Source organism: Capsicum annuum, chromosome 1 (genome assembly GCF_002878395.1).
Source record: "Capsicum annuum cultivar UCD-10X-F1 chromosome 1, UCD10Xv1.1, whole genome shotgun sequence".
Taxonomy (NCBI): Eukaryota; Viridiplantae; Streptophyta; class Magnoliopsida; order Solanales; family Solanaceae; genus Capsicum; species Capsicum annuum.
In genome coordinates this window covers 39632212-39704300 of record NC_061111.1, presented here as the reverse complement: position 1 = coordinate 39704300, position 72089 = coordinate 39632212, and the positions used below count along the sequence as shown (strand labels likewise).

At 36.3% G+C, this 72089-nt stretch overlaps 1 long non-coding RNA gene across 1 annotated transcript; it reads right to left on the bottom strand.

Annotated features, from left to right (window-relative positions):
• Nucleotides 1–25003: 25003 nt before the first annotated feature.
• LOC107854063 lies at nt 25004–67347 on the bottom strand. The gene is made up of 2 exons (XR_007056955.1): nt 61491–67347; nt 25004–25363 (listed from the first exon to the last, which is right to left on the bottom strand). It is a non-coding gene; the product is annotated as an uncharacterized LOC107854063 (long non-coding RNA).
• Between the last annotated feature and the right edge of the window lie 4742 nt (nt 67348–72089).

Here is a 72089-nt window from a genome sequence, read left to right as displayed (position 1 = left end):
TATGATGCTTTACTTTTGGTCATAGGTGTAGTGTTAATGCAGGATAGGAATGTCATTGCCTATGATTCAAGGCAGTTGAAGCCTCATGAAAAAAACTATACAACACATGACTTAGAGTTGGTAGTGGCAGTGTTGCATTACAGATTTGGAGACACTATCTTTATGGTGTCAAGTGTGTGATTTTTCATAGAACATCGTATCCTGCAGCACGTATTTACTTAAAGGAATTCGAATCTAAAGCAGTGGAGATGGATAGGTTTGTTGAAATATTATAATGTGACTATTTAATATTACCAAGGTAAGTCCAATATGGTGCAGACACATTGAGACACAAAGGTGTAAGTACGAGTAGTTTGTCATTCTTAAGGGTGTCCAGACGACCTTTATCTAGATAGCTTTAAACTTTAGCATCTCTAAGTATGGAGTTTGAAGTCTCAGACAGGGGTGGAGTATTTTCTAGTTTTGAGGTAAAATCAACATTTGTAGAGTATATTAAGGCCAAGAAGTTTGAGAAAGTGAATGCACTCCAGAATTAAGTGGTATGTGGGGAGGTGGTGGATGATACCCTTGACACTATCGAGGTGCTGTTGTTTGAAAGGAGCCTATGTTTTCCTTGGGTTGGTGATTTGATTTGTGATGTACTTTCAGAGGCCCATGGTTTGTGTTATTCTATTCATACGAGTATGACCAAGTTATATCATGATTTAAGATAAGTTTATAGGTGGCTCAAGATAGAGAGAGACATAGCGGAATATATGTCCAAGTGTTAAAAGTGTAAGAAAGTATGAATACCAAAGGCCTACGGGGTTTCTTCAGAGTATGCCTATACCTAAATTAAAATGGGAGCACATTGCTAGTCTTTGGAGAAGTACAATACCATTTGGGTGATAATGGATAGGCTGATGAAAGAAGCTCACTTCTTATCAGTTTGGGTAGACTAAAACTCTCCATAGTTAGCTAAAATCTATGCCAAGGAGATTATGAGACTTTATGGGGTGTCACCACTTACTATTATTTCTGATAGAGATGCAAAGTACATTTCCAAATTTTGGGATAGGTTGCATGAGGATTTGGGCACCAATCTCACATTTCGCACAACTTTTCATCCTCAAACTAATGTACAGTCAAAGAGGATAATTCAGGTGCTAGAGGACATATTGAGGGAATATGTGAATGATTTTGGTGGTATTGGGATCAGTTTCTTTTATTGTATGTGTTTTCATACTACAACAACTATCACTCCAACATTGATATGACACTATTTGTGGCACTTTATAGAAGGAGGTGTAGGTCACCTATTGGATGGTTTAAAACTGGCAAAGTCAAACCTTTGGGCACTGACTTGGTAATGAAGGATCAAGAGAAAGTAAGTTTCATTCAAACAAAGTTGTTGGCTGCTCAAAGTATTCAAAAGAAGTACATAGATCATACATTAAGGGAAATGGACTTCAAGATTAGAGACCACATTTTTCTTAATGTGTCTCCCATGAAGAGAGTCATGATGTTTGATAAGAGAGGTAAGATCAATCCTTGGTATATTGGTCCCTTGAGGTTCTTAAGAAGGTGGGACCAATTGCGTACAGGTTGGTTCTACTACTGGGGTTGTTGGGATCCCATCCAGTATTTCATATTTGTATGCTTGAAAGTTACCATGTGGATAGAGACTAAATCATTAAGTAGGACTCAGTTCTTCTGGATAAAGACTTGTCTTAAGAGGAGGAACTAGTAGCAATTCTAGATCAGTCTGTTTCAAAATTGAGGACTAATGAAATTCATTCAGTTAAGGTTCAATAGAATGATCTTCCAGTTGAGGAAGCGACTTGAGAAATTGAGTAGGACATGCGGGACAAGTACCCTCAGTTGTTTGATGATACAGGTAATCTCTTTTCTTCTTTTCTTAGCCTAATATTTTATGTTTAATTATCTTAGGATGAATGATGGGTAAATTGGTATATGTTGTAATGACCATTTTTATCGTTATATGTAAACCTCCCATTAAAAGTCCCATGTTAATATTCTTTCCAGTTTTAAAGTTGTAAATTTCAGGCTAGGCTAGTTGGAGCGAAATCAAAGTAAGGTATAGTTTAAGGAAATCTGATAATGATTTTGGTAAGTTTGGGTGTATTTGATTTGATTTTTATTCAGCTAAGATGATAATAAATCCATATGAATCTATATAACCGAACATGGGTAAGTAGAACTCCCACATGTGATATTAGCGCAAAAGGCACCATTTGAAATGTATCTGGTTTAAGGTGTATTGTAAAAACTGAAATGTTTTAGCAAAACTGGACATTTTGTCTCATCTATGATGCTATAGCGATGGCACACCACTAAAGAAATTTTTTCTATAGCAAAAAAATTCCTGCTATAGCGACGGTCAGACTTGATCAGAGCCTGCTATAGCGGTAGGTACTGTTATAGTGACAGAAGTCAAATTTTTGTTAAGTTTTTTCTCTAAAATAATTTCTTTTCTTAAAACTTATTTTGGGGAAAAGGAGGGGCAATTTTTGGGTGATTCTCATCAAATTTTTTTTGTTTGGCTTCATAAAGGTAAGAATTTCATCTCTTGTTAACTTATAGTTTATAATTAAGCCTTTCCATTTTTAACATACAGAGTTGGGGAAGGGTTTTAGGGTGAATTTTTGTTGTTTTCTAGTGCAGGGGAGGAAACAATGTAATAAGTTAATTATTTTTTATTATTAATGATTAATTTGTGCTTGCATTTCATTAATTCACTAATTAATCCATGTAATTAGTAGTTTAAGGTGAATTGCAATTGAAAAGACTTAGAACAAGGAATGAATTATTATTAACTTGACCTTAGCGGTTTGAGTGTGAATTATAATTCTCAACATGATAGGTCATTTCACTAATTATATGTTTATATACATGTTCTAGACCAAGAGCACACAAAAGGGTAAAGTTCGGGCTTAGCGAAGTTGTGCAAGCTTGGTTCGAGATAGGTGATGGTATTGTAGATTAATCCAATTTATGTTATGTGTGCATTTTAACTACTTTGTCATGTGGGTTGTTAGTGAATATTGTTTGGTATGGTCAATGCACATGATTTTGTTCTTGTATGATTTTTTACCTACCTTATTGCTAATTGTGGGATGTTTTGGTATTTATAATGTTTTCACAGGTTATTGGTGAAATAAAGTTGGCAGACAGTTGAGTCTGGACTTAGTATATGGACAAAAATTATCCCATACAGGTCATGGCTAGAGGGTGGATATATTACCCATAATGTGTAAGTACTTAGATCAAGTGAATATGTTGGTTCCTTGACTGTACAAGGAAATATATTTAGACAGTTGATAGTTGTTTAATTTATTGACTTGGCTTGACTAAACTTGACTTAGTAAGTTGTTGAGTTGTTGGTTTTACTTAAACTACGAAATGTTGTTTGTTATGCTAAGTGAATGTTGTTTGAGTATGATCTAACTTGTTATACTATGTTTTAGATAAGTGTTAATATTCTCATCTTGGATTGGCCAAATGACCCTACCAGTACACTATTATTTTCTTATCTATTGATATTACACCTGTTCTTACTTTCATGAATACAACGGATATTCCATTGACTCCTACGAGACCTCAATTTCAGTGGCTGATTCTAGATTTCAGGGTGAGCAGCTTATTTTGGGCTACCAAGAAATCTCTCATCTATGACATAGTTCTTTAATTTTTGGACTTATAATTATATTCAATTTTTGGAATTCCATCCCCTTTTTGATAGTCTTTAGTAGTTTTAGTACGGACGATTTTTGATTCCTAAGGCTGATTGGTCAAGTACTACGTTCTGCATTTGTTATACTTATATTTTGATTTAGGATTGGATATTTCTACTTATGGATTAGTTTTAGATGGTTCTCCCACCGGGTGAGTAGTGTGAGTGACACTTATGATGGAATTGAGTCATAACACATATATTCATGTAATCTATTTTTACCACTATTTTTGGAGAGATGATGATTATTTCTAAAAATAAATACTAGTAAAATCAAAATAGAGGTCATTAACCAAAATAAAAATAACTACAGTACCCCTCAGTCATATTATATATTTCAAACAACAAATACTAGTAATATACCATGCATCACTATCCTAAGTCTATTTTCTTCTTTGTAATGACCCCTCGGTCATTTTTGTCACACATTTTTGATGTCTAGAACTTTTCTATAACTGCCTCAAGTTATTTATGACTTGTTGGGACTAACAGTTCGATTTAGGGGTGATTTGTTTTAGAATTTTACTGAAATATAATTTTATTACCCTTCTAAAAGTTTTTTACTTTGTATAAGATTCTTTAGTTATAATATCTCTATATTACTTTATAATAGTTTTATAACTTATTAATATTTTAAGCGGAGACGATAAATCTATATATATTAAAATATTATTATTATATAATAAATAATTGTCTATTAATGATGGTATATTCAATATATTTTATTTATTTTACCACAAACCTGTACAATACCTGGGTATATACATAACAAGATCAATAAAAGTTGTTGTCACCTCCATTCCACGTGAAAGTGGAGGAAGGGGTATAAAATTATAAGTAATAATGTGTGTCATTATTTGTATTTGAAAGATGGACATTTTATGCCTAAACTAATGATAACCATGCATTTTATTCCTAAATAACGATAGGAATGCATTTATTTTTAGTAGTAAAAAAGATGCTAACACATATTAACCAACATACTTAAATAGATAGAGAGAAGTCAGCAAAAGTGACTCACTATGTGGAAAAAAAAGGGAATAAATCTGTTCATTAAGTTGTTTAGGCTCAATTAAAGGAAAAAAATAACTATCCACATCAACTTATTCAAGCTCGAGTTCTAGTAGAGCACTATTTAGAGGCTTCTCAGAGAGATTCTTAGCTTTGACATCCAGGTAGGCTAGGCTTACCCTATTTTTAGATTGATTTTATTTATGGTAATTGTGTGCTATTATGCAAGTTTTGGATAGGTAGTTTTAATTAACATTTGATATATATCTATATCATGTCTTATTTACCCGCTAAGAATCATACTTTAGTAAATTTTGATTCTTTTATCTTTTTGCATGATAAAGTATTTATGAGCTTAGGATGTGGTATTTAAGTTATGAAACCTTGGATTATCTTTTAGCTAAGTTACATAAAATATTATTTATATATATTTTAATTATGATTTAGGGTCATCGTATACTTTATTTCTGTCATTTAATGGGAAATTTTGCACTACTTTGGCATTGGTTATGGTATGATTTTGATTTTAATTATAAAGTTGGGTATGATTACTATAAGTTATAGTTCTAGTTCGGCATCTACTTTGATGATCTGGTATATTCGGTACTGATTACTGTTATTCTAGAAGTTGTGCTTCCTCTGAGTTGCGATTTTAGTCAGGCATCTGGTTATGAGTTCTTTTGCATATCACATATGTGACCTCTGATCATTATCCACTATTTTCAGTTTGAATTCAAAATATGACCTCTTGTTATTATCCACCACTATCGATTCAAGCTCGATGTCTAGCCTCTCGTTACTACCCATTAGTGCTTGTTCAAACTTGGTGCAAATCTGGATAACTACTATGATTTCTTGGGATTGGTTTAGTTATGAAGTATTTATGTTTATTTTCTTTAATTGCCTCTTTTATGTCCCACAGGCTTAAGGGGGTACAGTTGGGTTAATTGTCATCTTTAGTGTGTCTGGAAAGATTATGGGGCCCTGTTAGGTTATATGTTGTTTGGCTTTTATTACTGCATTAATTATCTTTCTGTATTGCTTTTACTTATTCCTTTATCACATTTGTGTAACTTGGTAGTGTTTACTTTTTTATCCTCATTTACTATTGACTTAGACTTTACCCTTGCATTTTAGTTATACTTTTTCTGTATTAAGCTAAGTCGATCAATGAAGCCTACTGAGTACCCATTGCATTGGTACTCAAACTACACTGCTACATCTTTACCCTGATGCAGATCTAAGTACTAGCAGCCGGCATTGACGTGATTCCTACTTTTTTATACATATTCGAAGTACGGTGAGTTTATTGTCATCGAGGTTGATCCGCCACTATCTGTTCCAGTTTAGTCTTTTGTACTCGATACTGCTTTTATATATATTGTATGTTTTGGATTCTATATAGTATTTTGGGTATTTCTTAGTACTGGCTCTAGTACCGACTTTACAGGTTCTTGTATGGGATTCGTTTATATATTTTAGTCCTTTTCCTTCTGTCATTTGATGTAGTTTATATCTTTCCTTTCTATTTGTTGCTTATTATTACTCTATTATCATTATATGTGGTCTTTTCTTATTTCTGTTTATTGGTTCGTTACCTATTATTCTGGGCTAAGACTTGGCTTTTCTAGTGTAAATATCTGAAGATCGGTCCTCAAACCATGAGGACTTACTACTATAGAAAACGTAGGTAAGGTACTCGAAGAATCACGGTCGAGGCTGGGACTGAGCACCTAAACCTACATTATGACACAATGTATCACATAGACATATATGTGGATTAGTACTTGGAATGTACTGAGTATGCGGGGGTGAATGAATATGAATAAAATAGTAACAATTTTCTTTAATCAAATCATGTATGCATTATGAGACGACTCACATGGATTGAACAAGTATGAAATATAAAGCTCATAAGTCATGTAGAATGGAGCATGTAACACAAATCTTGTGATTCATCATTGTTTAATCTCAAAATTCGAAATCTTCTCTTATTCTCAATAACCAAAGGCTAAGGGACTTTAAACAATACTTTCAACTCATGCATAAGTCTCATGGAGAGTAAAACTTCTTCAATGATCAACATTTCATAACTATTTAAAACTCATATACTTGGAATTCGGAATCATATAACTTGAAAACATACTTGAAGGCATTTTATTCACTTTAGGAAAATATCTTATCTCAAGCTTTAGGGAAAGCACTCCATCTCAAATGAAAAGGCATTCTAGTTTATGGAAACAACTTACCTCAAGGCTTTATAAAAGTACTATAACAAGGGAAGATGCTTTCATTTAGGAAATAACTCACATCAAGAAAAAACTTTAGTTGGGGAAACATCTTTGCAATTCAACCATTTAGGAAAATAGCTTATAGGGAAGGAAAAATAGGTATTTGATCTCGAAGTCTAAATTTCAAGGGAGGTTCTCGTAACTGACATGAACCATGCGAGCTACATGGAGTCCAACGTTTTGTCCTTCTAAGAAAGAGACCCCACGTCGGAGAGGAGTGCCATACTCTTGCCAGAGAGTATAACCTAGGTCTAGTGATCACTAAATAAAACTTGGCCTCGGGCCCAGTCATAATCATCATAAACTCGACCTCAGGCCCAACCTACGGTGGCACATAGGTTTGGGGTAAGAAACCATAGTAACTTACCCCTCAGTGCTAAATACTACTCCCTTTAGATTATTTGTGCTCATCTCATAAAAAAAAGAATCCACTTTTAGAATAATCACATGGTTCACCACTAACCCAATAATCAAATCGATAATCTCATATAGTGAAGTGGATTTCAAAGCTCAAGGACCATTAGGTCAATTCATTTCTCAATCATCTCAAAATACTCAAAACATGGGTGCTCATAGAACAAGAGTTCAAAATTTCCAAAGTCTCAAATAGGGCTTACTAACCCACAATTAAATCTCAAGTTAAAGCTTATCAAAAGAATAATATATAGCATATAGATTCATATATCATGTGGAAATCTGGGAATTTCAGCAAATTACCTCAAAATCTCAATATAGCCATATGCTTCAATATCTCAATAATGCAAAAATTAGCTTATCAAGGAGTAAAATCATGGGTTTATACCCAGTTGTAAATACTCAATAAAACATGTAGAAATCATCACATTTGACTCTTAATTCATGGGAAATATCAATATAATGCATTCAATAATAATGGGTGAAAACATCAATTCAAATTCATGTAAAAACCTCATATATTTCAAGAATTTCATGATGTAAATAGCCTTTTGGGCACAAGGGTGAAAGGGTTACCCTTGTTCAAAAATCCCACATACCTTGAATTAGAAACTTTTGATGTACTCTCACTTTTGGAACTCTATTCGTGCTCTAGAATGAGGGTTCTTAAGGTCCTTAACTTGGGAACCTTGAATCTTGACTCAATTTAGGAAATCCATGGTGGATTCTTGAGATTCTTGGAAGAGGTTTTGATACTTAGGGTTTATGTTGAGAGAAAACTTGAGAAAAACCTCATAAGATGCTTGTAAATGGTTTTGATTTAGTGTTTCCACCATTTTATAGGCTTGGAAAAGGTCCAAAGTGACCTTTTAAACATCTTTCCAAAACTGAAAAAATTGAACTGGAACCCGATTTCATTGTCCTCCGCGACGCGCCACTTATCGCGGTGGCTCACTGGAATTTGACAATTGGGAAATTGGCAGCATCGGCGACGCGGAGCCATCATGTTTTCCCACTGGTTGGGATCTGCGACTCCTCCGCGATGTGCTACTATCGCGGGGTTCCACTGGAAATTGACAATTGCCAAATCAACCCTCTCCGTGATGCGCCAGGTAGTTAAATGATGCAGTTTTACGACTAAGGCTTAAATTAGCCATAACTTCTTACCCGAGTGTCGGATTTGAAAAATATTATATTGATGGAAATCTTATTAGATTTTGCACGTGATAAAAAGTAGAAATTATATAAATTCTATATGGTTAACACGTTACTCACTTAGGAAGAAACTTCTCAATCTTTTACGGTCAGAATCACGCCTCACTCGACATTCCCTACAGCTCAAACTGGGAGGGAACTTTGCGGGGCCTTACACCTCATTACCAGGGCAGTTACTATAAGAGACAAGTAGTTCACAATTCAAAGGACGGGTGTTTCATAGTAGGTACCCCCAATAAAAATATTAGGGTCAACCTAGTTAGCCCCTTTTAGGCACCTCTTCAGATATCAGACAAGGGTTAACTTAGTTATAGTGGTTCCAGTGGTCAGAGTAGTAGTGTTTTAGGATCGTCGAGTTGGGGAAGTCTCTCTAGATATATCGGACCTTCTAGATAGTATAGGGTGTGTTTGCTTGTTATGACTGTAGGGTTATTAGACACTTTGTCCGTCAGTATCCCAGCATAGGATAATTGAGCCTTTAGTTTACATTACATAGTGGCTCATATCAGTGTTGTTGCCAGCCATAGGTGGTGTATAGGGTCATGGGGGTGGTCCCTAGGGTTCTAAAGATGGTCGTAGGGAGGTAGAAGAGGTGGTTTGTAGGGAGGTAGGACAAAGGGTCGGAAAAGCACCAAGTCAAGTAGTGGCCAGGATTATTTGTATATTATACCAGGTAGACCAAAGGCTAAGGATTCAGATGTTGTAATCACATGTATGTTTTTTTTATGCCATCAGCCAGCTTCTACTTTGTTTGATTTCGACTCCACATTTTCATATGTTTTCACTGATTTCGACTCCAAATTTTCATATGATTTTATTCTTACAGGGGCACGGGTCAAGGGTACTAGGCGTATACTTGGAAAAAATTAAAATTCGGGGGGGGGGGGGGGGGGGATGAATTGAACTTTTTTTGCTGTGAGTCAACACTGACCCTTCACAATCGACTCACCTATAGATCACATTTTAAAAATAGATTAAATTCAAAATAGTTAAGCAAGAAAGTAACAATAAGTAAAGTAACAACACAAAGATTTATCCTAGTTCAACACCCCAATGTAGTGCCTACGTCTAGTCCCCTTGGGTTTCGAAGTTTCCTTAGATCATTGAAAGTTTGGCTCGAGTATAATGATAGGAAACAAGTTCTAAAGACTTATTTGCTCTTCAAATCTTGTGACACAGCTTCAGTTGATATTATAAAGTTGAATCAATCCTACTCTTTATATAACAATTGTAAACTAAAGTTACAGAGCTTTGTAAGACTAAGAATGGGACACTTTGAATTTTCTCCTTGCAGTTGTGTAAGTAGTGTTTGCCTTCGGTCTTCTTATTTTATAGTCTTCGGTTGTGACTCTTGACAAGGAAACCCAAGAGATCTTTTCTCAATCATAGATTTAAATTGATTTCTTGGTTGAGGAATATAGCCATATGATACACCAACTATATTAGATATGTCCGTGATTTATTTTTTGGTTCTATAGAAATTGATTGCTTTCCAAATGTGCTTGTTATCTTTTCTTCCGGTTTGATGTGGTCTGCCTTGATTTTGGGATTATTATCCTTCTTCCATTTCCATAATATTTTATTGATTTGATTGCCATATTTTTGAATTGTTTTTGGTTTCATTGGCCATGTCAAGATCTTTCATATCTTCCAATATCTTGAAATGATTTGGAGTTGAGATTCTCCTTCTATTTGTTCTTGTTGTGATTGATTTTCCTTGGATACGTGTATGTCCTTCCATTCTTAATGTCCATCTATTTCTGGGGACGACTTTCATTATCTTTAGCAGATGCATATATATACTTGTTAGTTTGTCATTATTAAAAAACTTATGAGACTAACAATCTCACCCTTTTTTATAATGACAACAGCAGTAAACATCAGTTAACTTCCCTGTTTGTTAGCTTGCTCCCCCTGACTTGTGTAAGTATTAGCTGACTTGTGAACTTGCTCTGCTCCCCCTGACTGGTAGGCTGCCAGGCTACTCTAATGTCTCTTCTTTTCTCCCCCTTTGACATAATCAAAAGGAAACAACACACAGGCAATGTGTAAACAGAGAAATTCACCAAAAATGATGTATTTTTTATTTTGTTAAATATCATGAATGCTAAGAATACCAAGCATTTTTTGTAGAGAGAAAAATCTTTCTTCTATTAGAAGTTTTGTAAAGATATCTGCTAGCTGATTTTTGGAGTCAACAAATTTTAGGCAAAAGTCACCGTGTTTGACTTTGTTTCTAGTGAAATGAGCTTGATATCAATATGTTTAGCCCTAGAGTGATGCACAATATACTTAGATAGACTGATGGTATGGGTATTATCACACATAAAAGAAACAGAATCAAAAGAAAAATCAAAGTCAAGAAGCTAATGCATAATCCATAGGACTTGAGTTCCACAGCTTCCGACAGCTATGTATTCAACTTCTATGATCGAGAGAGCAACAAAAGTTTGTTTCTTGCTATGCAATGAAATAAGAGCATCACCAAGAACTTGACATGTTCCACTGATGCTCTTCCTGTCACTCTTGTCTCCTGCAAAATTAGTATTTGAATATCTGATTAAATTAAAGTGTGAGGAGCAGGGACAGCATAGACCAAGGTCTTGAGTTCCTATTAGATATTGGATGACTCGTTTGACGGCAGTGAGATGAGATTCCTTAGGAGTCGACTTGAATTTGGCATATTTACACACACTGAACATGATATATGGCTGACTTGCAGTTAAGTAGAGTAGAGATCCGATCATTCCCTGGCACATCTTTTCATCAACATATTTTTCAGCTAGGTCTGAATCAATGATTGTAAATGGGCTCATAGGTATTCCATAGGCCTTTCCCTTTTCCATGCCAAATATTTTGATGAGTTCTTTCGTGTATTTGGATTGACTGATGAAGTTTCCCTTGGGAGTTTGCTTGATTTGTAGTCCCAGAAAATATGTGAGCTCACCCATAACTCATTTTGAATTCTCCTTTCATCAAATTAGCAAAATTCTCGCACATGGAGATGTCAACATAAATTTCCACAATTAGGAGATTTGAATCAAGATTTTGAATAAATAGTGTTGTGTAAATTTTACCCCTTAGAAAATTATTTTTTAATAAAAAAGTACCTCAGTCTCTCATATTAAGCTTTTGGAGCTTGTTTGATGCTATAGAGTGCTTTTGATAACTTGAAAACATGATTGGAAATGAGGGATCTTCAAATCCAGGAGGTTGTTTTATAAAACCTTACTCATGAATAAACCTATTTAAGAAAGCACTTTTTACGTCCATTTAATATAATTTAAAACATTTGAACACGACAAAAGCTAATAAGATTCGTATTGACTCTAACCTTGCCACTGGGGCAAATGTATCATCATAGTCAATACCTTCCTACTGAGAGTAGCCTTGAGCTACGTGCTTGGATTTATTTCTGATAACTTTACCTTCTTCATTTACCTTATTTTTGTAGGCCCATCTTGTTTCAATTATTGAGCAGTTTCTTGGTCTTTCAACTAGAGTCCAAACCTAATTTCATTCAAATTATTCTAGTTCTTCCTTCATAGCTTCAACCCATAATTCATCGTTGAGAGCTTCATCAGTTTTCTTTGGTTCAATTTGGGACACAAGGGCAATAGATACCTGTTTCTTTAATGACGTTCTAGTTTGGACTCTATCTTCTGGATTTCTGATGATAAGTTTATTTTGATGAATGGCATCATACTTTCCTTCTTTCAAAATATTTGTCTTCACTATTTCTGTTGTGGGAGTTGACTCTATCAAGGATGTATTCGACTTGTCTTGGGAGAGCTCTGGAGTTCTACTGTGATTTTTTCTATTTTGTATAGTACTCACTTGCTCTTCATCAACACTTATACTCATAGGGAGGTGGTTAGATTCATAAAAAATAATGTGCATAGATTCCTTAACACACAAAGTTCTTTTATTAGAAGCCTTGTAAGCATGACTAGTGGGAGAGTACCCAAGGAAAATACCTTCATTATTTTGTGGGTCAAGTTTCCCTAGGGTATTCTTACCATTATTTTGAATAAAGCATTTGTAGCTGAAGGGATGAAAATAGAAGATGTTGGGATTCTTTTCTCTCCATAGTTCATAGGGAGTTTTCTTTAAAATAGGTCTGATCAGACAGCCGTTGATGATATGATATGCTGTACTAACTGCTTCTGCCCAAAAGTGATCTGGGAGATTATGTTCTAACAGCATTTTTCCTGACAGTTTCCTGTAGGGACCGGTTCTTCTATTCTACTACACCATTTTGTTGAAGAGATCGCAGTGAGGAGAAGTTCTGAGAGTATCTATTCTGTGCACAATACTCTTCAAACATCTTATTTTCAAATTCTTCTCCATGATCACTGTGAACATAGGTGATAAAGTGCCCAGCTTCTCTCTATATTTTTCTACAAAAAATCTAAAAGTTTGTGAAAGCTTCGTGTTTATATGCAAGAAACATAACCTAAGTAAATCATGAGTAATCATCAACTATGACAAATACATATCGTTTTCCACCAATGCTTGCGGTCTTGGTAGGGCCAAATAGATCTATGTGGATTGTTTAGAGAGGCTTGGTAGTAGAAACAATGTCTTTGGCTTTGAAAGATATTCTGGTATGTTTACCCAGTTGGCAGGCATCACAGATGTGATCTTTTTTAAACTTGAGTTTTGGCAGACATTTCACCAAATCAAGCCTAGACAATTTCCCAATAATATGCATGCTAGCATGCCCGAGCTTCCTGTGCCATACCCAAGCATCATTGTCTTATACAGTGAGGCGGGCTAAGGTGGAAAAATTAGGACTATTTAAAACATAAATGTTATCAACACATTCATCGATAAGGGAGATATTTCCTTTGTTATGTTCAATAGAGCTGCTTTCAGCTTTGTAGAGGGCTCCAAATCCAGCATCACATAGTTGACTGATGCTGAGCAGGTTGTGTTTGATTCCGTCTACTAGGTATACTATGGTAAATTTGCATGAGGATCTGAGTTTCACTGAGACGACTCCAATAACATTATCTCTGGCATTGTCACAAAATTTGACAGAACCCCCATCTACTTACTTTAGGAAGGAAAAGTTATCCTTCTTTCTAGTCATATGTCTGGAATATCCTCCGTCAATGACCCACATTTCCTTTTTATAGATCTTCCAGACCTGTTCCTCATTAGGTTTACCTATCGCCATAAATCATATATTGGCAGCCTCTATTTCTTCTTCAGTTTCATCTTCATCGCTCCAGGATCCAAAATATTGATTTTTTTGGACTATCGTAGTCTCAATTCTGGACTATTTAGTTTGAAGTGTCTAGGCCTTCCACAGTAGTAACAGAGATCATCATTTCTACTGGAGTCATTTTTTGTGCCTCCTTGGGATCTCTGTTGTCTCTATCTCATGATCTGTCTTATCCCCCTACTGATGAGGGTCATTCCTTCATTGTTGGCATCTTCCAGAATATCCTCCTCTCTAGTTGGATCAACATTGAAGGCTACTAGTTTCTTCTTCTCATCCTTGTGAAACCTAATGATATAATTTTTCTCATATGCAACAAGGTTACCTCACAGTTCATCATATGTTATGTTATGAAGATTTCCGTCTTCCAAAATGGCAGCCTTGGTTTCCCAAGTTTTTGGGAGACTTTAGAGTAGCTTCTGGACTTGGAGGCTGTGAGGATAAATCATCCCCACTAATTTTAGTTTGCACATGATTTCACTAAATCTATTGAACATTGTTTCATTATCCTCTATTTTGAATAACTCGTATTCATTGAAAAGAGCAATAATTTTTGACTTCTTGACTTTAGTGGTTCCTTCATAGGTTACTTCTAGTTTGTTCCACATTTCTTTTACTGTTTCACACATTGAGATCTTGTCGTATTCTTCTCCGCTAACTGCACACAAAATCAAACTTATAGCACGTGCGTTAGTTTGAATTACCTTTTGCTATTCTTTGGTGACTTCGAAGCTTTCAAGATCTTCAATGTCAGGACTACTAGATTCTTTCTCTTTGTACTTTGACTTTTCCTTGAGTCCTAGAATCGGTTTTGGACCCTTCTTAATAACAACCCATGCTTGGAAGTCATTTGATTATACAAAGATCCTGAACCTATTCTTCCAGTAAGAGTAAGGTTGTCCATTAAAGTACAGTGGTCTTGTGGAGGAGTGACCATTCTAAAGAAGAGCACCGGAAATCTGATAACTCGCCATTTGATCATCACTCACTTGCGGTTAAACAATGCTATCGGTGAGACCTTCTCTAATACTAATTAAAATTCAAGAGGGGTGTAACGACCCGAAATTGCCTCCCGGGACGTCACACGGTGCTTAAGGCTACAAGTAGCCCCAAGATAACCCTTTGAGCCTGTTTCTACTAATAACACTCATTTCAAGATGAAATAATTCAAACACTAGCATAGCCATATCATATGAAAGGAAATACGGAGGAAATGCTCTATTCATAAATCATAAAGAAATCTGAAATTTACAGCAATTTAGCTCATAACTCAACATAATCATATACTTCAATATCTCAAACATTCCAACTATTAAATTCTCAAGGATTAAAATCATGGGGTATAGACCCAGCAACAATTTCTCAAGGAAACATGTGAAAATCATGCCATTAAACTCTCAATTAATGGGAAGCATCAAAATATTGTAATCGATAATAATGGATAAAAAACCCCAATTCAATTTCAAGTAAAATCTCATAAATTGCAGAGAATTGTAGTTTAAATAATCCTTTGGGAACAAGGGCGATTTACCTTGTTCAAAACCCCACATACCTTGAATTAGAAGCTTTGGATGAACTCTTGCTTTTGAAACTCTATCCGTACTCTTGAATGAGGGTTCTTGAAGTCCTTAACTTGGGAACCTTGAATCTTTACTCAATTTAGAAAATCTATGGTGGATTCTTGAGATTCTTGGAAGAGGTTTTGGATACTTAGGGTTCTTGTTGAGATAAAACTTGAGTAAAACTTAATAGAATGCTTGTAATTGATTTCAATTTGGTGTTTGCATGGTTTAAGAGGCTTGGAAAAAGTCCAAAGTGCCCCTTTTAACTTCTGTACGAAGCTAGAAATATAGAACTAGGAACTCGATTTTATGGGCCACCGAGACGCGCCACTATCGCAGTGGCTCACTGGAAATTGACAAATGGGAATCTAGGAGTCACCGCGATGCAGAGCCATAACGTTGTCCCACTGGTTAGGACCAAGAACTTCAGTGTACCGCATCACAATCGCGCTAGGCCACTGAAAATTGACTAATGAGAAATTGGGGTCCTCTGCGATGCGCCACTATTATGGAGTTCCATTGGAATTTGACAATTGTCAAATAGACCCTCTCCGTGATGCGCCAAGCACTAAAATGACACTGTTTTATGACCAGGTCTTAAATTAGCAATAACTTCTTACCGGGTATCGGATTTGGGCGAATCTTATATCGAGGGAAAGCTTATAAAATTTCTCATGTGATAAAAAATCAAAATTAGGGAAATTCTATATGGTTAACATGATGCTTACTTAGAAAGTCATTTTTCAATCTTTTAGGGCCAGAATTACGCCTCACTTAACACGTCCTAAGGCTCATTCTACGAGAGAATTTTGCAGGGTCTTACAATATCTCCCCCTTGAAAACATGTGCCCTCGAATGTCGCTAGTTAGATTAGGAACATAGGTAAAACAGAGTACACATAGCTGAAGAAATTTTTTTTTTTTGGCTAAACGACTCAAAATCTCTCTAAACTCTTGAATACCTCAGAAATTGCAAGAACTCATGCAAGAATAGATACATAGCTGAACTTTAGATAAGAAGGGTTGAATTAAGGAAGAATAATACCTTCAGATTGATCTAACATCGCGGAAAAGAGGTATGGGTACTTGACTCGCATGTCTGCTTCTGCCTCCCAAGTAGCGCCCTCAACTGACTAGTTCCGTCACAAAACTTTGAATTGGAGAACCTCTTTGCTCCTCAACCTACGGATCTAAAAATCTAGGATCTCAATAGGAATCTCATCAAATGAAAGACTATTCTGAATATCAGAACTCTCTGAGGGATCTACTACAACAGAATCACCAATATGCTTTTTAAGCATGGAGACATGAAAAACAGGATAAACAAGTGACAACTCTGTGGGCAACTCAACCTCATAGGCTACATTACCAACACGGCTCAAGACTCTTTACGGGCCAACATAACAGGGACTAAGCTTTCCTTTTTTACCAAACCTCTTCACCCCTTTCATGGGTGAAATCTTCAAGTACACTAAATCACCCACTTCCAACTCAAGATCTCTTTTCCTCACATTGGCATATGACTTTTGACGACCCTGAGCTGTCTTTAACCTTTCTATAATCAACTTAAATTTCTTCATAGCTTCAAATACTACATCAGGACCAATCACGGCAGCTTCACCCACTTCAAACCAACCTATTGGTGATCTTTATCTTCTACCATACAAAGCCTCAAATGATGCCATCCCAATGCTAGCATGGTAACTATTGTTATAGGTGAACTCTATTAATGGCAATTGCTCATCCCAACTACCTTTGAAATCAAGAGCACACGCCCTCAACATATCTTCTAGGGTCTAAATGGTCCTCTCAGCCTGACCATCTATCTGCGAATGAAAAGAAGAACTCAAAAGAACTTAGGTACCAAGACCCTGCTGAAATGCCCTCAAAAACTGAGAAGTAAATTGAGTGCCCCTATCCAAAATTATGGATGAGGGAACTCCATGTAGCCTAACTAACTCCAAGATATACAATCTAGCATAATCCTCAGTTGTATAAGATGTGAGCACTGGCAAGAAATACGCGGACTTAGTTAGACTATCCACAACAACCCAAATAGAATCATGATGACAACGTGAAAGAGGTAACCCGGTCATAAAGTCCATATTCACCACCTTCCACTTCCAAGTGGGTATACCAAACTTTTCCATCACACCACCAGGTCTTTGGTGCTCTATCTTAACCTGTTCGCATGTTGCACACTTTGCTACAAACCCAGTTGTATCCTTCTTCATACCTTTCTACCAATAAATTTCCTGTAAGTTGCAGTACATCTTGGTAGTGCCGGGATGAATGGAATACCGTACGCTATACACTTCAGCCATAATCCTCTACCTCGAATCATCAATACACTGAACACATAATCTACCCTGCAATTTCAATACTCCATCTCCCCCTTACGAGAAAACCTCTACCTTTTGGTCCTTAGTTGCCTCCTTCAGTCTGACCAAACTAGGATCTCTATCTTTCTTCTCCTTCACTTCCAAAACTAAAGATGATTCAAAACTGCTTTGTACCAAAGTACTTCCCTCAACTGAATCAAGAAACCTAACACCCAGTCTATCCAAATAATGCACATCATGAGGTAAATCTTTCTCACCTTTCTCTACATGGGCAACACTACCTATAGACAATCTGCTAAGGGTATCCACCACTACGTTGGCCTTACCCGGAAGATACAACACACTTATATCACAGTCTTTTTACAACTTTAACCACCTCTTTTTCCTAAGATTCAACTCCCTCTGAGTAAATACATACTGCAGTCTCTTATGATCAGTAAACACATCAACATAAACACCATAAAGATAGTGTCTCTAGATTTTCAAAGCAAAGACCACAGCAGCTAATTCAAGATCATGGGTTGGGTAATTCTTCTCATGTGGCTTTAACTGTCTAAGAGCGTAGGCTATAACCTTACCTCTTTGCATCAACACACAGCCCAAACTAATTCTAGAGGTATCATAATACACCGCAAAACCATCTGTACCATCTGGCAAAGTCAACACAGGCGCTGAAGTAAGTTGAGTCTTCAACTCCTGAAAACTCTTCTCACAGGAATTTGACCACTAGAACTTAACTTTCTTTTAGGTCAACCGGGTCATGGGAGACGCAATAGAGGAGAAATCTTTAACAAAATGGCAGTAGTAGCCCACTAGACCCAAGAAACTTGTAATGTCAGATGGGGAGATAGGTCTATGCTAATTTTTCACAACTTCTGTCTTTACGGGATCAACTCTAATACCTTCGGCTAAAACGATATGACCTAAAAAGGCTACAGACCTTAGCCAAAATTCACGCTTATTTAATTTGGCAAACAATTGGTGACCTCTAAGAGTTTGCAAGACAATTCTAAGGTGATCTGCATGATCATGCTCACTGCGGGAGTAGACAAGGATGTCATCTATGAACACTGTGACAAACATATTAAGATATTGCTTAAACACTCGATTCATTAGGTCCATAAAGGCAGTTGGGGCATTGGATAGCCCAAAAAATATGAATAGAAACTCAAAGTGACCATAGTGGGTTCAGAAGGCTGTCTTTGGAATATCACATTCCCTCACTTTAAGTTGATGATAGTCGGATCTAAGGTCTATCCTGGAGAAATTACTTGCACCTTCCAACTGATCAAACAGGTCATCAATTCTCGAAAGACGATACTTATTTTTGGTTCTGACCTTATTAAGCTAATGAAAGTCAATGCACATACGCAAAGAACCGTCTTTTTTTCGCACGAATAAGATAGGTGCACCCCAAGGAGAAATATTGGGCCTAATGAAACCTTTGTCTAAAAGATCCTTGAGTTTCTCTTTCAACTCCTTAAGCTCTGCAGGTACCATATGGTATGGAGGAATAGAAATAGGACTAGTATCAGGAAAACGGTCAATCTCGAATTTTATCTCTCTATCGGGAGGTACCCCTGGGAGATCTTTCGAAAAAATATCTGAAAACTCATTAACAATATCGACTGACTGAATAGTTAGAGCCTCGGACTTGGTGTATTTAACTCTAACTAAGTGATAGATGCAACCCTTGGATATTAGCTTTCTGGCTTTGAGATAGGAGATAAAATGACTATTAAGAGATACCGAACTCTCGGACCACTCAAAAGCTGGTTCATCAGGAAACTGAAACTTGACTACAAGGGTATAGTCTATAGATACATAACAAGAATGAAGCCAATCATACCCAGAATAAGGTCAAAATCCATCATGTCTAACTCTATCAAATCAGCAAGTATGACTCTATGAAGAACAGTAACAGGATAATCTTTATACACTTGTTTAGCAATAACTAACGCCCCTACGGGTGTGGAGACTAGGAAAGGCTTAGGAATCTTTTTGGGACTCATTTTGAAATTCACATCTACAAGTGGGGTCACATAAAAGAGACTTGACCTGGGGTCTAACAATACATAAACATCAAGACAAAAGATACGGAGCATACCAGTAACAACACCGGGAGAGTCCTCCAGCTCATGATGGGATGGTAAGGCATAGAATATGTTCTGGCACTGACTGCCAGCAATGCTAGATAAAGCGCCCTAAATAGGGGCGGGACAAGGTACAGGAGCTGGTGCACTAGTAGCCTGTACCTAAGGTTGGGCATCTCGATTCCCCTGTCTAGCATGAAGATAATATCTAAGTTTGTGGCCCTGCTTTCTACAACCAAAACAACCCCTCATATCTACGAATCACTCACTGAGATGATCCCTATCATACTTAGCACAAGAAGGATAATGGGGCCTATTACCAACACTGTTCTGCGACCTAGACATAAAAGATCTACCCCCTTGCTCCTGCCTGCTTCTAGGCGCGGGAGCACTAACTGATAAAGGCGCTGGCATAGATGGACGCCTCTGAAATTGAGGGTGGTTCCCTCCATGGAACCTTGGTTAGATAAACTCATGCTGCTCAGATCTATCCCTTTTGTTACCCCTCACTCTATCTCTTTCTCTATTCTTATCCGCCTCTATCTACTGGGCATACATCATCAACCATCCAGATCTATATCCCTATGCAGCATCGCAGTCCTATACTCCTTCAGTACAAACCAAAAACACCGATCACGAACTTGCTCATACTAGACCGGGTGTCAGAAATCAAATCAGGATTACACTTGGCCAACTAGTTAAACTTCAAGTAGTACTCCTTAACAGTCATGGAGCCCTGCCTCAAGTTCATAAACTCCTCAATCTTTGCTTCCCTCATCTCAAGCGGAAAGAACTTGTCCAAGAATGCATCTTGGAATACCTACCAAGTTGTAGGAGCATCATACTCACCTCTACCCTTCCTCCACGATACAACCTAGTCATAAGGTATGTCCTTCAACTTGTAAGACGCCAACTCAACACTTTCTTCCTCAGAAACATACATCACCTACATGATCTTTCTTACCTCCTTAAGGTACAACTATGGGTCCTTATCTTCGTTATACCCATAAAACTCTAGCGGATTCATCCGCTTAAAATCATGAATCCTAGACACAGCTAGATCCCTCCCTACTGATTAGTAACTACGACCTGGTTATTGGCCCAAACATTAGTGGTGACTGCTTCGGCTAACACCTGAAAGGCCGTCCGAAACTCGACATGAGATAGTCTCATTCAAAGGATCAATAGGTAGGGGTTGCTCATCATCGTTCCTGAGGGCATTCGCTCTTCGGAAAGGCATTTTTTGAAATAAAAGAGCACAAATTATTAGATAAGAGGGACAACTATAAGCACGATCAAATCCGAAAGAAAGAAACAACTTTTCCTAAAATGTATTGTAGCCTCTTGCTCATAGATGTAGTGCATTACACACCAATGGTCAAGACTCTACTCAATGCGGCTTGTCAGACTCCCTAGGACTCCTTAAAAATCTTAGGTTCTGATACCAAGTTTGTAACGACCCAAAATCGCCTCCCGGGATATCACACGGTGCTTAAGGCTACAAGTAGCCTCAAGCTAATCCTTTGATCCTATTTCTACTAATAACACTCATTTCAAGATGAAATAATTCTAACACTAGCATAGTCATATCATATAAAAGGAAATACAGAGGAAATGATTGGTCCAAACGATCAAGCAATACTGGAAAACTCAACACAAATACAATCTGATAACTATTCTAACAAAGCCTCTACTAATTCATGAACTAGAGAGCCATTGGGATAGGTCCCCAACTGACTCGAAATGAACTGGAAATAACAACATAGTCTCTCAAAATATGGAGATGTCTAAATATAGGTCCTCAAACCATGAGGATTCACCACTATAGGAATGTAGATAGAGGTACTCGAAAATTACTGACAAGGTTAGAACTGAGCACCTGAACCTATATTATAAGATAATGTAGCACATAGACTTATATATGGATCAGCACTTGAGAATGTACTGAGTATGTGGGGGTGTATGTATTTATATAAAACAACATCAATACTTTTTAATGAAATCATGCATGAATAAGTAATGACTCACATGGCTCGAATAAGTATAAAATGTAAAGCTCATGAATCATTTAGAATGGAGCATATAACATAAATCTCGAGAGTCATCATAGTTTAACTTTGAAATCGGTAATCTTCTCTTATTCTCATTACCCATAGGGTAAAGAAAAATTTAAATAATACTTTTAACTTATTCATATGTCTCATGGAGAGTAAAACTTCTTTAATGCTCAAGAATTCATAACTCCTTCGAACTCAAGTACTTGGAATTCGGAATCATATAACTTTGAAACATACTTGAAGGCATTTCATTCAGTTTAGTTCTAATATCTCATTTCAAGCTTTAAGAAAAAATACTTATATCAAGGGAAATTACTTTAGTTTTAAAGGAAAATATCTTATCTCAAAGCTTTAGTTTTAAGGGAGATTCTCTTAACCGACATAAACCATGCGAGTTACATGGCGTTCAACATTTTGTCCTCCTAAGGAAGAGACCCCACGTTGGGGTGGAGCGTCATACTCTTTACCAAGGAGTATAAACTTAATTTAGTGATCACTTATCTCGACCTCAGGGCCAATATCTTGGCCTTAGGCCCAACCTACGAGGGCATGTAGTTCTGGGGTAAGGAACTATGGTAACTTACCCAACTAGGTGCTAAATACTACTCCCTTTAGTTTATCTCGCTCATCTCATGAAAATACACTTTAGAATAATCTCATGATTCAATAAGAACCCAATAATCAAATCTGTAATCTCATGTAGTAGAGTGGATTTCAAAACTCAATGACTATTAGGTCAAAACATTTCTCAATAATCTCAGAATACTCAAATCATGGGTTCTTATAGCACAATAGTTCATAAAATCTCAAGTCTCAAGTAGGAATTAATAACCCATAATTCAATCTCATGTTAGAACTCATCAAAAGCATAATAGATAGCATAAAGATTTATAACTCATGTAAAAATCTGAAAATTTCAGCAATTTATCTCAAAATCTCAATATACTCATTCATATACTTCAATGTTTCAAACATTTAATTTATTAACTTCTCAAGGATTAAAATGATGGGGTATAGACCTGGCTGCAATTTCTCAAGAAAACATGTGAAAATCATGCCATTAGACTCTCAATTCATGGGAAGCATCAAAATATTATAATTGATAATAATAGGTGAAAAACCTCAATTTAATTTCATGTAAAATATCATAAATTGAAGAGAATTGTAGTTTAAATAAGCCTTTGGGCACAAGGGTGAAAGGATTTTCCTTGTTCAAAACCCCACATACCTTGAATTAGAAGCTTTGGATGAACTCTTGCTTTTGAAACTCTATCCATACTCTTGAATGAGGGTTGTTGAATCCCTTGACTTGGGAACCTTGAATCTTTATTCAATTTAGAAAATCTATGGTGGATTCTTGAGATTCTTGGAAGAGGTTTTGGATACTTAGGGTTCTTGTTGAGATAAAACTTGAGAAAAACTTCATAGAATGCTTGTAATTGACTTCAATTTGGTGTTTTCATGGTTTAAGAGGCTTGGAAAAAGTCCAAAGGGCCCCTTTTTACTTCTGTACGAAGCTGAAAAATTAAACTGGGAATCCGATTTTATAGGTCACCACGACGCGCCACTATCATGGTGGCTTACTGGAAATTGACAAATAGAAATCTGGGAGTCTTCGTGACGTGGAGCCATCGCGTTGTCCCACTGGTTTGGACCTGGAACTTCAGTGCGATGCATCACCATCGTGCTAAACCACTGGAAATTAACTATTGAGAAATTGGGGTCCTCCGCAACGCGCCACTATCGCGGAGTTCCACTGAAATTTGACAATTGTCAAATAGATCCTCTCTGCAAAGTGCCAAGCACTAAAATGATGCTGTTTTACGACTAGGACTTAAATTAGCCATAACTTCTTACCCGGGAATCAAATTTAGGCGAATCTTATATCGACGGAAAGCTTATCAAATTTCCCATCTGATAAAAAGTTGAAATTTGGGAAATTTTATATAGTTAACACGATTCTCGCTTAGGAAGTTATTTCTCAATCTTTTAAGGCTGGAATTACACCTCACTTGACATGCCCTAAGGGTCATTCTACGAGAGAATTTTGTGGGGTCTTACAAGGGGGGTGAATTGAAAATTTTCTTCTATGAGTCAATTATTGACCCTTCAAAGCCAACTCACCTGTTGATCAAAACACTTTACAAACAAATTAAATTCATAACAGTTAAGCAAGAAAGTAACAACACAAAGATTTATCATGGTTCAGTATAACAACGTAGTACCTACGTCCAGTCCCCTTGCGTTTCAAAGTTTTCTTTGATCGTTGAAAGTTTGACTCGTGTACAATGATAGGAAACAAGTTCTGAAGACTTATTTTTCTCTTCAGATCTTGTGACACAGCTTCAATTGATGTTACAAAGTTAACTCGATCCTACTCTTTATACAACAATTGTAAACTAAAGTTACTGATGGTGCCCAAGCGCATACGCAAGTGTACGTGGTCTACCAAGTAATATAGTGGCCTTTAAAACAAAGTCGAATATCGATCCCACATAGACTTGATTTAACAATGATTTAATTCTAGTTTAACTTTAAAGATTAATTTAGTGCAAAAGTAACCAAAAAGAAAGTGTAATTTTGTAAATTAAAAATAAAGTAAATAATGTGAAGATTAAATTCTTGGAACAATCAATGGAGAAAAGCCCAGGGTTAAAGCATTCCGAACAATCATACTATGTTATTGAATCTCATCCGCTAATTTGCTTATCTTGGTTGTTGATTCATAAGGTTAAGTGCATGATCAAGGTTTCCCAACCTAATCTTTTACCTAACTTGGATATTACAACTACATCGTTGAGCGGGGATGTAATAATCCAATTAAGTTAATTAAAGCTATTATCCTACGTATGAATCCAGTAAGGCATCTAAGTATATTACTGTCCTAGACACTAAGTTTAATTCTTTATTTTATAAGAGAACAAAAACCCAAACTTTGTTTATTCCCATGTTCTATCTCCCTATTTCCTCTCTCGAGATCAAAAGATCGACAATATATGTATTCTATGGGTGATCAATCCATAAAATAATTAAAATAAGAATAAATAAACAACCAAATATGATAAGCAAAATTAACAAATTTAATCCAAAACAATAATACTTATGTTCCTGACTTTAACACCGGAGAGGGCGATTTTAGCCACTAATATTCATAATCACGATCCAAATATTTGGATACATGATATGAAAAATTCAAACTAAATAAAAATAATTAAAACCTCCGCTTTTCATCAAAATAATGTCCAGTTGTTTCCCCAAAAATATCCGAAGCTGTCCAATCATATATGGTTTCAAAGTTGACCAGCTCTTCTCCCAGGTTGACCAAAAATTGTACATTGATGTCCAGGTAATTTCTCCACTTCTTGTAAAAAAATTCCAAGTTGTATTTGAATTGTCCATCATCACAAATTGATGTCCAGCTGTACAATAATTAATAATTCCCAATTAATATAGGATTATGAAAAAGCGTGCATGGCTGTCCATGCAATATCCCCCAAGATTCCTTTTCTTCATTTTCGTGCCATGTGTTCAATTAACAATAGGACAAGTCCTATGTCGGCGAAAATTGAATTTCTGTGCTCAAACACATCGACACGATGTGTCAACTTCGCGTTGGTGTTCTGAAATTAACATTGAAAAATTCTTCCAAGGGTAAATTGTGTGACCATCGATACGACTTCTCGACTTCGCGTCGATTCGCTAAAATTTCCTTTTAAAATTTTGGTTAAGTGTTGAATATTCTATCATTTGTCTATAATTTTTGTAGTGTATTTTTTAATGAATTTTGAGACTTTTTATCATTAATATATCATCGTATTTAGTTCACAAAGCTTTCTACAATATCACACACCACAAATTAAAGATCAACACAACACAATATTCTCAACGACAAATCAAGACAAGAACTAAGATAAGGCATATTCGCAATGATCTTCCACTTATTATTCCTACTCTTGATATAATTAAATTAAACTTTGTACATTAAAAACAAGTTATTTCACTTATAATTACACTATTAAAATATTTGAAATAAATTAAACACGTTAGAATTCAACGAGATCAACTAGACACACACCTAGCTCAATCTAGTAAAACTAGTGTTCCGGGTCGAACTCTAAATTACTCAATTAAATACAAACTTATTTGAAAAATACTTTGGACATTGTAATCACATACTTGGATACTTAAATGCTTATTTATATCAATATGAACACGTAAAGCACACAAATTGCTCTCAAAATAAAGGGAAATAAGCTAGAATAATGATACCAAAGTGTATAAAATCACCTCAGATCAGTTACAGAGATTTGTAAGATTAAGAATGAAACACTTTGAATTTTATCCTTCAAGTTGCATAAGTAGTGTCTGCCTTCTGTCTTCTTCTTTTATAGTCTTCGACTGTGACTCTTCGTAAGGAAACCTAAGAGATTTCTTCTAAATTAAGGATTTAAATTGATTCCTTGATTGAAGAATATATTCGTATGATATGTCCATATGTGGCTTTGGATCACATCCATATTAGATATGTCCATGATCTATTTTTTTCTTGGTTTTGTAGAGATTGATTTCTTTCCAAATGTGCTTGTGATCGTTTCTTCCTGATTGAGGTGGTCTGCCTTAATTTTGAGATTGTGATCCTTCTTCTATTTCCATAAAATTTTATTGATCTGCTTGCGACATTTTTGAATTGTTTTTTGGTTCCATTTGACATGTCGTCCTCTTCTATATCTTCTAATATCTTGAGATAATTTGGAGCTGAGATTTTACTTTCATTTGTTCTTATTGTGATTAATTTTCCTTGGATACATGGATATCCTTCCATTCTTGATGTCCTTGTATTTCTGGGGCCGACTTTCATTATCTTTAGCAACCGCACAGATACACTTGTTAATTTGACATTATTAAAACATAAACTTAGGAGACTAACAAAGATAAGGTTTGGGGTGAATCGTACCTTGGACAGTGTTTGGTCCAAGGGGGAGGCCCAGGGTACGAGTGGTGGGTACCACTCGTACAAAAGGATACAGTTCATATAGGTCAGTCATACCCTATGATGGTAATTTAATGCAGCTTAATTGAGGGCAGTTTAAATATTTCCCCACTTAACTTAATAAAGCCCCACGACTTTTAACTCACTTGGAAGGTTATTTGGCCTATTATTCTATTCATTAACACTTAGAAAATACTTTCTAATGCTCTATAATGGTCTTGGACAAAGGAAGCTAGGGTTTCATCTTAAGGATTAATTTGGGGCTTGTGTTGGTGATTGCTCTCCGTTATCTTCTCAATTATGACATGTACTCTTCCCTCATTGTTAATTCCGACTAAAGACATGGTTTTATACAATGTTTTCATGGTTTAATTATTGTATGGTTTTGGGTTTTCAAATATAATTTGGGGGGTTTTGGTTATAAATGTTTGGTTATGGTTTTCCTATATTTTAATTATGTTTTTATATGCATTAATAATGGTTTTGGATAATTGTTGAATAGGAATGGTTATTTGGTAATTGGCTTTGGTTTTTGAAATACTATGCCCCTAATATGTTTGATAAAATGCCTATGATAATGTTTACACTACATTGTTTGACTTTTAATAGAACTATTACGAAGTATGGTTTGGTAATAGACCCAAAATGGTTTAAATGGCTTGGTTTAATAAACATCCTTGTGGGGTACAATAGAATCCCCCAAGTAAATTTGATAATGGAACACTATGGGGTACAATGGAATCCCCCAAGCAAATATAATAGAACACTTGTGGAGTACATGGGACTCCCCCAAGTTAACTTGGTAAATGGGTACAAGGGAATCCCTTTACCTTAAAAGGTTTGGCTAAGGACAATACTTATAAGTTATAGTCGGTATGACAGTACCAATATCTATAGCCTCGGTTAATAATAATGGTTTAGATTAGTTAGAAATGATTTTAATTGGGCAATAAAGGCGGGGTGTAATAGATAATCGTGAAGGTAGGAGTCTAATGGATAAATACGAGAAACTCATATTTATCGACATAAGGGGTAGGTCATGGCGACCTTATATGATACTATGAGGTACGTGAGAATACTCTAAGTACACTGTATATATGTATCATGACGAATAGAGGGTGCTTGGGAATCTCTTACTCATATAGTATCTCCGATTCCTGCTTCTACACGCACCGAGGCCCATTCAGGGGGTTACACTGGACCCAAATAGCCTGTGGGTGGTGAAGAAAGATTAAGCCACATATACCTAGGTTAATGGTTTCAAATGAATGCCAAACCTGATTGCCTTTCTCGGCATGGTTTTATATATATGTTTGTGAGTGTGTATGTGTATGTGTGTGTATAAATTGTATGCATATGGTTGGTTTACTTGATTTTACTGGATGGAATTATTTTATCCTTATATTGAATTCATGCTAATATTCACCTGTTAACCTATCTTTGGGCAGTTATATCCCCACGCGATGCAGGAACTAGCCATTCTACTCCTTCTGCTTAGCAATCAAAATTCGGGATGAACTTTTGGATTGAAGTGGTAAGCTTCCATCTTTTCGGAAGGCTCTATTTCATGGATGTATTAATACTTTGGTTTATTTATGGATATTGGTTTTGGCTATCATTGGGGATGCTAAGTGCGGTCAGGAGCCCGTGCGTCTGAACCTATGATATAAGACATTATAGCACAAAAGAAAGATATGCGTCAATACTTTGAAAGTACTGGTATGCTAAGTAAGGTAATACTGAATGTATGGGTTCATATGCATAAACAATAACTGGTTGAGTAACATGAATATAATTGAATGAGAGTACATGTATAACTGAAACTGATAAAACACTAATTATGCAATACTGTGCACATTTTTACATACTATGCCTGAGATCATAGACATATTGGATACTGAGTTCTGATAACTGAATAACTAATGTCTGAGTTTACTGATAACTATATTAATAATAGGTGGGTGACGATTTCTGATAGTCCTGATTCTGCAGAACTAAACTGAGTTATATACTAAGCGGGGTGATTGTGTCTGATAGTCCTGATTCTGTAGAACTGAACTGAGTTCTATACTAAGATTGAAACTGAAACTGTGGGAGATAATCATCTAACCAACATGCCCCTCTTTGAATTGATTAGGGTCTAACCCTTAAACCTAGCTGGAAGGGTGTCAGTACCGTGCCAACGGTAAAGACAAGTTGAAGAGTCACCCTCATCTTGCAGGTGCTCTGAACTAGTGTGGTGGTACCCTCAACTAACAGGTAGAACACCTCACTAACCCTCAACAAGAAGGTTGATGTCTCAACCTACGCTGTCTGCGTGGTTCTGGAATGTAAGGAATGCTTTGAAAAATCACACCCTCTACTAGCAAGTGAGTCCCTATCATTGGGTTCACTCGATGTTAATCCTACTCCTAACTGAATAAACACTAAACTGATTTTTAAACTATACTAGGATGGATTGAACTATTACTGATCATGTTAACTGACTGAACTGGACTGAGTTTACTGTGTTCCACTGACTGAAGGAACACTACTGAATTCTGAACTGAGACTGTGACTGACTATCGAGTACTATGATTCGTGGCGCTACTGAGACTGTTTTATAACTACTGTAACTCTAAGTAAGCAGCTAGATTTTCTGGTATTGAATACCCTTAGGACTCGATAGCATAAAAAGTAAAGCATAGCATAAACTTGAAAAGCATAACAATGTTCACTTGCTCACAACTCGTTTATAGAGGCATTCTATCAAACACTTGAAAGATATTAGCTTGCACATATGCTAGCATGGAATGAGTTTCACATTTAATTCACATGAGCAATTTATCAAGAACTTGGGGAACATAATATATGCACATGACACTAAACAACATGTAGGCATCATAATTTTAATTCCCAATTCAAAAAAACAAATGCTTTTAACATGAATTCACGTGATACTACACACATGATAAATAATTTCACATGAAGCTTTAAATAAACCATGGATTAGATCACAATTAACATCATAATCATGAATACACTCAAATCCCATAGAAAATTCATGAAATCAATTAACTTGTAGTTTAAAAGAATTTCTTGAACTCCAAAGGTGGAAGGAAACCCTTAGATGAACAATTCACATACCTGTATGCTTGAATTCCCGAAGACTGATGGTTTGTTATTGAATATTTTCTATTGAAATTAAAATCCCTAGGGTTTGTTCTTGAGTAGCTTCGAGAAAATTTGAAAGAAACTAAGCAATTTACCCTCTAGGGTCATTTGATTTTATGTTTTGGGGCTGAAAATGAGTGGGATAGTGACCCAAACGCCCCTTTGGATACGAATTTTTAATGACTAAAAATGTGTCCAGTGATGCGCAAACCGATGCTCCATGTCGATAGCATCAACGCGATGACCAACGCACCACATCAAGTTTGAGTTGGTTCACATGAATTGAACTGAAATCTAGGGGGAAAATTAACTATCAACGCGATAGGCAACATGACATGTCGATTTCACATCGACTCACTAGAATTTGGCTCTAGGAGCTGAGAAAAATATTTATCGACGCGATAGGCGATGCAGCACGCCAAGATCGCATCGAGCCACTATTTTGGATTTCCAAACGTGCCTTAAACAATGTTCAAAAAAATTTGAAACTCACCCGAAGTGACCTGCTGACATTCCTGATCATGAATAAACCTAAAAAATTGATACTTTAAGGTCATAAGGGTCATGAAACAGGATCTCTAGCTTACGAAGGATAAAATACTCCTAAGTATAAATACTTCGCTGAAATTTTCTAAGTCCGGGACCTCTTTGCAAGCTTTAACGGACAGAGTTAAGCTTAGAATTTTATAGGGTCTTACAATATCTTTCTCTTTGGAACATTCATCCTCGAATGAGACTGACTAAGCTGAGAATACTGATAGACTGAATTTATATATACTGAAGAATAATTACACGACTAAAAGTATTGATATACTGAGTTATCATACTGACATGCATAATTGAAGCATGACTGAGATCAGAAAACATGACACATGACTGAGCTATTTCATGAAGGTATGCATAATATGAAAATGTTGTGCAACTAAACTGATACAGAGTTGTAAAGGTAATCTGAGCATGGAACTAAATGAATTTAAGGAAAACTGTTACCTTGAGCTAAATTTGAGTGTACAGAGAAGGGGTGAAGATACTTGGTCCGCATATATGCTTCTACTTCCCAAGTAGCCCCCTCAACGGACTGATTCCACCAAAGAAATTTAACTAGAGGAACCTCCTTGTTCCTCAGTCTATGAATCCTGATGATCGAGGGTGTCTACTAGGATCTCTTCATAAGAGAGACTATTCTAAACAACTATACTCCTTGTAGGGACAATAACTGTTGGGTCACCTATGCACTTCTTAAGTAAGGAGACATGAAACACTGGATGTACTGAAGCTAAATCTAAAGGTAACTCAAGCTCATAAGCTACCTTTTCAAAAAGACTAAGAATTCGGTAAGAACCGACATACCGGGGACTGAGCTTTCCTTTCTTGCCAAACTCTTTACCCCATTCATGGGAAAGATTTTCAAGAATATAAAATTACTGATCTCAACTCAAGATCCTTTACTGAACATGAATGAATGGGAATATGAGAACATAATTTAGCCTAAAATGTGATACATAAACTGAATATCCTAAACTGAATTGAGCCCTTGAATACATGGCCTGCGACTGATACTAGAAATTAAGGGTCCACTTATGAGTACCCACTACTACAAACTAGATTTGTTACATGAAGAGAAATGGAAGGTTTGGATCATGGAATCTCGGGGGATTATAGTGTATAACCCCCTTGGGACATTATGTCCCTTAAAAGATTCTGACTTAGCTGAGCTACTGAGGAGAGACTGGGATACTGCACAGGGTACCTATGAATTGAATTGTGACTGAATATCTAGGATCTGAAACTGAGGCATGATACATGAACTGAGTTGAAATTGTAACTACAAAAATGCTCCATTCTGGAATGGTCATATTCATAAGACTTCGGATAGGATGACTGGGTGGAAAGATGGGAAACCATACGAGCTTTTCCGCCTAACTACTAAACTGAATTGCTGGCTTTATAAATTAAATCATATAGAAAACTTACTCAACTGGAGCATTTATTGACACTCTTTCTATAAAATTCTACTGACTTTAGGGAGCAAGGAAATCTTGGCATGGGCTGAATAAAACATTTGAATAAGAAATCACATCCTGACTAAAATTCTATAGTATGAGGTGAGGCCTAAGAAACATCATATAAGATAGAGTGTTTAAGCCCTATGCACTGCATCTACAAATTTTCAAGCTTAGACATATTCCTTGACTACCCGCTCAACTATATTCTCCACCTTAGTATGACATTTTACCTGAGACTACTAAAAATATTCACATGGGTGCTGAGCACAAATGGCTAAACACACTAACTTATCTGATTAACTAAATGGTTGATAGCTGAATACTGGTCATGCAATATTGAACTGTACATAGTCTGGACTAAAACTATAGAGTATTATGCCTATGTGGTAAAGTTTAACTAAGTCACATGAGATAACTGAGCATGAATTCGTGAAAACTATATTATTTGAGAATTCAAGACCAAGCGTATAACATTATTCTAAAATAGTTTATAAACTGAGGTACTGATACGGATAACTGAATAACTGATAACTGTACTCTATGGTCAAGCAAACCTGAAATGGAACGGAGTTGCTGATCTAATTATTGGACTAAGGCTGTGACTGATAGTAAGACTGTAATTAAGACGGTAACTAAGATTGTAACTAAGACTTTAACTAAGACTTGTACTGGAACTGACTACTGGATTCTAATAACTACGTGATGGAGACTGACATAAATTGAGGATATGAATATACAATCATACTCTGCATTTTCTCAACTTCTCATCTCATGAAAAAAATTCTTATTTCCCTCCCTCAAACAACTAAATACAACCTCTTGCTATCCATTTACTTATCACACTAACCTGGTATTTAGGCCTATTCTCATAACTACAGCCTCGTGTAAAACAAGCATGCAAAAGTCTTTCCTTATCATGAAATATTTACTCTATCCCATGTAAGCAATCGCTCATCACTACATTATTTTATAAGGAGAGTTTACTAAAGGGTTAAAACATGAGGACTTGAAGCATGAATAAATACTATGCCGAACTTGACACTTAACTGAGGCCTGAGGAATAGAATATCAACACCATGGATTTATCAAGAGATCTAAACTGAGGAATACATAACATAATCTAAATTTAGCCGATCGTTGGGAGTATAGCATGAGTCATGGGAACTGGGCATACTGTAAAGCATGACATGAGTACATAAGTCATGAGCTCCATGACCTGAGTCTGGAGTTTCTATATTCATGAAACATGATTCGTAATACTGAGTGAACTAAAACTCCTTACACTAGAAACTATAAGCGTACATGATTTTCACTAACTTATACAAATATGAGCTATTATCATAGAGATGACATATAAGACATGAATTGATAAGATGCCATGATAACTAATGGGTTTTGAGAGTCTGATGTACGATTCTAAGATGATTTATGGGTTCATCCTCATTACGGGAATAGACAAGAGTATCATCTATGAAGACTATGATGAACATGTCCAAATACTACTTTAACACGCAGTTCATCAAGTCCATGAAGGCTGCTGGAGCATTGGTAAGACATAATGACATGACTAGGAATTTGAAGTGACCATACCAAATTTTGAAAGCTATTTTTGAAATGTCACATTCTCTGACTCTAAGCTAGTGATAGCCTGATCTGAGGTCTATTTTAGAAAAGTAACCAGCACCCTGAAGTTGGTCAAATAAGTCATCAATTCTAGGGAGTGGATACTTGTTCTTGACCATGACTTTATTTAGCTGACGGTAGTCTATACACATTCTAAGAGAACCATCTTTCTTACGCACGAATAGAACTAGTCCACCCAAGGGGATATGCTGGGTCTAATGAATCCCTTACCTAGGAGATCCTTCAACTGTTCTTTTAACTCTTTGAGTTCTGCTGGGGCTATTCTATATGTTAAAATAGAGATTGACTAAGTATCTAGAAGAAGGTCTATTCCAAAGTAAATTTCCTACTCGAGAGAGACTCTTGGAACATCTTCGGGAAACAAATTTGGGAATTAACATGCTACTGATACTAACTCCAGATTAGGTGTCTCTAAACTAGAGTCTTAAACCCGAACGAGATGATAGACACATCCCTTAGATATCATTTTTCTCGCCCTAAGGTAAGAAACAAGCTGACCCCTAAGAATTGAAGTACTACCTCTCCACTCAAGGATAGGTTCATTCAGAAACTGAAAGTGGACAACTCTGTTTTTGCAGTCAACTAAAGCATAGAATGAATGAAGCCAATCCATGCCGAGAATGACATCAGATTCTGTTATCTCTAATATTACTAAGTCTGTTGAAGTGACTTTCTGAGATACCATAATCGGACAGTCCTTGTATACCCATTGGGCTATGATAGATTTACCCACTAGGGTAGAAACTGAGAAGGGCTCTTCTAGGATTTTGACACTGACTCCAAGTTAACAGCTATATAATGAGTTACAAAGGAGAAAGAAGCTCCTGGATCTAGCAAAGCATAAATATACAAATGATAAACTTGTAACGTACCAGTGACCACATTAGGAGAACTTTCCTAATCCTGTGGGTCCTATGGGGACTGAAGTGCATAAAGCCTATTTTGGGCGTTGCCCACTAGTGGCACTGGAAGTGGCACCCTACTGATTCAGGCAATCGGACTAAGCTGAAGGACGAATATGTTGACTCCGCAAACCTAACTAAGGATAATCTATGATTTTATAGCCTGGATTGCTACATCTAAAACACAACCCACTACCAACCCTACATACGCCCTGATGGTTTTATTTTCATATTTTTGGCAAGGAGGATTTGTTCGTTCACTCTTTGGCCTTGGCGTTCTAGCCCTCTTATTCTTTCTCCCTCTTTTTGTACATCTCTTCTCCTCACTCTATGGAGCTTGAGTCATAAGTCTAGATAGGATTGTAGCCAATTGGTTGTTCTAGGCTACTACTGAATAAGCCAAGGCAGTGAAAGCAGTCCTGAGTTTAAAGTGAGACACATGCTCATTTAGGGGATCTGCCTGACGGGCAAAGGAGTTGGTTGGTTTCTAGTTCTCCTTTCATTAGTCTTTTTGGGAGACATATTCTATAAACGAAGGGAAAAAAGGGATTATACTGAGAGTTTAACTTGAGCTCATTCTCACTTGCACGACATGAATACTGAAAGAAAGAAAACTTTTCCCAAAATGCCTCATAGCCTCTTGTCCATAAGTGTAGCATGCTACACACCCATGCATAAGACTTTACTAGATGTGGCTTTCAGATTCCCTAAGACTCTGTTGAACCCTACGCTCTGATACAAAGTTTGTAATGCCTTGAATCTGGACCCTGGATGCTACACGATGCTTACAACCTCAAAGGACCACAGTTAACCCATGACTAATATCTTCTATGAGAGCTGAATAACCATATAGTAATAATAATAATAATAATAATAATACTGAGATAAATACAGAAATTAGGCTGAAATTGCCATAAGGTTCACAACTAAAAATAAATACTGAATACTCATAAATGAATACTAAAAACTGAATATCAATCTAAAATACTCTAGTCTGAAAGCCTCTACTATCTGATTATGGAATTGACAGGACAATCTCCCAACTAACTCCAACTACTAAACTATTGATAAACTAATAACTAAAATAAAAGTATGCCCTTGATAGATGAGCACTCACTACTAAATCTACTGCTGATAATCTGGGATGCTAAGTGCGGTCAGGAGCCCATGCATTTGAACCTATGATATAAGACATCATAGCGCAAAAGAAAGGTATGTGTCAGTACTTTGAATGTACTGGTATGCTAAGTGAGGTAAGGCTGAATGCATGGGTTCATATGCATAAATAATAACTGGTTGAGTAATATGAATATAATTGAATGAGAGTACATGTCTAACTGAAACTAATGAAACACTAATTATGCAATGCTATGCACATTTCTACATATACTGTGTCTTAGATCATAGTCACATAGGATACTGAGTTCTGATAACTGAATAACTGAATCTGAGTTTACTAATAACTATATTACTGATATCTGGGTGACTGTTTCTGACAGTCCTGATTCTGTAGAATTGAACTAAGTTCTATACTGACCTGGGTGACTATGTCTGACAGTATTGATTCTGTTGAACTAAACTGAGTTCTATACTGAGACTAAAGCTAAAACTGTGTGAGATAATCATCTAACTGACATGCCTCTCTCTGAACTAATTGAGGTCCAATAACCTCAGCTAAAAGGGTGTCAGTACCGTGCCAAGGGTAAAGATAAGTTGAAGAGTCACCCTCATCTGCCAGGTGCTCTGAACGAGAGAGTCAGTGCCCTCAACTGGTAGGTAGAACATCTCATCAACCCTTAATTGGTAGGTTGATGTCTCAACCTACGCTGGTTATGCAGTTCTGGAATACAAGGATTGCTTTTAAGGGTCACTCCTTCTACTGGCAGGTAAGTCCCCATCATTGGGTTCACTCGGTGATGAATCCTACTTTCAACTGAATAGACACTAAACTAATTTCTAAACTATACTAGGCTAGACTGAACTATTACTGATCGTGTTAACTGACTGAACTGGACTTAGTTTACTGAGTTTCATAGACTGAGGGAACACTACTGAGTTCTGAAGTGAATACTGAACTAAGGTTGTGATTGATTACTCAGTACTACTATTCGTGGAGCTACTGAGACTATTCTTTAACTACTGTAACTCTAGGTAAGCAACTAGATTTTTGGGTATTGAATACCCCCTAGGACTCGATAGCATAAAAAGTAAAGATTAGCATAAACTTGAAAATCATAACAATGTTCACTTCCTCACAACTCGTTCATAGAGGCATTCTATCAAACACTTGTAAGATATAAGCTTGCACATTTTCTACCATGGCATGAGTTTCACATTTAATTCACATGAGTAATTTACCAAGCATATGGAGAACATAGTCTACACATGACACTAAACAACATGTAGGCATCATAATTTCAAATCCCAATTAAAAAAAAAGGGCTTTGAACATGAATTCACGTGATACTACACACCTGATAAATAATTGCACATGAAGCTTGAATAAACTATGGATTAGATCACAATTAACATCATAATCATGAATAAACTTAAATCCCACATGAAATTCATGAAATCAATTAATTTGTAGTTTAAAAGAGTTTCTTGAACTACACCAGTAGAAGGAAACCCTTGGATGAACACTTCACATACCTGGATGCTTGAATTCATGAAGACTGAAGGTTTGTTCTTGAAGATTTTTTCTTTAAATTAAAATCTCTAGGGTTTGTTCTTGAGTAGATTTTAGAGAATTTGAAAGAAACTGAGCAATTTAGCCTCTAGGATCGTTTGATCTGATGTTTTGGGGCTGAAAATGGATGGGATAGTGACCCAAATATCCCTCTAGATGTTGGTTTTTAGTGACTAAAAACATTTCCAGTGATGCACAGACAGACGCACCGCATCGATGGTGATGACCAACACGTTGCGTCGAGTTCCCTTTGGTTCACTGGAATTACACTAAAAACTGGGGAAAAACATAAATGTCAACGCGATGCGTCGGGTTCACATCGACTCATTAGAATTTGGCACTAGGAGATGAGGAAAATATTTATCGATGACATAGGCGATGCGGTGTATCAAGATCACATCGATCCACTATTTTGTATTTCCAAACGTGCCTCAAACAATGTTCAAAAAATCCAAAACTCACCCGAAGTGACTTGCTGACAATCCCAATGATGAATAAACCTAAAAAATTGATACTTTAAAGTCATAAAGGTCGTGAATAGGATCGTCAACTTACGAAGACTAAAATACTCCTAAGTATAAACACTTCACTGAAATTTTCTAAGTCTAGGACCTCTTTTCAAGCATTAACGGACTGAGTTAAGCTTAGAATTTTATGGGGTCTTACACCTAGAGTCTTGGATTATGCAATAAAGCTATCTTGTTATATGTTCAGAATTCATCCGACTCAGGATATGCATAGGTCATTGGGTTGAAAAAAGAGAGTGGTCTCCAGTCCTAGTTGGACTTGAGATGCCCATTATGATAAGGCCCTGCTTTGGGTCATGTCAGGTTGGTATTAGAGCTTTAGGTTCATGGTCAATTGGGAGTCCACAAAGTCGTGTCTAGTAGAATCTCTTTTAGGGATGTGTAGCGCGCCATACTCATAAAAGAAAGGCTACAAGGCATTTAGGAATATTTTACTTTCTTGGTATTCTATTTTCAAGCTTGGATTCTAAGTCCTGGAATCTTCTCTAATTCTTGTATGTTCTCTTTTCAGATTATTCCTCAATAACCTAGAACACGAGAAAATAGTTTTGTCCCATCTAGGGACAATATTAAAGGGACAAAGGGAATTCATACTCAGTCTGGGGTTCCAGTCCCTAATTGTTTTTTAGTTGCACCGGTTTCTATTAGTCTTTTTAGGGTAAGGTGATGAATACAGAATTTAATCAATCGTTTCATACTATTTCTTGGTTGGTTGTTGCTCAGGCTGAGTAGGATCCATCTAGTTTTTCATCTTCAGGATGATGCAAGCCACGATCGTAAAAGGCATAAATTTTGCATATTATCAGCTCAGGGATGTTGCGTACCAATGGTACGGGGAGTGGGATAGAGAAAGAGGTGATATTGAGGAGTTTTCCTTATAGGAGACTTTCTCAAATGCTTTTCTGGATTGCTTCTTACCTCAAGAGAAGAGGGAAGCTAATATAGAGGATTTTGTGAATCTTAAGTAAGGAAGAATTTCTGTCAAGGAATATACCTTGAAATTTCATTAATTGTCAAGGTATGCTCGAAACTTGGTGTTCGATATAAGGGTGGCGATGAGAAAGTTCACTTTTGGTCTATTTCGGGATTTGATCCTTGAAAGCAAGACTGCTTTGCTGATTAAGGATATGGATATTTTGAGTTTGGTGGCTCATATGTAGCAGGTGAAGGATGAAAAGAGGAAACAGGAAAAGTTTGGGGAATGAAAGAGTAAGAAGTTCAGGTCATCTGAGCAGGGTGTTGCTCAACAAAAAGGTGGTCGAGATGGTGGTAAGTGGCCAAAGAAGAAGAGGGGGAGTTCTGGTTCTTTCTCTGTAGCTAGTGCTCTATACCCAAAGCAGTCGGGTTATAAGCGTTAGCAGGGTGAAAATAATTTTCGAGCACAGGGTGCCTAATCTCAAGAAAGTGGGGCACAGTCAAACTCATCGTGTCCTCCATGTCGATTTTATGGTAGGTTTCATAGAGGTTTCAGTGATGAGGAGAAGGATTGATGTTTCAAATGTGGTCAGCTAGGCCATATGGTTAGAAACTGTCTGGTTGGTAAGGGTGCTCCGGCAGCGAGTAAGGCTTCGGTTGCTTCATCTTCTATTCTATCACTAAAGGGTGTTGCTTTTGTATCAATTTTTGCTTCTGGTGGCGCTGGTCAGAATAGGTTATATGTTTTTCCTACTCGGCAGGAATCTGAGGCATCACCTGATGTCATTACTGTATGTTACACTCTTTTCTCATGATGTGTATTGTTTGTTTGATTCGGATTCAATCTATCTTATCTGATCCCATTTGTGGCTGTGTATTTTTGTTTTGATCCCGAGGTTTTTCTGATCCTTTTTCTATTTCTACCCTTGTAGGTAACTCAATGATTTAGTTAAACTTGATATGGTGGATTTTGATAATATTCTGGGGATAGATTGGTTACACTGTTGCTACGCTGATACAGCTTGGGCCGGGGCCTTGTCGTAATGGGAATCCCAAGTCCACCTAGGACCGGGGACCACCCCCTTAACCAAACCCAACCACCTTATACAGCCTTAGTTGCATTGATAATAACAAGATTGCAAATGCTCTCATGAAGACTTTGGGATAGGGTCACAACCATGACCGACCCAACCAAGTCTGTCCATACCAAACCAACCATCCATACCATACCAAACCAAAGAGAGCATCGAAAATTAATGTGAAAGTCATACCCAAAATGTAATACGATGGAACACTGAGAAATTATGTCTAATGATGCCAGCCTCCCAGCTTATTCCAATGCTAAGGCTGACACCAATACCGATCCCGCCCATTCCAACCCCCAGAAGTACCACACATCCTCTATCCAAAAGATTACAAATATCCGGTTGGTACATGCCCCCAACCATGGAAAAAACTAATATCTAGAAAGAAAATATAAGTCTAAGAATGTCTAACATAAAATGATGCCTTCCTAAAGGATAGAAGATCACTACTTCATTCCAATAAGCTATCCCCGAATCAAGTACTATGAAGGAGAAGTCGAACGTCTGGTTCTTTCATAGCGTGGGTATACAACCTCCAGTAGATAGGTTAGTGGGTGAACACTAGCATGAATCTCGAGATAAGGATAAAGTCATGCCATTTATCAAAACAAAGTGAAAACCATCCAATGCAAGCAACCATACTTATATATAAGTGTTGGGAAAAAGTACTGGGTTTAGCGTGCCATATAAAAAACTTAACCTGGATCGTTAGCTTAGCCGTCCTACCACCCACGGACCATATGGGTTCAGCTCCCCCTACTGAAATGGACCCGATAAGTATAGCCGCATGACTAGGCAATAACCCTGGGATGACTAGTACATCCCTCCAATATAAACATGACACTCACATGTGGCCATCGAAGACCCCACATATCAGCAAATATGAGTTTCTGATTTTGACCCCCCCCCCCCTCCCGGGGATCGCCACCTTCCAAGGCTTAGCTTACACTTCCCGCCATTAATGCCTAATTTAAAATAAATTCAAGCAATCCAATTATCCATTTATTTACCAAGGCTATTTGATAAACCAGTGGTATCGTCATACCACCATACTTACAAGCATTATCCATAGCCAAACCATTTAGATTAAAGGGACTCTCGGTGCCCTTTCCATTTATCATATTAACCTCTTGGGAGACGACTATGTTCTCCAAAAACATTAACAACTAGCCATTAACCTTTGTAAACCATTGAAAAATATTTAAAGTTTCATAGATAAGATGAAAACAAGCAAGAGTTCCATTAACATAAGTCAATGCAATGAACATATCTTTACAAGCATTTTATCAAACACCTTGGAGGCATAGTACAACCAAAACCAAATTCCGTTACCATTAAATTATTACCATGCAATTCCATTATCCAAAACCACCATTGATCCATAGAAAGCACAATTGAAACCATAAGAAATCATAACCAATCCTTTAACATCAAAACCTCCTAAATCAATGATTGAAAACCAAAATCATTCAAAAGCAAAAACCCATGAAATCAACCATATAACCCTAACTTTAATTGAAATTACAAGTAGGGAAGATAATCATGCCTTAAACCAAGAAGATTGATGGAAAGAATTCACCAAGACAAGCCCCAAAGTAATCCCTTAGTTGAAACCCTAGCTCTTTGCCCCAAAAGCTCTTGAGAGAATTATGATATGTTTTGGAAGAGATTCTAAGTGATTAAGAATAAAATAATAGGGTAAATAACCTCCTAAGTGTATTAGAAGTCATGGGTCCTTAATAGGATAAGTAGGAAAATGTCCAGAATATCCCAACTTAAATCCCATAAATACCTAAAATAAGGTTACCACTAACCTCCATATGAGTCGTAACCTAGCGTACCATTGATACCCACCTAATCATAATTAATCCTCAGCCATGGATCAGACATTATCTAGTATTCAACTCATCCAACCAAGTCATAACCTCAGCATACGATCTGTACCTATGACCCGTATCCCTGGCAGAATGTAACACTAGGAGGATCAAACACTAACCACCTTACGAGTTTATATACGACTCGTACCCATGACTTATGACTTATACCCTTAAGTTGTATCCATTCCAGTGTCCAACACCATCCCCCCAACTAACACCGGTCAGCTTACGATAGGTTTTCACCACTCATAGCCCAACTGACAAATTTTACCATGAGTCGTAATGGGTCCAAAGAATGAGATTCCTGGAAATTTTCTAAGGGTCCAAAACTGGAATACTTCAGTCTCCCCCACTAGAAACATTCATCTCCGAATAATGGAAAAGGTTGGGGTAACCACACAAAGAGTTATTTGTACTATCGAACATCCATTTAACAAAGTTTGAAACAAAAGGGACAAAGATGTTAATCTTTCTTTTAACAAACTCAGAAAATAAAGATGTGTTCAAAAACACATACCTTCCGCATGAATATTAGGAGCAAAAAACAAGAGCGGATACTTGGAGTTCATGTCCTCTTCCACTTCCCACGTGGCCTCTTCCACCTTGTGGTTCTGCCATAGAACCTTAACCAAAGCCACATCCTTGGTTCACAACCGAGGAACCTGCCTATCCAATATCTCAATCGGGATCTCTTCATAAGATAAAGAATCCAAGATATCCAACCCTTCCAAAGGCACAATCAAAGATGAATCAACAATGCACTTTCTCAACATAGAAACACGAAATACCGGATGAACCAAACTCAAACTAGATAGCAACTCCTACTCATACGCAATATTTCTCGCTCTCCATAAAATCTCATAAGGACTAATATATCGAGGACTAAGCTTTCTCTATTTTCCAAACTGTACTACTCCCTTCATAGGAGAAATCTTAAGGAAAAACTTACCCCTAATTGCGAACTCTAAATCTCTATGCCTAACATCCACATATAACTTTTGACTACTCTGGACAGCCTTGAGCCTATCCCGAATCACCTTCACCTTTTCCATAGCTTGACGAACTAAATTCGGACCAAACAAATCAGCCTCCTCGAGCCCGAGCCAACCAATATGAGATCTACACCTTCTACCATACAATGCCTTAAAAGAAGCCATACCAATACTCTTATGATAGCTATTGTGGTAAGAAAACTCTACCAAAGGTAGATGCTCCACCCAACTGCCACCATAATCAATCACACAGTCTCGAAGCATATCTTTTAACATCTAAATAGTTCTTTCTGCCTGCTCATTCGACTGCGGGTGGAAAGCTGTACTCAGACTCACCTTAGTCCCCAACCCTTTCTGGAAAGACCTCCAGAAGTAGGACGTCAATTACGTACTGCGACAAAAAAAAATTAAACTAGGCAGCCCATGCAGTTTCATGATCTCTTGAAGATAAAGCTTCACATAATCCTCTATCAAAAAGCTAGTTTGCACAGGCAAAAAATGTACAAACTTCATCATCCTATCCACAATAACCCAAATCAAAACAAATTGGTTTCGAGATTGAGGAAGCTCGGTAATGAAATCCATATTGATCTCCTCCCACTTCCATTCAGGCAACTTAATCTCTTGATACAACCCATTAGGCCTTATGTGCTAAACCTTAACTTATTGACACACCAATCACTTCGACATAAAATTAACCATATCTCACTTCATGCCACTCTACCAATAGATCTCCTTGAGATCATGGTAAAATCATGGTATATTTTAGTAGAACCAGGATAGACAACATAGCATGACCTGTGCACCTAAGCCAAGATCATTTGCCATAAATCATCTATATCAGGAACACACAACCTCCCTTGGTACCGTAAAGTACCACCACTACTAATCTCAAAATCCGCCACCTTTTGCTCACCATTGCTACCCTTGATTTTTATCAAGGCAAAATCCAACACTTGTTTCTCCCTAATCTCCGCACCAAGAGATGATCTAACCACTTATTGTACCATCACACTACCATCCTTGGAGCCCAAGAGACGAAGCTCAAGATTTACTAAGCGATGAAAATCTTTTACCAATTCCCACTTTTCTTCTTCCACATGTGCCAAACTACCCATGGACAACTCGTTAAGAGTAGCAGCAACCACGTTAGCTTTACCTTGATGGTAGTAAAGATTCATATCATAGTCTTTGCGGAGATTAAGTGTGATGGTACAATAAGTGGTTAAGCTCAAGCCATCACACTACCATCTCAAGCCATCTTCTCTGCCTAAGATTAAGCTCTTTCTGCGAGAACACATACTATAAACTCTTGTGATCAGAAAATATATCCATGTGGACCCCATACAAATAATGCCGCCATATCTTCAAAGCAAATGCAATGGCCAATAGCTTCAAATGATGAGTAGGATAGTCCTCTTATGCACCTTCAACTTCTTGGAAGCATAGGCTATCACCTTCTCATGACACATCAGTACACAACCAAGACCAACCCAAGATGCATCACAATAAACAATGAACCCATCATTGCCTTCCAATTAAGTCAGAACTGCAGCCGAAATCAACTTATCCTTTAACTTCTCAAAAATCCCCTCACACACATTTGACCAAGAAAACTTAACCTTCTTTTGAGTCAACTTAGTCAAAAAAGCAGCTATTAACGAGAAGCTTTCCACAAAGCGCCTATAATACCTGGATAAACCTAAGTATCTCTAAATATCAGATAGAGTCGTAGGTCTAGGATACTTCTTCACCACAACCACCTTTTGCAGATCCTCCATGATCCTTTCACTAGAAATGAATGACCTAAAAAAGTCAAAGCATTTAACCAAAACTCACACTTAGAGAACTTTTCAAACAACCGTAGTTCCATTAAGGTCTACAACACCACATGGAGGTGATTAGTATGATCCACCTCACTCTTCAAGTACACCAACGTATCTTCAATAAACACAATGCTGAAGAGATCCAAATACTACCGAAACACCCCATTCATCAGATCCATAAACCTTGCCGGGGTATTTATCAATCTGAATGACATCACCAAAAAACTCATAATGCCCATACCTAGTAACAAAAGCCATCATAGAGATATCCAACTCCCTAATCTTCATCTGATGGTACCCAAACCGAAGATCTATCTTAGAGAAAAACTTGGCACCCTCAAACAGATCATCTATCCTAGGAAGAGAATATTTGTTCTTGATTATTACCTTATTCAACTTCCTGTAGTTAATGAACATACGAAAAGAACCATCTTTCTTGTGCAAGAATAACACTGGTTAACCCCATGGTGAAATGCTGGGATGAATAAACCCTTTGTCTAGAAGATCCTTAATTTGTTCCTTGAGTTCCCTTAACTCTATTTCCCTACCTAGAGGAACAGTTGGAAGGTCATACGGAAAGACCTTTGGAAACTCATTAACTATAGGGACCAAAGACAAAGACGAACCTTTCAGATTAGAATCTTTAACCCGGACTAAGTGATAAATACAACCTTTAGATATTAACCTTCGGGATCTAAGATAAGACATAAAATTCTCCCTAGGCACTAAGGAACAACCTTCCCATTCTATTCCTGGCTCAACAAGAAACCTAAAGATAACCCTACGAGTTCGACAATCCAAATTTGCATTACAAGAATGCAACCAATCCATGACCAAGATTACATTAAAATCTACCATACCCAACTAAAAAAGATCCACCAAAGTCTTCCTACCACTCACAAATACCATACCCCCCTATAGACCCGTTCAGCAATGACGAATCTCCTATCGAGAAAGAAACACCAAATAGATCCAAAATAATTTCCAGATCAAAACCAAAAGACACAGCAACATAAGGAGTCACATAGAAAAGGGTAGAACCTAGATCAAGCAAATAATACGCATCATAAGAGAAAAGCTATAATGTACTTGTAACAACATCAGGCGATGTCGCAGATTCCTGATGTGATGCCAAAGCATACAACCTGTTTCAACTAGCACAGAAACTAGGAGCAGTAATAGAAGCAGATGCCACACCAACAAGTGTAGGAATAGAAGGTGAATCCACCAAAATCTTATTCGCCCTCATAGAACCTTGTTAGATGAAAAATCCATGAGTCGATGGCCTACTTGGCCATACTTGAAGAACTTATCCCTACCTTACTTGGCCATACTTGAAGAACTTATCCCTACCTTACTCATAGAATCCCCGACAAGGATGATCATAAAATCAACAAGAAGAAAATGAAGAAATAAACTGACCTTTACTTTCCTAAGACAAGGCTCCCTACACCCGAGAATCATCACTACCATGATGACGCCTATCGCCCGACTGCAGGGGGTAAGGAGCACTGGCAGTAGAGAAGGAACCAGAACTCCCCCACTGTTTTTCTTCCATTTCCCACCATCTCTACCACCTTGAGATTGGGCACCTCCCTTATTAAAAAACCTACCTCGCTTATCTTGTCGGTCTCCATATTTTGCCTGCTTTCTCTTCTCATCGTCAAACTGCTACCTATGAACAGTCATCCTAGATATGTCCATATCCCTCATGACAAAGGCAGTCTTTCTATCAAGAATCAGATCTTTGTTTATCCCAGAAGCAAACTTCCTCATCTTATACCCCATATTAGCCACCAAATCAGGAGCATACCTCGACAACTAATGGAACTTACAACTAATGGAACTTCAAAGCATACTCCTTCATAGACATTCTCCCTTTTCTGAGGTTCACAAATTTCTCCATCTTAGCTTTCCTCAACTCTTGAGGAAAGAATCAATCCATGAAGGCATCAGACTAGGCCTCCTATAAACCATCCTCTTCTACATCACCCTTATCTCTGTCCCACTCCTCATACCATAGATAAGTAATCTCTTTGAGCTGATAAGCTACAAAGTTTACTCTTTCTATATTAATATCCCCCATTACCTGAAATATTTTTTCCACTTTATCCAAAAATCCCTGTGGGTCTTCCTCCATCTTCACTCTTATAAAACTCGAAGGACCCATCTTTATTCACTGTCCAACCCTAGCGGCCTCAGCAGATATAATACTAGTCGTACCCCTCTTGGCCTAAGTAGTAACCAGTTGGGCAATAGCATGCATAGACTGATGAAACTCCGCATTCATCATATTCCCTGAGGGACCTATAGAGAGTAGGAGAAATAGGAGGAAATCCAATAATCTCAAGAATAGGACCATGAGATCAAAGATGTACTTCAAATGTAGGAGGTACTCCTTCAGCATTATCCACAGATGGGATGGAAGAATCTCCTTGTGTTCCATATCTTGAAGGCATTTTGAAAGATGAACAAACAAGGATTAGAGAAGATTCCACGATTGAGAAGTCAAGCTTGAAGAAATAATACCAAGTAAAACATTCCTAGAAGCCTTGCAGCCTTTCCTTTATGAGTGTGGTGCACTACACACCCTTAAAAGAGACTCTACTCAACACAGATTTATGGACTCCCAGTTGACCATGAACCTAGGCTCTGATACCAATTTGGCACAGCCCAGACTGGGGCTTTGTCGTAATGGGCATCCCAAGTCCACCTAGGACCGGGGACCACCCCTTTTTACCTAACCTAACCACCTTATACAACCTTAGTTAAGCTGAATTTTTAGCATTTAACAAGATTTCACAATGCTCTCATGAAGACTTTGGGACAGGGTCACAACCATGACTGATCCAATCAAGTCTATCCTTTCCAAACCAAAGAGAGTATCAATACATAATATAAAGTCAGACCCAAAATATAATATGATGGAACAGTGAGAAGTTATGTCTAATGATGCCAGCCTCCCAGCTTATTCCAATGGCAAGGCCGACACCAATACCGATCCTGCCTATTCCTAACCCCATAAGTACCACAAAGAATCTATCCCAAAAATACAAATATCCAATTGGTACATGACCCCAACCATGGCCAAAACTAATATCCGGAAAGAAAATAAAAGTCTAAGAATGTCCAACATGAAATGATGCCTTTCGAAAGGGTGGAAGCTCACCACTTCAGTCCAATAAGATGTCCCCAAATAAAGTACTATAAAAGAGGAGTTGAACATCCGATTCCTGCATAGCGTGGGTATACAACTCTAGTAGATGGGTTAGTAGTGGGTGAACACTAGTACGAATCTCACGATAAGGATAAAGTAATGTGATATATGAAAACCAAGTGAAAACCATCCAATACAAACAACCATACATATATGTAAGTTCTAGAAAAAGGCACCGAGTTTAGCATTCCATTTAAAAACCTTAACCAAGGTTGTGTAGCTTAGTCTTTCTACCACCCACGGGCCATATGGGTTCAGCTTCCTCTGCTGAAAGGGCCTTAGTGCGTGTAGTTGTACGACCAGGAAATAACCCTAGGATAACTAATATGTCCCTCTAATATAAATATGACACTCATACGTGGCTATTGAATACCCCTCATATCGGCAAATATGATTTTTCGATTTTAATCCTCCCTGGGATCGCCACCTTTCACTGCTTAGTCTACACTTTCTGCCATTAATGTCCAATTAAAACCAAGTCCAAAAAATCCAATTATCTATTTATTTACCAAGGCTATTCGATAAACCAGTGGTATCGTCATACCACCATACTTGCAAATATTATCCATAGATAAACCATTTAAATTATGGGGACTCTCAGTGCCCTTTCCATTACCATATTAACCTCTTGGGATACTACCATGCTCTCCACAAGCATTACCTATTATCAATTAACCTTTGTCAATCATTACAAAATATGTAAGATTTCATATATAAGCTAAAAATAAAGAAGAGTTTCATTAACATAAGTCAACGCTTTGAATATATCTATATAAATATTTTATCAAAAAACTTGGGGGCTAGTACAACTAAAACCAAATTACATTACCATTAAACCATTACCATGCAATTCCATTATCCAAAACCATATTAATCCAAAGAAAGCCCAATTAAAACAATAATAAATCACAACCAAGCCTTTAACATCAAAACCCCCTAAGTCAATGATTGAAAACCAAAATAATAAAAAAGTAAAAACCATGAATTCAACCATATAACCATGCCTTTAATTTAAATTACAAGTAGAGAAGAGAATGATTTCTTAAACCAAGAAGATTGATGGAAAGAATTCACCAAGACAAGCCCCAAAGTAATCCCTTAGTTAAAACCCTAGTTGTTTGCCCCAAATGCTCTTGAGAGAATTATGATATGTTTTGGAAGAGATTCTAAGAGCTTAAGAATAAAATAATAAGGCAAATAACCTCCTATGTGTATTAGAAATTATGGGTTCTTATTAGACTAAGTAGGAAAATATCCAGAATATCCTAACTTAAGTCTCATAAAAACCCGACACAGGGTTACCACTGACCTCCTTACAAGTTGTAACCTAGCTTATAGTTGATACCCACCCAATCATAACCAATCTTGAACCATGGATCAGACATTGTCCAGTATATGAATCATCCAACCAAGTTGTAACTTTAGCATACAATCTATACCCATGATCCGTATCCCTGGCAGAATGTAACACCAAGAGGATCAAACACTGATCACCTTATGAGTCACCTATATGACTCGTGCCCATGCCTTACCATAAATACCCTCAAGTTGTATCCATTCTAGTGTCCAAGACCATCCCACCAACTAACACTGGTCCGCTTATGATAGGTCTTTGGCACTTATACCCCAGCTTACAGCTCGTACCATGAGTCATAATAGTTCCAAAGAATGAGATTCCTAGAAATTTTCTAAGGGTCCAAACCTGGGATAATTTATACGCGTTAAATTGTCGGACTAGTAAGTTTGTCTTTAGGTTCCTTGGTGAACCAATTATTTAGTGGGAAAGTGGTTCCCTAGCTCCTAGGGGAAGGTTTATTTCTTATCTTAGAGCTTAGAGATTAATCTCCAAAGAGTGTCTCTATCATATGGTCTGAGTTAAAGATTCTAACTCTAAAGGTCCTTCTTTACATTTGGTTCCAGTGGTAAATGAGTTACCTGAGGTCTTTTTGAATGATCTTCCTAGTGTTCCTCTGGACAGGAAAATTGAGTTTGGTATTAATTTGGTTCCAGACACTCGTCCAATAAATATTCCTCCTGACAGAATGGTTTCAGCTGAGTTGAGGAAACTCAAGAAGCAACTTAAGGATCTTTTATATAACGGTTTAATCAATACTAGTGTATGCTCGTAGGGTGCATCGATTTTATTCGTGACAAAAAGGATGGTTCCCTTTGGATTTGCATTGATTATCGATAATTGAATAGGGTAATAGTTAAGAACAAGTATCCTCTTCCAAGGATTGATGACTTATTTTATCAGTTTCAAGGTACCAAATTCTTTTCTAAGATAGATCTTTGGTCTGGGTATCATCAGCTTATGGATATCCCTAAGATGGTTTTTCATACTTGGTATGGGAACATTGAATTCCTGGTGATGTCATTTGGTTTGACTAATTCCCTGGCGACATTTGTGAATTTGATGAACAGGGTTTTTAGGAAATTTTTGGATCTTTTTGTTATTGTGTTCATTGATGACATTCTGTTTTATTCTAGGAATGAGGTGGATCATAATAATCACCTTCTTATGGTGTTGCAGACCTTAGAGGAGAAACAGTTGTATGCTAAATTCTTCAAGTGTGAGTTTTGGTTGGACGTTGTAACTTTTCTTGGTCATATGATTTCTACTGAGGAGATCATGGTGGATCTACAAAAGGTGGTTGTGGTTAAAAGGTGGACTATACCCACGACTCCAACTGACATTCGGAGCATCTTGGGTTTGACTGGGCATTATAGGCGGTTCATGGAAAGTTTCTCGACGATAGTTGCCACATTTACTAAGTTGACTCAAAAAAAGGTAAAGTTTTAAGTTGACTCAAAAAAAGGTAAAGTTTTCTTGGATGGATTCTTATGAGAGGAGTTTTGAGAAGCTTAATAATAAGCTAAATTTGGCGTGGATTTTGAAATTTCCTAAAGGTAATGAGGGGTTTGTGGATTACTGTGATGTGTCCTGGGTAGAGCTTTGTTGTGTTTTGATGCAGCATGGTAAGGTCATTGTCTATGCTTCCAAGCAGTTGAAGGTACATGGGAGGAATTATCCTATTCATGATTTGGGGCTTTCAGCGGTGGTTTTTGATTTGAAATTATGGTGGTATTATTTGTATGGAGTGAACGTGGACATATTTTTTATCATACAAGTCTGCAAAATGCGTTCACTTAGAAGGATCTAAATCTCAGGAAAAGAAGATAGTTGGAGCTTCTCAAGGACTATGATGTGAGTCTTCACTACCACCCATGTAAAGCTATCATGGTTACTGATACTCTTACCAGGTTATCCATATAAAATTTAGCTCATGTAGATAAGTAGAAGTAGGAATAAGTGAAGGATATTCATCATTTGACTAATCTTGGAATCGTCTCCTGGACTCAAATGATAGTGGTGTGATAGTAAATGAAATAGTCTGATTGTCTCTTGGTATAGAGATCAAGGAAAAGAAAATTCTTGATCCCATCTTGATGAAAATCAAGAGTGATATTGATGAGAAAAAAGTAATGGTCTTTTAGATCAGTGATGATGGCATTTTGTAGTACCAAGGGAGGTTATGTGTTCCTGACGTCAATGGTTTGTGACAAAGGATTTTGGCAGAGGCGCATGAATCGCGCTATGCTTTTTTATCCTGATTTAACAAAAATGTATTATGATCTCAAGGAGATGTATTGGTGGAATGGTATAAATGGGTATGTAGATGATTTTGTGGCCAAGTGTATGGCATGCCAACAAGTCAAAGTTGAGCAATGAGGCTTGGTTGGTTTTATCAGGAATCGGAATTACCGAAATGGAAATAGGAGGTAATCAATATGGATTTCATTATTGGTCTTCCTCAATCTTAAAATTAATTTGATTCGATTTGGGTCATCGTGGATAGGATGATAAAATCCGCTCACTTCTAGCCAAAGAGGACTAACTTTTTAGCTGAGGGCTATACGCGGTTGTATCTTCATGATATTGTAAATATGCATGTAGTACCTGCTCTAATTATTTTTTTTCGTGGTTCTATATTTTAATCTCACTTTTGGCATTCTTTTCAGAAGGGGTTAGGGATTAAGGTTAGTCTGAGTACTGCTTTCCACCCACAGACAAATGGGCAAGCAGAGAGGACTATTCAGACCTTGGAAGACAAGCTTCGGGAATGTGTGATTAATTATGGTGGCAATTAGGTCTAGCATCTACCTTTAGTAAGGTTTGCTTACAACAATAGCTATCATTCTAGCATTGAGATGGCCCCTTTTGAGGCATTGTATGATAGGAGGTATAGATCTCCTATAGGTTGGTTCGATCTTGGTGAGGTGGATATATTTGGCCCATATTTGGTTTATTGGGATATGAAAAAGGTTAAGGTGATTTGCGATAGGCTTAAGGCTGCCCAATCTCGCTAAAAGTCTTATGCGGACGTAAGGCATAGAGACTTGAAGTTCTAGGTTTGGGATAAGGTATTCCTAAAGGTGTCTCCCATGAAGGGAGTGATGTGGTTTGGTAAAAATAGGAAGATCAATCCCCGGTATGTTGGTCCTTATATGGTTTTGCAGAGAGTTGGTAATATGGCTCATGAATTGGAGTTTCCTTTTATTTTGATCTCCTTTCATCCGGTATTTCATATCTATATGTTGAGAAAGTGTCTTGGTGATCCTTCTTCGGTGGTTCCTTTGGAAGGATTAGGTATCTTGTATTTTCTGTCTCATGAAGAGTTCCCAATGGAGATATTTGATCGGCAGGTTTTATCGATTATGGACCAAGGATGTGGCCTCAGTTAAGGTTGTCTGGTAGAACCACAAGGTAGAAGAGGCTACATGGGAAGCAAAAGAGGACATAAAGTCCAAGTATACGCATTTGTTTTCTTCTTTGGATATTCGCAAGGAAAGTATGTGTTGTTTATCACATCTATGTTTTCTAACCTAGTTAGAGGTTAAATTAATGCTTGTTAATAGAAAAGACTCTGTTTGTGGGACACCTACCTTATCCGTCATTCGGGGATGAATGATCCTAGTGGGAGAGACTGAAACACCCTGGGTTTTGGAACCTTAGAAAATTTTCTGGATTATTGGTTTTTGGTCAAGATACGACTAGGGGGTACAGGTCGTATGTTGGGGTACAGTTGGTATGGTTATATCGTATGCTGACCAGTATTGGTTGGTGGGTTGAATTTGGTTTTAGGAATTAGTACAACTTGTTAGTATAAGTCGTATGGTTGGCTACGAGTTGTACCATGGACATGTAAGATAGGCAGTGCTCAAACTTCCTCTAATTTTATTCTGCCAAGGATACGGATTAGGGGTACTAGTTGTACGCTTAAATATGGCCTAGTTTGGGTAAGTCGTATATTGGACAGTGTTGGATCCAAAGGGGAGGCCTTGGGTATGAGTGGTGGGTACCACTCATATTGGAGGATATGACTAGTATGGGATGGTCGTACCCTATGGCGGGAATTTTGTGTAGTTTAAGTGGGGTTAATCTGGACATTTCCCTACTTAACTTATTAAGGCCACATGGATTATATCATACTTGGAAGGCTATTTACTCTATTATTCTAAATCTTAAACACTTTGAAACTCTCTCTAATTCTCTCTAAGGCCCTTGGGTAATGAAAGGCTAGGGTTGCATCTAGAGGATCAATTCGGGGATTGTAGGGGTGATTTCTCTCCTTCATCTTCGTAATCTAAGGCATGTACTCCTCCCTCGCTGTTAGTTCCAATTAAAGGCATGTTTTATACAATGTTTTCATGGCATGATTATTGTATGGTTTTGGGGTTTTCAAATATATGTTAGGGTTTTGGTTTTAAATGCTTGGTTATGGTTTTCCCATATTTTAATTATGTTTTTACATGCTTTAATGGTGGTTTGGACAGTTGGTTGCATGAGAATGATTAATTGATAATTGAAATTGGTTTTGGAAACATTATGTCCCAACATGTTTGATAAAATGCCTATGAGAATGCTTTTACTATATTATTATACTTTTAATGGAACTATTGCATTGTATGGTTTGGTAATGGAACTCTAAATTATCTAAATGATTTAAATGGTTTGGAATGGTGAAATGGTAAGGTTTGGTGGTCATAGTTATGGCCAATTAAACCTCCTTTTGCAGTAAAAGGGAATCCCCCAAGTATACATGATAATGAAAAACTTGTAGGGTACATGGGATTCCCCCAAGCAAACTTAATAATGGAATACTTGTGGGCAACACGAGATTTCCCCAAGTTAACTTGATAATGTAATCTATAGGTAAATGGGAATCCCCTAACATAAAAAGGTTAGCTAAGGACATTTCCTGCAACCTATAGTTGGTATGACAATACCACTACTTATGGCCTTGGTTAATATAATGGAATAAAGGTTTGGTTGGTTGGAAATGGTTTTAATTGAAAAATAATGGCGGGGTAAGATAGCTAACTGTGAAGGTGCGAGTCCAATGGACAGACACTGGAAAATCATGTTTGCTGATATGAGGGGTAGTCATAGTGACCTTATATGATACTATGAGATACATGGGAAATCTCTAAATACACTATACATATGTATCGTAGAGAGAAAAGGGTACTTGGGAATCCCCTACTCTTATGGTATCTCTGGTTCGTGCAGCTACACGCATCGTGGCCTATTCAAGAGGTTACACTGGACCCATATAGACCATGGGTGGTTTTACTGAATGGCATTATTTTATACTTATCCTGAGTTCATGCTAGCATTCACCCGCTAACTCGTCTTCGGGAGGCTGTATCCCCATACAATGCAGGAACTAACCATTCTACTCCTCCTGCTTAATGATAGAATTTGGGATCATATATTGGATTGAAGTGGTGATATTCCATATTCCGGAAGGCTCAATTTCATATCATGGATCTTCACATACCTAGGTTTATTTATGGATACTGGTTTTGGCTATGGTTGGGGGAATATCCCAATAGAATATTGTTTTTCTTTTTGTTAAAGGCTTTGTGTGACTACTGTGGATTGGAATGAGTGGTTTCGGTATTGGTGTCAGTGTTAGTATTGGTGTTGGTATTGGAGATGATACTATTGGACTGAACTTATGATTGTTCCGCCCTCTTTTATTTTGGATTATATAATTATATTGCAACATTTTTGGTTTATTGATTGGTTTGTGGTTGATTCGGTAAAGGTTGTTGGTTGGATAATGAATCATTGGACTTGTTTGGGTTAATCACTATCATGGACCTATCCCAGAGTCTGGATTGGTACATAAACGCTATCTTTTTATATGTTCGGAATTCATCCAACTCAAGATATGCTAGGTTGGTTGGGTTGGGTAATGGGGATAGTCTCCAGTCCTGGCTAGACTTGAGATACCCATTATGACAAGGCCCTGGTTCAGGTAGTGTCAAATACCCATCTTATGAAATATCTTATAATAGTCAATGATGAACTCAAAAGCATCCTCTAACTCAGTACCCTGAAATGTAGGTGGTTTCATCAACTTTGTCAATTGCTCATGATCAATGTCAGTCATTATCGAACCTAAAATCGGATAATAAAAAGCATCGATTCCTGACGTTTCATCCATTTAAAGAGAAATAGGCATGTTATGATGAACAATCGAAGCTTGTAAAGCCGGTACCGTGGGTGTGGCTCCAGTCCCTGCCAACCCACTCAAAAAATCTAACATTTTCTGAACAACCTCCGTAGATATATGGGTAGTCCTGCAACCCCTTGTTAAGCCACTACCTCTGGCTCCACTCCATGCTCCTTTAGTAATTCTCTTTCCTATATATGATCCTAAGGTAGGGAAGGTGATATCAACCTTTCAAGGGTTTGGATAGCTACTGCTTAAGCTCCACCCCTGGAAGGTGTGGTGCGTCCCATCCTACACTACCTCGCCCTCTCACTCGTCCTCTTCCCCTTACGGTTGGCTCTATAACTAGAGGTTAGTGCAGGAGTTTCTGGTCGGGTATCGTTAGACCTAGCATTTATCATCTAAGGAAAAAAAATAAAGAAACATTAGATACTAATGTAGACCATTAAATACAAATTGGAATCAAGGTATAGCATGAAAGACACAAGAAGGACAGATTTCCTAAAGCCCTATATCCTCCCAAAGAAAAATACAAACTTCCCTGAACCGTTCGAAGAGACTCTTCTTGACCCATATTAGTACGATGAGATCGATGAACGTAGGATCTAATATAAAATTTTTCCAATCCAATTATATTGTGACTGACACCCACACCACTCACTCGATGGGAGAACCATCTACTGCAAAACACCTTTCCAAATTCAATAGTTAAAGAGATAATAAACTAATCCAAACGTAGAATTATCCAATCCTAAATCAAAACATAAGTACAACAAAATGTGGAAATTTTTACTTAACCAAACCACTCGAGGAACCAAAAATCGTTTGTACCAAATCTACTAAAGATGCAACCCCAAAAATTGAAATGTAAACATAAGTCCAGAAATAAAGAATTATGTTATAGAAGAGAGATTCTATGGTATCCCAAAACATGCTGCTCTCCCTAAAATATGGAATCAGACACTAGACTCACAAGTGAGGTATCGTAGGAGCCACTGGAATATACGTTGCACTCACAAAAGTAAGAGAAGGTGTAGTATCAACACACAAGAAAATAACAGTACACTAATAGGTCCATTTGTCCAACCCAAGAAGAGAATATAAACACTTAACTAAAACATAGTATAACGAGCTAATCCATGCTCAATGAACATTCACTTAGCGTGACAAACAATAATTTCACATTTAGGAATAAAACCAATAAGTCAATAAATTATCACCAAGAGAATTTTCGTCAACCCAAGTCAAAAAATTAAACTATTACATATTGTAATAAACATATTCGTCGGTTCACTCATGGAACTATCAAACTCACCCGACACTAGTAAATACACGCTATAGGTAATACATCCACCCTATAGCTATGAGTTTCATGGAATAATTTCCGTCAATGTACTAAAATATAGAAGTTTCTACCAACCTTGTTTCACCAATAACCCATGGGAGCATTCCAAATACCAAAACATCCCACATTTAGCAATGAGGTAGGTCAAACCACACTACAAAGTAGTTAACATGCATGTATAGCACAAATTGTATTAAACTACAACACCATCACCTACCTCAAACCAAGTGTGCGCAACTCTTCTAAGCTGGAGCTTTGTCCTTTCCTGCAATTTCTATTTGCTCTTGGTCTAAAACATGTATATAAACACATAATTAATTAAATGACCTATAATATTGAGAATTATAACTTATACAAACCCCTAAAGTCAAGTTTATGATCATTTCTTCCCCATCCTAGGGCTTTTCGACCGTTGTTCACCTTAATCTATCAAATTCATGTATTAATTAGTAAATTAACGAAATACAAGGAAAAATTAATTGTTAATAATCACAACCCATTAAATTATTACATAATTTTTTCTCTTGCACTAGAAAATAACAAAAATCAGCCTAAAACCCTCCCAAAACTCTGTAAGTTAACAATTTTAAGGATTAATTATCAACTACAAGTTAAAATGGATGAAATTCTTATCTTTACGAATCCAAACAAAGTAATCTGGTTATAATGGCCCCTCCTTTGTCCAAATATGATTTTTAGAAAAAATAAAATGTTTTAGAGAGAATAATTAATTAAACTGTGACATTTGTTGCTATAGCGACATACGCTGCTATAGTGGGTGCTGACCAAGTCAGACCATCGCTATAGTCAAAATTTCTCTTCTATAGAGGTGTGCAGGCCTCTATAGTGGTGTTGACGGGATAGAATGTCTAATTTTTCTAAAAAATTTCACCTTTCACAACACACCTTAAATCGAAGATATTACAAACAGTGCTCTTTGTGCTAAGAACAATTCTAGGAGTCCATTTATCTTAATTAAATTATGTAAATTCCTATAGATTCCATATAATCTTAGCTAACTAAAAATCAAATCAAACACCCCTGAACTTGGTCAAATTATTTATGAATTTTTCTAGACCACACCTCGCTCTAATTTTTCTCGAAACTAGCATAGCCTGAATTACAACTTTAAAATTGGGAAGAATTTTAGCATAGAATTTTCAGTGAGAGGTTTATACATAATGACATAAATAGTTGTTACAATATGAAAGGTAATTTCATGTCAAAATTAAGAGAGACTTAACTATAATAAAAATTGATTTCATATCAAATATATTAAATAAATATTAAAACAATTCAAACATTCAAATCAAAGATATACAATCAAAATTAATTATCTAAAACTATAAAATTAATTGTCTGAACCGAGCACCGAAAGTATAAAACTTAATTGTCTAAAACCCTACATTGAAAATATAAATAAAATTGTCATAACCGAGCACCAAAATCATAAAAATGAACTATCTTAAAAATACCATATCCAAACCATAACAAAAATTATCTTAAATGAATACCAAATTTATTAAACTTAATTGTGGTAAACCCTTATATGAACCACAAAGCATTTGTCTTCTCTATTGTTGATATAATCAACAATGGATATCACAACAACTCAAAAATCACCAACACAGATTCCTAATGGCTCATATTCAATGGCTTCTTGATAATGAATTATTTCAGAGCTTGTTAGTATTACATCTTCTTATTCATCGACCCTGTCAACTTCATCTATGTCTCCATAAAATACTTAGACCTTAGAGATCTTCTCTTTCTGTTCAACTGCCGTATTAGGGTTCTCATAAATTGTCTTGGATTTAGTGAGATCTTCCTCCTATTTAGCTACCACCTCAGGATCCCCACAACTGCATTAGCTTTAGTGATCTCCTCATCCCATTCAGCTGCGACATCAGAGTTTCCATCAACTAGCTTTGTCTTGGTGAGCTTCTATTCTTGTTCAGTTGTTGCATCCTCATTATCTGTATTTTACTTGGTCTGCTCCTCATCTTCTTTAACATCTTTATCAAAGACAACTTCACGTGCTTTTTTTTGGTCATCTCATCTTCTTCTTCAGCATGGCTTTATCAGAGATGCCATCAGTCTTCTCTTTGGTCAGCTCCTCCTCTTCTTCAATAGTAGTTCATGAAATACCACATCAAAATATTTAGACCCATTAACCTCCTTGGGCTTGATCAAATCATCATCTTTATTAGAAGCATCCTCATTATAGACCCCATCAAATTCTATTTCCTTGATCAATTCCTTATCAGGGACATAGTAATTTTAAGAAAGCACTTTAGTGGGGATCTGCTAATTTGACCTTTCAAAACATGCAACTATTGCTTCAAACGCTCCAATAGTATCTCTTAGGGTCCATCATTTCAATGTGTATTTCTATATTTTTGGACATGGTTAGTAAAATTGTATAGTTTATGAATTAATTAAAACTAAAAAAGTCAAGTTTATTAACCTCTTTCTCCTCCTTCTTATTCTTATCACTCCTCCTCTTATCTACACAGTCATATAATCCACAACAACCATTAATTTTTGTTCCAAACTCGACGTACTCTTCTCAAGAGATCTTAAAAACTTCTCAATCCTCGATACACGATTAACCAATTCAATAAAATACATTTTTCCTTCACCGGCCTCTTGATCTAACCTAGTTTTTCCACCATAAAGATCCATATCTTCATAATCAACAGTAGTAAATAACTCAAGGATAATGACACACTCAACTCAGCCTTTAATACATCCATGGTGACATCCTTGACCTCATTATTTTATGGGACTAGAGTTTGCATGTAACTCTGTTCCATCTCTTGCAAAGTAGGGGTGAGGTAGGGGTGTACAATTTATAAAATAAGGAAAATCAGCTATTACCTACTATATTTATTTTTAAAAGGCAATTAATAAAAATATGATATTCTTACCTTTGAAGACTGCCACAAATGTCTAAATGGATCTCCGTTAATAAATGTGGCAATTTTTCTGGTGTGCCATATGAGAAATCTGGGTAAGGTCAAAGAAACCTCTTTTGATTTACCAGTATGTCTCCCAACATTGGGAAAGGCTTTATGGATCCAAACCTAGTGATCTTAGGCATAGTTATACACCAAAGAGTCATTATTTACGGGCATTTATCTTAGTTTTGACAATAATTTGATGTGCTTAATGGAGTATAAAGAGCAAATTTATGTAATTATGTATTAAGACTCATGTTTAAGCAGTTTATATTACAATTGAATCAATACAAGAGTTAAAATGGCCAAGGGAAGGTTTTACGCGATAACTAGTTTAACTCGCTTAAGTTATACTTGTTATTGTGTAGTTTTGATTAGTTTTGTTTATTTCATGGTCTAACACTTGTGATGAGTTAATGTAGGAGTCTATTAGAGCTTATTCAGGGGAAATATAGAAATTCATGAGCCACAATGGGTGGATAAACAAGGATCAAGCTGGTGTAACAATAGAATTGGGAAGTGCACAAATGGACTATTCAATCTAGAGAATCTAAGGATTGAAGCCAAAAACTCATCAAGATTGAAATATGATGCAATCAAAGTCATGGATTGATATTAAAAAGCATGTTTTGAAGAGTTTGGACCACCAAAGCAATAGCTTATTGTGATTTGGGCATGGCACGGAGATGACCACAAAGTGAATTAAAAGAAATAGTGTTGGTGCGTGATAAGAGTGTCCCATGCTAGCTAGGACATGCAATAAGAACGTGACACTCTATCTAGGTCACATGATAAGAGCATGCCATGCTATCTAGGCCACGCAATAAGGGAGTGCCACAACCTTGGGTATTTTCGAGAATAACTTATACTACACTATAAATAGGACACTTAGCTTCTATCAATTCATTCTTGGATGACTTGGGAGAGAAAAATACACGAGAGAGGCTCCAAATAAGGTTTTTAGTCTTTTATTTTCATTACTTAATTCTTGCATGAACTATATTAGCTTTGTGATTACAAAGTAGATTATGAGTGGCTAAAAATCCTCTTTCTAGGGTTGAGGCTACAAACGTGATTACTTAACATTCAATTAAGTTGGTTTAAATTTAATTATCATATTTTTTGGTTTAAAGTTAATTATCATTTTTGGTTGTTCGTATGTTCTTGTTATTATTATTCTATTAATTCAAGACCTTTAGAAAACATCTATATTTCTATTGTGAGCCTGAAAAGAGTAACATTAGATTAGAACGTGAAATATATGCAATGGATTGTTAGCTTTTGGATAAATTAAAGATAGTATTCGTGGTTAGGATATGAATATACCTAGTTTGCTCCATTTGGTTCAAATATGGGATGACATACAAATGCACTTAAATTAGTTCTCATATCCCCCTTATACAATGTAGTTGTATAGCTAGTTTAAATAGATTATTAGAGGCTCGGAAGACCATAATCATGTTATCAACCCCATGAATCAGCAGTCAAGATAGTCAACTTAACCAACCAGATTTTATAACTTTGTAGGATTGTTCAAATTGCTTTGACCCTGGACTCTTCCTCACCCTATATTGCTCCTCACTATCATTTTAGCCATTTTGTAATCTCATTATTGTTTATTGTTAAGTTCTAAATTCTCAAAACTCAAAACCTCTTTTGGTTATAAATCAAACTTGCTTAGTTTAATAGTAACACTTGAATTGCTTGTTTGTTAGACACGAAGTCCTTGTGGGATCGATACTCAACTTAAAAGGGCCACTTTATTACTTGCAAGATCCGTACACTTATGTGTATAGTAGCATGCAACACTTGTAATCACAAAAAAATAATTAATCAACTATGGTTTTCAAACAAAGTCTACAATCAAATAGATGGGATGGTCGATAGTATACCATTAATGTCCAGAGGAATCAAAATTGAGCATAAGATGCATCATTCTCCTCTCAAGATGTCTTTTATGCTTCTTTATGTGTGCCATCTTCTTCTTTAAGTAGTCCAATATCAATGCAACGGACTCCTATCTCCATGGGAATTTCTTAAAAAATCATGAGAATAGATTATTTTTATGAAGTTTCGATCAACTGCTAAACATCTCTTGCTAGCAATAGTAAATGCAAGAACCAAATCAAACAACACTTCAACTTGTCCTTCTGCTTCGGCCTCTTTCCTTTAACCAAATTTAAAAGGCTTGTTGTAGTAATCCTTTTGTTGCGGCTAATTCTATAGCAAAATCTCTTTCAATCCCTATACAGCTTTAACAATTTTGATTCACTAGAATATGTTGAACTCCTTAATTCCATAATTAAAGCATACACAATCAAGTCAAAATAAACAGGCCTACCATTAATGGAAAACTACATCTCATGAACTTTAAAGTTAGATTTGACATGATGAAGAAGCATGTGATGGACGAACTGTCCATGAAATTTCAAATGGTCTGAAATTTCATCAAACTGACAAAAACAAGAATTTTGAAACCTACAAAAGAGTTTCTGCCCAACTAAAAGTCTCTTAAATTGGTAAAAATGTTTCTCCCTAGACCTAATAGAAATTTTTGTTGGGAATGATTCAAGTTCATCTATATAGATAAAAATACCATAATTTTTACCATTAAGGCCTAGTGAATACTCTAGAACACACAGAGGATCATCAAACTCATTTTCATACCTACAACTATATGGAAAGCTATCCCCTCCTCCACTACTACTACTACCCCTAGCACCATCTCCACGAGCCCCACTACCACTATCTAATTCGGTCTCACTAGCCTAACCACTTAGTTCATCAACATACTTATCAACTTCCTCCGTTATTTTTGAATTCAACGAATGTTCAGATGGTGAAGATTTTTTTTCGCATCTCGCTTTAGTTTAGTGGTACTTCTTGTCATACTAGAAGGAGTAAAAGCTTTCTTTGCCCCTTCGCTACTCTTGCTACTCTTCTAACCATTTCTTATGATCTACGAGAAATTGAATACCATTTACATTAAAATTAATCGACCACAAGGTCAAGAACAAGAATTAAAAAATTACACATCATTATCTAGAAAAATTTCATTATCTACATCAATCGACATTCATATACGATACAGAATACAAATTTATTTCTAAAAAATCCTAAATATATATAGTCATTAATCAATAAAATTTTAAAACAAAAATCTATACTTCATAAAAAAAAACTACCATTGTTGTTATAACACATTAACAAGAAATTCCAGCATCAGAATACTCATATTATTTTAAAATCTTCACAACAAACCTGATTGCATTCAAAAAACCTTCTTAAAAAACAAATAAAACCACCATAAAAGACTCCAAAAACTGTTCAGAAGAAGATAATGACTTACCTGGTAACGACAAATTTGAAGTTTTGACCTTGAGAGAGAAGAAAAAACGGAGTTGAATAGTTGGGGAAGAGGGTGAGAGAGAGAGTGAGAGAGGAGAAAGCAGGAGTTTGTAAATGAGTAAAGAAGGAGTTGAGAGTTGTGTAAAAATTAGAAAGTAGTAACTGAACCTAGGTAGATTACTATTGACTTTTAGGAGACAAAGGTAGAATTTATTAAACTAATGACCCCACTACTTTTTCACCCTTTTACTAAAACACTAAAAGTTGAATAAAAAAAAAAAAAGGTGGCCATAAGCCTAATTAAGTCTTGACAGTGGGTGCCCTCCCAATTTCTCTCAATTAACAAGTGAAGTATAATATATTTTTTAGTACTATATCTTGCTTTAAGCATTAGATGTAATCCATCTATATCTTATATTCAATTTCTCAAAAACACCATAGAATAATCATATTGCTTTTTTAATTTTACCATTTTTTATGAAATTGACATTACACATTCATCATATTATTACTTGGACGGTTGATGTATATACTAGGTTATATATACTCATCATATATGAAACATTTGTGGTGATTTAACTCATGACATCAGGAATATATATTGAAAAATGTTTTTCAACATCACAAGCACAATAAGTAAGAACAAAATGTAATATTTTGAAATATTTTATGAGCACTGGAAAAATAATTTAAACAAGGCATTATAAGCCTAATTCAGACAAAATATAATTGTGCTTATTTTCAACTTGTATTCTCCAAGAGTTTCTTCTCAGAGATGGATTAGAAGATTAAATAGATTGATGCAGCTAGACAGTTTTGAAATGCCATTAGCAATCCTCTTGGAATACAACATGGAATCAACCTACTGTCAACATTTTACAAGTTGGTGGAATATATAAAGATGAGAACTCTATTCATATGAATCACATGAAGACCACCCCAATCATCATATGATGAAAACTATTGAAAGCAGAGATGTGCATGCAAAATGGAAACAAAAAAATACTATTCCTCTCCAGTAAGATAGTATATCAAGCAATCAGGAATATAATGTTAGAGCTTAACGGCTCTAGATCGGAACATTAATATGAAATGAAAAAACCATAGAAAATAGAAAAGACAGAGAGAGAAAGCTCTGTTATTCAATGTGAGAAAAAATATTTGATCCCTTTTTCTAGAAGAGCCCTTTAGTCTTATTTATAAAAAAAAATAAAATAAAAAAAAATACAGTTAAATCAAGTTAGGCCTGGAACCTTATGTGGAGGTGGGCTATGACTTAGGCCTGTGTCAACACCCACTCTCAAGCTGGAGGGTGTAAGAATTCCCAGCTTGTGCAAAAGTGAATGATGATGCCAAAGGCTTAGTCATACTGTTAGTCAACTGATCAGCAGAAGAAACATAATAAAGTGAATTAACATCAGAAAAAACAAAATCTTAAAAATAATGAAAATTGATCTCAATATATTTCGTACGCTCATGAAACACTATATTTTTAGCAATATGTAAAGCAGTTTGACTATCCAAAATACGTTATAGGAGAAGAAATGGTTAAACCAAGATAAGCAAATAAATCAGTAAGCTAGACAACCTCAGCCACATCTTTGCTTAAGGCTTTATATTCAGCTTTAGCAAAGCAAAGACCAATTTTAAATTTTTTTCTCGCTCTTCTAAGAAACAGAAAATGTACAAAAAATAATGAAATAACTGGTGACAGACCTCATTGATAGAGGGCAAGCAGACCAGTCAGAGTCAGCATAAGCTAAAATAAACAAGCAAGGAGAAAATGATAAAAAAATGCCCTGATCAGGGGCAGTCATGATGTACCTCAAAACATGCAAACCGACCTTCATATGAGGAACACAAGGGTGATAAAGGTATTGACTAATATGTTGCATAGCAAAAGAAATATCAAGCCTAGTATGTTGTAGAAAATTAAACTTCCTAGCAAGCCTCCTATAAGAAGTAAAATCAGGCAAAGAATCACCTATATCAGGAGTCAACTTGACAAAGGCATCTATAGGAGAAGTAATATGACTATAATTGAAATAATGAAACTCTTCCAATAGATCAGCAACATATTTATGTTGATTCATGAGGTATCCTGAGGCATGTGCAATAATTTCCAAACCCAAAAAATAACGAACCAACCCCAAATCATTAATCTTGAACTGATGATCTAGAAAAGATTTAAGGATGGTTATTTTACGAATATCAAAACAACCAAGTAATATATCATCCACATAAATCATAAGAATAACCAAAGAAGCACCGACAACTTGGTAAAGAGAGAGTAATCATTTTTGTTGTAATGTAGCCTCTAGATAACAAGGCTTTAGACAATTTAGAAAACCATTGTATGAACGCTTATTTGAGGTCATATAAAGACTTTCTGAGCTTATAAACTAAAGGAGAGGCAGAATAAGAAGTAATCTCAAGGCTAGGAGCGACCTTCATATAAACAACCTTTGGAGATCCATGGAGAAAAGCATTATTGACATATAACTGTAAAACTATCTAATGGTTCTTGGTAGCAAGTGATAAAAGACATTTACAATAGTAAATTTGACCATATGTGAGAAAGTATGATGGTAGTCAATGCCCTTTTTTTGAGTATTACCTCTTAAAAAATAATCTAAGCTTATACCTCTCAATAGTGTCATCAGATCTTTGTTTGATCTTATACACCCATTTACACGGAATAGCCTTTGTCATGTCCTATTTTTATCGAGGTTAAATCAAGCATGACTTATGATCTCTTAAAGAATTGATTTTTGTATAGAACCGCCATCCAATTTTAAGAAAAATAAGAAAACCTATTTAATTATTAACATGTATGACTTGCATTTCAATCTGCAAAAATCAGTTTATATTATAGATAAGGGTTCAAATTATTTCAAAGAAAAGGGGTTAGGCATCCTTCAAAATCCACAAATGTGGTTCTCGACCAGACTAAATTTATCAAAAGAGGGAGGAAACAATGAATGCTTGTACGTACAAATATATAAAATGTGTATTAAAATAAAATAAATAATTATATGTAAAGAGTGTGTATAAATTACATATATTGTTATAAAAATATGTGTATAAAATGTATATGAAGATATATAAGCAAAAGTGTATAAGAATATGTATGAAAAAGAAAAGTGTTTCATAAAAAGAAAGTATTCTATGTAATATATGAAAATAAAATTATTTTTCTTATATGGAGGAGAAGTATTGTCCTTATAATACTTTATATTTAACAAATGTCTATAAAAATATATTTTTATAAATGTATATAAAAATATATTTTTTTTGTTAAAGAGTGGACTCGAATATAGTTTTAGATATGCCATGGCTACAAAGTGGTTGTTCGATTTATCGAGCGTCCTAAATCCCCTTGCCAAGATACGAATCGTAAAACCTTTTGTATTATCGTGATATTATAAGTATTTCATCATTGTCCAAATTATTTATTTTTATGTATTTATACATATGACCATCTTTTTATTTGGAGAGGCCTCAAAAATCGATGGGAGTTCTTTATTAGCCACTTTTGTGTAATAGTTTTCAAACACAAAATCAGATGAAATAATAAAAGGTAAATCTTTAAAAGACATATAACATACACACTGATTTATTTGAAACCAAAAACCTAAATATTAACAAGGAAACATTGTATAATATTATCTAAATCTAACAACTCATGAAATCAATAATTAATAGGCTAATCCCAAGAATATAATATCTGAATAAAGAAATACATCTATTAGGATTTAGGACAAACATTATACTACCATTTAGACAAAAGAATGTAATGTACTTTCATATTGGCATTCTTACAATCAAGAAAAAAATCCAAAGCTATATCTCCTCAACATACACGCCAAAACTCAAAGAAGATGCAACATATTAAAACGGAATGATCAACTCTCAGTAATACTAAGTTGAAACTAGAAAGCAATTACATACGACTAATTTAACATGCGACAAATAAACTTGTAAGTTTCAAGAATGTATAAACATACATAAAAATAATAGCAATAATATATATATAAAGAAAAAGACATCACCAGTGAAGTATTTTTCGGCCAGATATGGTGTTAACAATAGAGGAATGGAAAGCGTTGCTTCAACAGCGAATGCCGAAAATACAACAACCTGTCAGATCTGTAAAAATATAAAAAATAAAGCATAAAAATAGGGTGAAGGGTGACAATGCAATGGTGGCAATGGAAGTAGTCGGAAGCTTCGCCAGTCAACAAATACGGCGAGTCAATGATGGTGAACAGGGGGAAAAAGGGAGAGAAGAGAAGAAAGAGAGGGAGGAATTGTGGTCTCATTAGAGCTCTTTCTTGGAAAAGAGGTAACAGCGCCATGGAGGGAGAAAAGTTGAAAGTCTGATTTTGAGTATGTGTATGTATTTTTTATGTGTGTCAAAAAATATATGTATAAAATTTACTCCCTTCCTCTTATTTATAATAATAAATGAGACCCTCTATTAGTCAAAAATAAAATGAGGTCTCCTTTTGTCCCTTTAGAACCCCTTTAGCCTATAAGTTATTAACTAAAGAATTTTTCATCCTTTTGACCACCATGTAAAGATATTATTCAAAGGATAAAGTCATTGTATAGTCTTGTCAAATGTGACAAGACCTTGACTTGACTGAATTATTACTCTGTGTATTAAAATAATTGATCTGACATATCATTTATGGATTATATTAAATAATGTACAAAATGTAGGTATCAATATATTATTAATGAAAATGTAATTAATTTTTAAAATGTGATGCATTGTAAATTATAAAACATATGATGTCATGTTGTATACGTGTGCATATGATTGTGAAAATGTTAAAATGATAATAAATTGATAAAAATTCTAATATAAGGAGAATTATCAATAGATTATGAAAAGTAAATAATATGATAATAAATTGATAAAATACTTAAATAAGAATGATTATTAATAATTTTTAAACAATTATAAAAAAATGTGTGAAAATTATCTTTCGTACCCTTTAACAATCAGAAAGCCTGAAGGAGTTAATTATAAGCATGGAGAATCAAAACTGAATGTCAACAGCCTTTTTGTGAGAAGAAAGGTGGAGAATATCCCAAGTACTATTAGCCCTATGAGCTTTAAATTCTTGTAGCATGCCTTTTTGCCAATCAGGATTAAAAGTAGCCTGCTGGTAAAACTGAGGCTCATGAATGTGCAAATCAACAATACACAACCTTGGAATTGACATATAAAGGAGAAGAATTGGCAAGGACAGAACAACAGCTACAATCTGTAAGAAAAAAGAGGGGGATGAGCTGTTTTAGTGCTTCTTCTAAAAGGAACAGTAGGAAGTGGAATAGTAAAGAAGGAAGCAGGAACAGAGGAAGGAGAAGATAGAGAAACAGTAGAAGAGGAAGAAGAAACAGAAAGATTAGGAATATGAGTAGAGGTCGTAGCAACATGAGAAGTAGAAAAATATCAGAATCAAAGAAAATTGGAGGAGGAGGAAATGAAAAAGTAGAAGAGGAAGAAAAATTATAAGAGAATATGTGTTCATAGAACACAACATCCCTTGAATAGAAAATAGAGAAAGCAAAAAGATTGAGCAATTTATACCCCTTCTTTCCATGGGGATAACACAAAAGTATGCTTGAAAGACACTTAGGTTGGTTCTTTTCCCTATCAAATTTTGGAAAAATTGCATTGCAAAGGCATCTAAAATGCTTTAAATGATCGAAAAGGGGAGGAAAGCTATGTAGTTTTTAAAATGAGGGATATTTCCAAAAATAGCATAGGGGAACCTATTGATGAGATAAGTGGCAGCTAACACATAATCACCCCAGTATTTTAAAAAAAATTGATTGAAATAATAAAGTTCTAGAAACCTCAAGAAGATGTTTATGTTTTCTTTCCATGGCTCCATTTTATTGAGAAGTATGTGAAATGGTTGTTTGATAAAGAATACCATTGGCCAAAAAGAAACTTTGAAGATCAGCACTATTTTCTAACTCAAAAGCATTTTTTGATCTAAACGTTTGAACTAAAGAATCATAACGAACTTTGACCATAACAATAAAACCCTTGAGAATAGAAGTAGCATTGCTTTTAAAGGACAAGACATAAGTCCAAGTAAGTCAGGTTAAGTCATCAACTAAAGTTAAGAAGTATCTAAAACCATTGTATGTTTGAGTATGATAAGGACCCCAAATATCAATGTGCACAAGTTGGAAGGGAGAAGAGGAATGTGTAGAACTAAAAAAAAAAAAAGAAATCTGTGTTTGTAACGCCTCAAGAATCCATTCCAAGACGTCACACGGTGCTTAAGGTCACACGTGGCCTCAAGCTAACCCTCTAAGCCTGTTATAACTTTCAGAACTCACTGTAACACAAGTCATGCTAAGATAAAGAGGAATAAGCATGTCATGACCATGCTTAGATACAAAATGATACTGTCCTGTACAACTAAAATACTGAGATCCTGTACATACTGGCACACTAATCTGACAAAGCCTCTACTACATAAGACTGAGAAGCCATTGGGACAGATCCCCAACTGACTCGTAGTGAACTGAAAATAAATGACCATCTACCAGCAAGACAAAATGAGAGATACAGGTCCTCGAACCATGAGGACTCACCAACTACAAAGATGTAGAAGAAGGTACTCGAAGATCACTGTCGCTGCTGAGACTGAGCACTTGAACCTGTATCACGATGAAATATAAAATACAAAAGTGTATGGGAGTCAGTACTTGAGAATATACTGAGTATGCGGGGGTGGAAGCAACATTTAAATAATATCAAAAATGTATAAGAAAATCATGCATGCTGACCATAATAATTCTCTTCGCTTGAATTATCTTAAACATTTTTCTCATAAATCATCAGTAGTAATACATGCTTCATAAATCTCATAAATCATTTATCTCAACTCAAACTCTTTAACTCATGACTTAGAGTGACTCGGTAACTCAAGAGACTTAAATCACTATGGACGTGGGAGTTTTTTATAACCGACATGACTACACCATGTGAGCCGCATGGAGTCCAACGTTTTGCCCTCCTAAGGAGAGAACCCCACATTGGCAGGGGTGTTGTACTCTTGCCAGGGAGTACAACCTTAATCTCATCTTCACAATCTCATACTCGGCATTTGGCCCACAATTATCAACATCAATCCTATGGTGGCACGTAGTTTTGGGAAAATACTAAATTTCCCACTCGGTACTAAATACTCCTCCCAGACTCAGCTCAGAACGCATTAGGAAATCCACTTCAATCAATATCAACTCATAGTTCTATTATAAAGACCAAAACATAATTATATATATCATCTGAAAATCATAAATATCTTATGGATTCCTAACTCGACTCAACTCAACACAAGCTTTCTCAATATCAAGTACATTTGCTTATAAAATCATTTCAAATATCAAAAACTTCATGGAAACATCATAAGACTCATTCTTACCTCTCAATTTCACATATCAATATACATTCAATAGTTGAATTTCTCATGGAAAGGCATAACTCATGACACTTGTCTCAAATCATTCAAAAATCATCAATTCGTCATAAAATATTCAACTCATGGAACTTGACTTAAATTGCTTAGAAATCATCAATACATAATGATAATATACGTCTCATGGAATAAATTCTCAATTTAAGAAACATGATGGTGAAATAATCATAAATATCAAACTTATTCAACTCAAATCTCATAAATCATTAATAGAGAAATTTGGGTGTAAACCCACTTGCAATATCATGTAAATCAATAATAGAAAGTAAATCTTTAGGCATAAGAACGAAAGGAATGTTCTTGTTCAAACCCCACATACCTTGGATTTTGATTTTTGGAGATGTAGAAATTTGTTTGGAACTCCTTCCTTACACTTTGAGACCAAGATTCTTGATGCCTTTGACTTGGGGAACTTAATTCTTGAATCACTTTGAATAACTATGAGGGATTCTTGAATTTATTTGAAAGAAGATTAGATTTTTGGGTTTTAGAAGAAACCCTAATCTCCAAATGTTTCATGGAAGAGGAAAGGAGAAAAGAGAGAAAATGATCTCCTCTTTTCTACTTAGATATATATATAGGGCCATAAGGAGTGAAAATGACCAAAATACCCTTTTGAAAAAGTTGAAAATTATTGATCTGGGCCTGTGACGGTCGATCTGACGGTCCGTCAGATGAGCTGATGGTCCACTAGGTCATCCGTCACTCAAGTGCCAAATCTGGAATGTTCTACCTCAGAGTGATGGTCAGAGTGACGGTCCGTCAAAGGGAGTGATAATCCACCAAGTCTACCATCACTCGAGGCCCAAGAATGGGATATTCTGTCTCGGCCTGACGGACCTATTTGACGGTCCATCAACTTTTTGATAGTCTACCAACCAGGCCGTCACATGATGGCCCAAAAAGAAGGTTACTGCCTTGGCTGGACAAGACACTTGACGGGCCACCAGGGACCTGACGGTCTACCAAGTCTACCGTCAAACCTGGGCGTTCTGATACCGTTTAGTAAAACGGCCATAACTCCTTCATCCAATGTCAGATTTTGATGAAATTGGTATCGATGGAAAGCTTATTCAATGCTATACATGACAAAAAGTGGAAATTGGAGAAATACAACATGGTTTAAACATCAATCACTTTAGAAGTCATACATATTCATTCAAAAATATAGATTTAGGCTTAAGGAATGATCGGGGTATTACAATATCTTCCCCTTGGAAACATTCGTCCTCGAATGTTGCTAGATAGGCCAAGAACAAGAGAAAATGAGGACGCACAGCTGGAACTACTCACATAGAAGGGCTCACTTTACTCTAATACTCTTGAGTACTTCACCAAATGCACGAAACGTAGAGGGAATAACCATATAACGGAATACATTAGATTAGAAGGAAACTGAATTAAGGGAATAGTACCTTCAGCTTGATTCGAACTCATGGAGAAAAGATAAGGGTAACTAGCTCGCATATCCACTTCTGTTTCCCAAGTGGCACCCTCTGCTGATTGATTTCTCCATAGAACTTTACCCAGGGGAACTTCCTTGTTCCTCAGTCTACGGACTTGATAATCTAGGATTTTAAATGGGATTTCATCACACGAAAGGCTATCCTGAACATCACAACCTTCTGATGG